This window comes from Gossypium hirsutum, chromosome D12 (assembly GCF_007990345.1).
Source record: "Gossypium hirsutum isolate 1008001.06 chromosome D12, Gossypium_hirsutum_v2.1, whole genome shotgun sequence".
Classification (NCBI taxonomy): Eukaryota; Viridiplantae; Streptophyta; class Magnoliopsida; order Malvales; family Malvaceae; genus Gossypium; species Gossypium hirsutum.
The window spans coordinates 13,052,610-13,124,698 of record NC_053448.1 but is presented as its reverse complement, the minus strand read 5'-3'; the positions used below and the strand labels follow the sequence as shown (position 1 = coordinate 13,124,698).

Below are 72,089 nucleotides of genomic sequence, written 5' to 3'. Positions count from 1 at the left end.
CAATCTCAAAGATAAAAGAAGCTCGAAAGAGCAGAATAGCCACAGAAAAGCAATGCACACAAGGCATTGGAGTAAAGCTCTCAATATATTATTTTACTCAAAAATATTGGATACAATGAAGGATTACAAATGAGGGGGAGGCTCTCTATTTACAGTTGAGCTCCCCCAAAATCTACAGTATAAATCATATTACATTCACGGATGAGATTGAAGCCTATCTATAATTAAAGGATTTACACAATTTCCAAGATTACAAAATTAAATCTTATCATATTATGAATCTTCTAAGATTAGTTTCCCTATTTATCAAGGTAGCCCTAATTTCCCATAACTGCTTTGCTAGGCCACCAAGACTTTAAGTGAGTCAAATGAGCCCCATTTAATATGTAAATCTCCATGGGACACTTTTGTTGCAATGGTCACGGGCTTTGATCCGCGACTCGTGACATTAGAATCTTGTTTAAGTTCAAGTCCCAAACATATAAAAATTATGCATGATCTAAATAGTTAAGTAATTTAGTTCATTACTTGTTTATAATACCATTAAATTTTATTAGACACTTATTTTAAGTAGAGATAATTGTACCAAATATCCCTAAACTATGATCTTTATTTTAAATTAGTCTACGAACTTCAAAATGTTCTAATTACATATCTAAATTATTGATGTTATATCAATCGGGTAATTCCACTATTAAAATCATTAATTTAACCATTAAATGACACATCAAATATTATGTAGCTAAATTGAAAATGAATAATTTTTTTTAAAAAATAAAACATTGTTGCAAAATATTTAAAATTAAAAAATTAAAATAAAGTAAAATTGAAAAAAAAAAGTGAACGGTAAAGTTTCTATAAAAACTTTGACAACCTCAAAACTAAGATTTTTAGAACATCTATTTTTACAACATTCATTTTTTTCTTAAAATTTTTATTTTAAATTATGTCACATATGATCTAATACATTATTTAATAGTTAAATTAACGATTTTAGTAGTAGAAGGACTTAATTGATATAACCTCAATAATTTAAAGAAATAATTAAAATAATTTGAAGTTTAAGTAGCAATTTAAAATAAGGATCATAGTTTGAGGATGTTTTATGCAGTTTTAACTCTTTTAGGTTCGAGTGCGCTGAAGTGCATTATTCTCTTATTTATAAGTTGAGTAGGGGCTATGGGTAGTTGTAAGTATTGTATAAAAAAATAAATATTATTAAAACCTATAATGAGATTATTAAAAATATATAGTAATATATTATAAAGGATAAAAGTAATTTAGTTTTTTATCAAATCTTTGTAATCTATTATATATAAGATTAATATCTCTATCATTCTTCCCAATAAAAATAACATGTTTGATATATAACACTAATTACATGGAAGCGGAACATGAAATTTGTGCGTTTATATTTATATTATTTCTTTTAATATTTAAAAATAAAAAATTATAAAAAAATTTATAATTTTTAAAAAATTAATTAATTGTTGACGTGGCATCTACTTGTATGCCACGTTGGCAAAGTTAACAGACGTTAATTTTTCTATCAATTTAAGGGTGATTTGACAAACAATCCAAGTTTAAAGACTAAAAAAGATGAAAAATTAAATGAATGACTAAAATGACCTTTTTGTAAAGTTAGAGAGTCAAATAAATCATTATGACTTTAAAATATTATAAATTTATAAAAAATTATCTGCAAATAATTTGTTTTATGCATATTTTAACACTATTGTAAAATTCATATAATTTTTTGTTTGGTTTTCGATTATTTATCAATTTTTTTTTGTTTTCATGTTATTTTGTTGCATACTATTTTTAATTATTCTTAGATTTAGTTCCCATTGTTACTTGGTTGAATAATGCTTTTCAATATTTTTTAAAAAAAGTGTTTTTTGAAAAGTGTGATTTAAAAATGTTGTGAGAAAGTGTGGTTTGTTAATTTAATTGTTATTCATTGCTATAAAAAATAGTGGTGAGAAGTTAAAATGACTATTTCAGACATGATGATGAAAAGTAAGTAACAGATTAATGGGATGATTTAACTTTTGGCTCTAGAACTTGACAAGTAAGTCCACATTGGCCCCTGAACCTTTTTATCCACTTTGAACCCTGAACTTGAAAATCATTATTCATTTAAGCCTACTCTGGAAATGGCAGTGAAAAAAATGGGGAATAATATAACTTTTTCCCCCTAAACTTGGCAAGTAGGTCTACATTAGCCCCTGCACTTGACAACTAGGTTCCCTTCAATATTGTACATTTTTCTGTTCACTTTGACACTTGAACTTGACAACTAAGTTCATTTTGATGCCTGAAGTTGAAAATTCTAAAAGTTTGATGATGTGGCACTCTGATTTTGAAAAATAATTTTTTTAGATAATGTGGTGGTACAATCTTAGAGTGTTATATTTAGTGGTTTAATAATTGAACTGATGGTTGAACAGGTTAGACCACTAGTTCTCGATTCAACCAGTTCGATTGGTTCAATCGGCAAACCAACAATAAGTAAATAAATAAATATTTGTAAAAAATATATAAAACCCATTTTACTTGACTTTTTAAATTTTTATGAATTTTTACATATTTATTTAATTATTGTTTGTTGGACAGTCAAACCACTCGAATCGGTCGAACAAGTTGAATCGAGAACTAGTGGTCTAACTTGTTTAACCATTGGTTTGATTATTAAAATATTGAATATGACACATTATATCACATTATCATCTTCTTCTTTTTTCAAGTGATGATGTCGTACAATCGTAGAGTACCACATCATCAAACTTTTAAATTTTTCAAGTTCAAGGATCAAAATGGACCTAATAGTTAAGTTTAAGTGCCAAAGTGAACAAAAAAAAGTACAGGTACCAAAGTGAACCTAATTGTCAAGTTTAAGGGACAATGTGGACCTACTTGCCAAGTTTAGGGGACCAAAAGTTACATTATGTTAGAACAAATGTTAGAACAAAAAATTTGATGAGGAAAATGTCGAACGGTACACAAACAACAATTCGAACAAAAAATGAAGAAATAAGACAAGGCTCCAAGGCGTGTATCAAGCCACTATCTTTAAGGTTCTATTCACCCTTACCTCTACTCAGTGTGAAAATGAGTTTCAATCAAATGAACCTCGAGAATACAATGAAGCCCGATGATTTACACTGACGAAAATAGTCCATAAACACTGAGCAATGTATAACAAGAAAATCAATTTCTATAAAGAATTTCTACAATAATTCTTTATAGAACAATCTAATAATAGAAGAAGATGGAGGGAGGATAGAAAGAACTTTTGGGAATTTTTGGTATGTTTTCCAAATGAAGTCTCACTCCTATTTCTAGGAATTTTCATGACTCTTCATAAAAACATATTTCAATAGGTATATTTTCTAAATAATCATCTACAAGAGACATAATTATTCATCTAATATATCTTAATTAAACATAACTATCCAAATAATAATATTTGAATAGTTATAATTCTTTGTCAAAAATCAAGTGATATAACACTTTACAAATAACCAAAAGATATAACTTTTGATTAATTGCATCCTTTCATTTATAGTTATTTGAACACTATAAATATTTGAAAGTGTTCCAACAATCTCCCCTTATTTTCAAAGTATTTTAGACTTTGATATTCTTGGAAATCAATTTGCATAAATGAAGGTGTCTTATGATTGAACCTTCACTTAGAGAAAACATGTTAAAATTGATCGAAATTGCATGGTAGACTAAGCTTTGAACCAACTATTCCATTTGATTAACTGAACACATCTCACACAATTATTTCAACATCGTTCAATGCATAGTATTTAGGGACACTATTATGGTCATGTGCCTGTGTCTTTTTTTCATGAGTGTTGTTAGTGCCCAGCCCTTAAGCTCCTAAAAGTTGCCACACCTCACACTCACATAGGTAGATCCCATTAAGAGTGCTCTCATAATTATAACACTCTAACATATTTATGTTATGGGTCTATTAAGAGTACATTAGTCATCCTTCCCTTATCATTATGAGTACCTAGCACTTCAATCTTAGGGTGAATTTATTTATAGTGCTAGCAGTCACATACTAATGATATACTTTCTCTCATTGAACTCAAGACTAGGCGTTATACCAAGTGTTGAGTCGAGTTTCCATCTTGGGTGACTCTAATTAATGGGCTTGATTCTCATCCCTTTTTAGGTCTTGTTGACTACATTTCTAACAAGACTTTTTGTCAAAGGATCTTTCAAATTTTCACTTGACCTCACATAATTAATAATGATCACTCTATCAGAGATTAATTGTCAGACATAGCTATATCTTAATCCAATGTGTATAGACTTTCCATTATATACTTGGCTAAATGTCTTTGTTCGAGTAGCCTCACTGTCACAACGGATAGAAATAGGTGAAATAGGTTTAGGCCATATAGGTACATCATAATGAAAATTTCTTAACCATTTTGCTTCTTTAGATGCATCGGCTATTACAATAAATCTGGCTTCCATGGTGGCATCAGTATTATATTTTTGTTTCTTGAAACCCCAAGAAATGGCTACTCCACCAAGAATGAAGGTCTATCCACTAGTCGAAACATGATCTTCTAAACTTTTAATCCAACTAGCATCGGAATACCATTCTAAAACTAAAGGATATCCATTATAGCACAAACCATATTTAATAGTTTTCTTTAAGTACCTAAGTCCTCTATTCAGAGCTTGCCAATGCAAACTACTTGGGTTACTTGTGTACCCACTCAATTTCCTAACACATATGCAATATCTGGTCATGTACAAAGTCATTATTTACATAAGAAAACCAATTAGACTTGCATATTTCAAATCAACTTTCCTACCAACATTATGTTGAAAAAAATCTCAGTTTGAAAAAGGTTTTCTCACAAGGCGAAAAATTAAAATTTTAAAAATCGACCCGGTTTGTGATATTTTTAGCAATAAACCTTATACTGAAATCTTACTTGTGTTTTCGAATAAGTAGATCCTTGATGCTTTTTATCTTTCAACCAAATTATCTTTATGTTATTCTCGTACCACGAACTACTTCGAGTGTAGCCTCGAACCAATTAAATTGAAACACGGACTATAAAAAGTTTTCTCCCTTTTTGGGGTGAAAACGAAAATTCTCCCTTCTTTAACAGAAAATGGTAGAATTGTTATTCTGAATAGATATATGGAAATAGGGAATAACTTCTCTCTATTTTTCGGAGAACAACAATCTATCAAAGTTGTGTAAATAGCTCAACTGGAACCACCTATTTATAGAAAGAGAAAGTAGAACTCTTGTTGAGTTGTAGTGGTTTATTTCAAATGGAAAAACAACTTGCCACTTAGAGTATGAGAGGGGGGACGACACACCCTAGTATTCGTACTAGGGTTACCACCCCCTTCATGTTACGTGAGGGGTTTTGGGCCTCTCTCACATCGAGTCCAATTACGAGTACTTTCTGAGTCTTTTTGCCCGAATACTTTGCAAACTGATCCAACCCAATTCAATTTTTCTATTTCCCAAAATAAACTTTAATATCTATATATAAAATAATTTTCTCATCCTTATTTTACCCCTAGCAAAATTTTGACGATTTTACCCTTAGTAAAATTTTGACGATTTTGCCCCTGGTACAATTTCAAGAAAATAAGTTCAATATTTCACAACTCAACATGTTTAATATGACCGAATGATTTATTTTCATATTGGGGCTTCAAAATATTCCAAAAACATAAACTCATTCTTCCGTTATTTTTTAAGTAATCCATATAGGATTGCAAATTTCCATTTTCATTTTTATTTTCATTTCTATTTTTTCAAACCTACATTCATTTCCAAATGATTTCATTTCTCCATTTCGAAAAAAACCATAATCATTCATATATTTTCTCATTTCTCTTTTTCTATTTGTTTTGTTCATTTCATTCAAACACGCAATTCATTTATGGTTTCAACAAGCTAGCAGAGGGACTGATTGGACATAAGTAGTTGAGGCTCAAATGATTTATAATTAAGTTCTAGCTTTTCACCTATTAATTATAAACTCATTTATTTACGAATCTATTCCACTATAGTATCGTGGCTGAACTCTCTTCAATGACATACCATTACGAAAGAAACTATTCAGTGCTCGTCCAATGACCTTGTCATAAGTCTGTTACCCTCATAGGATATCCTTGACCTCTATAGGATAATATTCGTTCTCCTAATATGATCTAACTTTATCTCATGGTAACCATTACATCTTCCTTTATGAAAAGTTAATCACTATCAAATAGTGATCTAGTCACCCATCATAAAGACAGACGAACAGTGACCACATTTACTTTTCATCAACCATGTAAGGCTAATGAGAGGATATCATTTACCCATGTTTTGGGCTATGAATTCCACTATTGTAAATGACGCTACATACTACAAAAGTTGTACACCCAACGCACTAGCTTTCGGTTTCTTATCTATTTGAACTCAAGCATTTACTTATATTAAAGTGTACGAGTCACATATACATAGTCTACCATCCACTTAGGATTTAGGTATGCAAAACTATGAACGTCACAAGTGAATAAATCCATAAACCGATTTAGGATCTATTCTGCTTGGGTTTTGTTTGATGTACTATAAGTCCAGTTAGTCACATCTATGTCTTTATCTTTTGGGAGTCATCTACTCTGATGCCCAAGACAAGACATCTCCCCAATTTGACTTGATAGATGACATATTAGTCTTTCGATTGATTTTCTCATTTCAGATTAGACTAAGGACATGTTTAGGTTTGTCTACTAATACAAGTTATCTTTCCGTACTACTATTCAACCACGTAATACCGCTTAGTATTAGTTAAATCTTTAGAAAACAAATGAGTAACATTTGCTTCCATTTTTCTTTGCGTGCAAAAATCATATAAAGACAATTATACAAAGTACATTAATGTAATCAATGAATTTTTTTATTAACCAATCTATTCGAAAAAATTACAAGTGTATATTGACAAAAATATTACACTTAGGGCACCAGATCCAACACATTAGATACTAATTTTATTTGAAGGTCCATAGGTGTTGATGCTAGTATAGAATTGAAAACATCAAAATTTTTAAGCATCTTTTCAATATAATGTGATTGTGATAAAGTTATAGTGCTTTCCTCTCGAGTTATTTTAATCCCAAGGATAACATTTGCTACACTCGTATCCTTCATAGTAAAGTTGTTTGATAAGAATTTCTCTGTGTTTTCTATTTGTTCCAAATATGACCATGCCATCGACATATAAGCAAACTATGACACCTTTTCTATTTTCAATTCTACATATGCACTTATTGAATTCAATTATTTTATTGTCATTAGCTAGAACAACATTGTCAAAATTTTGGTGTCTTTGCTCTGGTGCTTGTTTAAGCCCATATAGAGATTTAACAAGCTTACATACCTTATGCTCCTATCCTGGAACAACAAATCCTTCTGGTTGTTCCATCTACACTTCTTCTTCCAATTCACCATTTAAACATGTAGTTTTAACATCTATTTGGTGAACAACCAAATTATACATTAAGGTGGGTGATATTTCTTGCTACTAGAACATAAGTATCAAAGTAATCAACACCTTGTTTTTGTGCAAAACCTTTGGCTACCAACCTTGCTTTAAATTTATCAATGGTTTCAACGATCTTCATTTTCTATTTGAAGATCCATTTACAACTTATTGGTTTGGAACCCGGTGGAAGATTAACTAAGATCCAAGTTTGATTTCTCATTATTGAATCCATCGTATCATTTATTGTTTCTTTCCAAAAAGTAGAGTCTTGAGATTTCATTGTCTCTTCAAATGTAATAGGATCAGATTCTATATTATAACAATAAGGTATATTATTGTCTATACTTTCACATTTACCTTCTACAAGGAAAATAATGAAATCTAGTCCAAAATCTTTGACCTTTTTAATATTTTTACTTCTTCTTAATTCTTAACAAGATTCATCATTATTATCAACTAGTTCCAATAAAATATCAATCTCATCTAAAGAATGAATTATTTGTTGTGACTATAATTGTCTTGAAATAGAATTAAATCTCTTTTCATCAAAAATAACATATCTTGATTCAATAACAATATTAATTGAAATTGGATTATTTCATTCAATTACCATGAACCTATATGCCTTACTATTATGTGCATATTCTATAAATATGCATTCAAATCCTTTTTCACCTAAATTTTTACATTTATGTGTTGAAACTTTGACAATAGCTCTACAGCTCCAAACCTTCAAACAATTAAGGTTTGGTTTCTTTTTCTTCCATTGTTCATATGGGGTTATTTTAGTTTCCTTATTAGAAACTCTATTTAATATGTGATAAGTTGTTAGAATAGCTTCTCCCCAAAAACCTTATCCAAGACCTGAATATGATAACATTAAATTTACCAATTTAGTCCAGACTTTATTTTTCCTTTCAGTTACACCATTTTTTGTGGTGTGTAAGGGACTAAAACTTGATGGATAATTCAAGCAGATTCAAAATAATTTGGATTATAGTATTCTCCACCTTTATTCAATCTTAAGCACTTGATAAATTATTCACACTAAAGTTTAACTTCAGATTTATAAACTTTAAATTTATGAAACGCTTCATTTTTTAATGCAATAAATATACATAGCAATATTTAGAACAATCATTAACAAAAGTAACAAAATATTTCTTTCCACCTAATGTAGGAGTATTATGCATGTCACATAAATCACTACATATCAAATCAAGCATTTATGTTTTCCTTTTAACCTTAGGGAAGTCAACATATATGTATTTCATTTTTCAATATTATTATTAAAAACAAGAATTAAATCTAACTTATGCATGTCATTCAGTTTTCTCTATTTCAAATGACCTAATTTATAATGCCATAAACAAGAAGATTCAACCATATAAGCGAAAAAAATATTTTTATTCTTATTAATAATATTGAGTTTGAAAATATCATCATACATATACCATTTCCCTACAAAAATTCCTCCCTTAGACAAAATAAACTTTATTTGCCTCAAAAACTTGAAACCAAACTTATTCAACAAAATTTCAGACACTAAATTCTTCTTAACTTCTGGTACATAATATACATCATTCAGGATTAAAACCTTCCAAGAAGTGAATTGTAGTTCAACAGACCATTTGCCTTTGATTGCCGAGGTGGAAGAATTTTCCATGTACAATTCATTGTCAGATTCACATTGTGTGAACTTTGTGCACATGTTTCTATCTTTGCACACATGTTTGATTGCTCCAGTATCAATCCACCATTCATTATCATCTTGTACCATATTAATTTTAGAAATTGGGGTAATGAACTTTTCGTTATTATCAACCTTAAAAGAAGATTTCTTTTTTAAGAATCAACATTCATTCTTTAAATGTCTCGGCTTGCCACAATGCTAACATGAGCCCTTTTGTTTCTTTTTGAACTTAGGTGTTCTAGCAGTCTGTATGAACTTTCTTTTGGATGGTTTAGTAGTATGTACTTCCTCCATAACATGCACTTTGGAATTTTCAGAATCTAGGTTCTGATCTTACTTTTGTTATTATTCTTCAATACGAAGATGATTTGCCAAAGCCTCAAGAGATATTTGCTCTTTCTTATATTTTAGACTTATTTTAAAGTCTTTCCATGATGGAGGAAGTTTTTCTATTATGGAGGATACAACAATCATTTCATCCATTTTCATATCATATTACTTAAATTGATTCAACATTTTTTCAATATCATGAAATTGTTTCATAACAGAACAAACATCAATCATTTGATAATTATTGAAATGACAAACAAGAAATTTTTTACTTGTAGCATCTTCGGTAATGTATCTTGTCTCCAATTTGTCTCATAGTTCCTTAGTAGTGACCTCATTTTTGTAGGTGTCGAACAAACCATCGGATAAACCATTCAATATGTGGCCTATGCACATGTAATCAATATTGTCCCATTTTTGCCTTTCTCGGGTTACAACAACAAATTCGTTCTTATTCTCTTTCGGTCTTAGAGTATCCAAAACATAGGCAATCTTCAAAGTTGATAATAAGAAGTGCATCTTTTTCTGCCATTGTCAGAAATTGCCACTACCAAACCGATTAAGCTTGACAAATTTGGAAGCCAACTCCCTTAGTGTTCCACTTTTATGCGTTGTAGTATTCATCATGAAAATATAGAACCTTAAATTTGTTAGAACAAAAACTTAGGTGAGGAAAATCTCGAACACACAAGCGAAACACGAACAACAACTTGAGTAGAAAATGAAGAAATAGGACAAGGCTCCAAGACGTGTATTAAGCCACTATCTTTAAGGTTCTATTTGCCCCCATCTATACTCAGTGCGCAAATGAGTTTCAAGCAAATGAACCTTGAAGATACAATGAAGCTCAATGACTATTTGTATTCTGCACTGACAAAAATAGTCCCCTAAACACTGAGCAATGTATAACAAGAAAATTAATTTCTATAAAGAATTTCTACAATAATTCTTTATAGAACAATTTAATAATAGAATAAGATTTTTTGTATGTTTTCTAAATGAAATCTCACTCCTATTTATAGGAATTTTCATTCTCTTTATAAAGGCATCCTTCAATAAGTGTCTTTTCTGAATAATCACATATCTAAAAGAGACATAATTATTCATCTAATATCTCTTGATTAAACATAAATATTCAAATAATATTGTTTGAATTATAATTTTTTGTCAAAAATCAAGTGATATAACTCTTTACTAATAACCAAAAGATATAATTTTTGATTAATTGCACCATTTCATTTATAGTTATTGGAATATTATAAATATTTGAAAATGTTCCAACACATTATCCCTATATTTTTCACGGAAATTATCATAATGGTCTTAAATGAATAAATATTTTCAAGTTCATTGGTCAATGTAGGTCAAAAAAAGTTCAGGGGCCAATGTGGACCTACTTGCCAAGTTCATGGCCCAAAAGTTACATTATCCTTATATTAATTTAAATTAAATTTAAAAAATAATATAGTGATACATAACATAAAAAATAAATACTATTTAAATAATTAATATAAATTACATTTTAAATTTGAAATAAATATAAAAACCATATTTTGCTAAAGTGATGATTAATTTAAATGATATTTTTTAAAAATTAATATATTGACACATAAGAAAAAAAATTAAATACTTTTTAATGATTAATACAAATTATTTTTAAAATTTTAAATAAATATAAAAAAACATGTTTCACTGAAGTGTTAATTTTTAAATTACTCTCCTGCCAATTGTTAAAATTTTAATATTAAACATTCGAAATAAAATTTTAAAAAAAATAGTTCCATTAAATATAAATATTACAACCATATATATATATTTCATGTTTTTAATTAAAGTGAACTCATTAAACTACAAGCTATGACATACCTTATTGCTTCAATTTTTAATCACATGAACTAATTAATTCACCACCACCACTATCATCATCGTTGTCATCATCATCGTCATTTTCTTCATCATGCACATATTCCTGATCAATAATATTATCATCTGCCCTATCAATATTTTCATATTCAATAAAACCAGCATCAACTAGTTCTGCATGTTTTTTAATAAAGTTGTGTATCACCATTGCAACAACAACAAAATCATTCTTTGCTTTTCAAAACTATATATTGACATATCCCTCAAAATGGTCCATTTTTTTATGCACATCAAAAATCTGTTCAATCATACTACGTAATGACTAATGTAAATGATTAAATACTTCTTCATTACCAAATATAGGCCTTCCTCTACGAAAGTCAGATAAATAATATCGTTCTCCTCAATATAGTCTAAGAAAACTTCTCATTTGAGGATATCTAGAACAAAAAAAGATAATATCTTCCTATAAATTGTAAGAAAAATAAATTCCCCATTAAAGAACAGAAAAATAAATTCTCCATTAAAGAGCTTATATTTTATTCAAATAAATAATTTAAATCAAATTAATGAATGAATAAATTATTATTTGGCAAGTGTGGGAATTTTAATTTTTGATATCTAATTGCATCAAGAAATATACTAGTGTTATGCACCAAACCTTCCTATCTAACTACTACAAATGTGAAACACATAATAAAATCGCATACCACCATAACATTTTGTGTTGGGACTGTTAAGGCAGTAAAAACAAGATCTAATATAAACTTAAAATTGTAAACCACGATCTGTCATGTCAAATCATCAAGAATAAAAAAAAGAACAAAACTAGATACAAAAGTATACCTGAATTCATTGATTTCTTGAAATCTACGGATCTTGGGGTTTTGATCTTCCAAATTAGCAAGCAAGAAATTCAGAGAATGTTTGATCAGTCTTTCCCCAAGGATGGGATATTAGAAAAGTTATCTTGTGTGTAATTTGGGGACCATAACCCTAATATATATCTTTTGCACATTAACCCTAATTTCTAATCAGTCTATCATTAATTAGAAATTAGTTACTAGAGTATTTACAAATTTTTGGCCCATACTTTATTTGATAACTAGAGCACAATAAATCTTAACCAAATTAGATCACTTTTAATTTGGGCTAACATTTTATGATAGTAAATAATAACATGTAATTACCCTTATTAAATATGTAATGTCCATATTTTCTAACAATCTACCACATGAACTACATATATTAATTACTCTATAATTATATGTCATTATATAACCTTATGAGCTCAAAACTATACTATCATATTCAAAAAGGCATTCCAAACAATCTCGTGCGTTAATTATGTTAACATTGAACCAAGGCGACTTTCGTTACATATATCGTAACTAAATCCATCCCTGATCACGTATATTAAAACAACCAAATGACATAGATCAAGTATAGATGTGTAGCATGGAAATTACATGCAATATGATCTAAACATGTCTATTTCCAACTGATCCTCTTTAAACTCTAGTCAGATCAAACCTTACCAAAATTAGAGTGTGAATAAACCAAATAAACTTTATTTCTGCAGAAAATAAACTTAATATTCGTAAACTAAAATAACTGAAAATGTGTCTATAACATAAAAGTATTTATAAGTACAAACTCCCACTAAAACCAAATATCCTTAAATGACATTACACCCATATGAACAGTGTGCTCATGAAAAACCATGGGTGGTAGTCCCTTAGTAAGCGGATTTGAAATTATGAAGTTTGTCCCAATATGCTTTATAGACACCTAACCACTTTGAATTTTTACTTTAACAACTAGGAACTTAAAGTCTATGTGCTTTAACTTTGATATGCTCATGTTGTTATTGGAATAAAGGACTACAAATTATAGTCACAATATGCACCCTAATGACAAAATTTTGCGTCAATATTCCATCAAAATTGGAGTCTATATACTTGAGGATCTCTAACTTATCAGACCTCTGATATGTGAGCATGTAATCTTTTGTTCTTTGAAGATACCTCATAACCATATTGGCTACTATCCAATGGTCCATACCAGGGTTGCTTAAATATTTGCCTAAAATCCCAACAATGTATGCAATGTCTAAACTCGTACATACTTGAGTACACATTAGAATCCCCACTCTTGAGACGTAGGGAATCTTATGCATTTCCTTAATCTTAAATTCATTTATGGGGTATTGGTTGGGACATAACTTATTATTGACAAATAGTATGTCATTAACATATAAAATTATCGACCAAATTCGTCTCTAAATCGAATGAGATAAGTATTTGTTAAAATTTGTAATACTATTGACAAGAAATCTGCTTAAACTCATAGATGGAGTTTTTTAATTTGCAAATCACTAACTTTGCATCATCAGAAACAAAGTTTTCTACTTGCACCATATAAATGTATGATCAATGTTACCATTGAGAAACCATTAACTTAATATTCATCTGATGCAGCTTAAGGTCAAAATATTCCACTAAAGCCCTTATAATACTTTCTCTCGTGGACCCTTTTAATGATATTCGTTCTTGAGATTGCTGAGTTTGTTTTTCTAGAACAATTACCACATCTTGGATAGGGAGTTGTTCAAAATTATTTTGTTGAGGTTCTGGATCCACTTCTTGATATATGATAGGTATGAGAACCGGAATATTGTCAAAAGTGATAGGAGGAACTGAGTTAGAATCCAATTACTCCTCAAAAGTAATGTCTATAACCTTATTTCTCCCTCCAAACTTAACATACTCAAAAATGTTGTAGCTCTCATATCAAAAATATTCCTAATTGTGGGATCAAAAAACTCATAGCCCCTAGATTGCTTAGAATAACCAATAAAGTAGCTGCACACTATTTTGGAGTCTAATTTCTTTTCATGTGGTCGTTAAGGCCTTGCCTTAATTGGACATCCCCAAATGTGAATTTCACATCCTGAAAACCTGGTTGGAAAAATTGGGTTAGTGAAATAGGGGTCACATTGTGATTTTAAGTTAATATTCTGAAATTATGCTAAGTAATTTGTTCTGGTTATGTGGTTAAGGGTTGTGCTTGTGTGAGGAAGGTTATGGGTCCGAATGCTTGTATTTCTTCCCATTTTGTCTAAATCCCTAGTTTTTGGTATTTGGTTTAAGAAATATTTGAGTGCATCTGTTGACAAGAATGAGCCTATTAGTTCAGTGGTAAGGTGATTGTTAGCTTACCTTTTGGTCCTGTGTTTAAGTCCTTATGTGGGCAAGTGGAAATTAATTTTTTAAACTATGAAGGAATCTGGTGATTGGTTATTTGTGGGACTTAGTGGGATGTGGGTGGTTCATTATGGGACTTAGTGGAACGTATGTGGTTAAGAAATTATCCCAAATTTTCTCTTCCACTCTAACGTTCTTTTCTTCCCCTTTTCTTTATTTTCTTCTTTCTATTATTTTCTTTTCTTTTCTCTATTTCCGTTGGTTTTGCTTGCTGCCTTTTAAATTTTCTTCTATGTACGTGTGTTAGATTCGCTCTTCGATTGTAGTTCAAAGCGTGGTGTAAGTTTTTCAAGCTATTTTTCTGTTATTTTAGCTTTAATTTGTTCTTGAATCAGCTTTGAGGTGTTGGTGTTTAGTTTCATTCCACATTGTGTTAAGTGTGTTCATGATTTTGATTAGGCGAAAGTACGAAAACAAGAACCCTCTAGTGGAGTAGATACAATTTTGACTTTTTTCAAAGAAGTAAGTGTTTGAATTTCGTATTAGGGGCAAAACGTTACATTTATGGACTTTATTTTTGGATGAGTTTCGAGGATTAATTAGTGAGGTTTGATTAATGATTGTAGGATTTGGAGTGCGATATTTGCATGGTTTATCAAAATTATCTTCAAGTGTCTGATTCTAACCCGATATGTCATTTAAAACTTGAAAAACTCAGGAAAATTAAGGTTCTTTCGAGATTGTTGTTCGTCACACGGCCGTGTGGTTGGGCATGTGTCAAAGCCGTGTGTAGCACAAGGGCGTATGGTCGACCATCTTCCAGGCCATGTGGAGAGCACAGGCGTGTGCGATTACACAGGCAACTTGGGTAGGCCATGTGGGGCACACGGGAGTTTGCGATCATATAGGCTGGCCATTTAGGCCTTGTGGGCCTATTTTTTTGGAAAAAAATTCACTTAGGCCCATTTGACTTAGAAATACGTAATTAAATTTTTCATGGGGTCCATTTAGCTTAAATAAGACCCAAAATGTAACAATTGTCAATATGTGTTAGTACGTGATGTGGTTAAGGTACGTGAAAAATGTAAGTACAATCTATGTTTTAGTAACTCTGAAAACATAATTATGTGTTTTATTACGCATGATATCTTTATATGGAATAACTATTAATAAAAGAACTAAGATATGATATGATATGTATAAGTTATGCGTTGTGTTGTGCTTTGTAAAATATGTGTTTTGGCATGCATGGCATACCACCTATGTGTTATGTACATAAGTTTATATGAATTTGCATTTTCATTTGGGTGGGTTTTGATATGATGGAGGAAGTGTTTTTTGGTAGTATTACTGCAATTTTGGTGGTTAAATAGCAATATCTGTCTGGCAGCTCAACTACATCATTATGAATGGCATACCACCACGACCCAGTGTGATTGGATGGATGGAACCTTGTAGTCCTATTTTGTGTGATTGGTTGGACGGATTTGATGTGTAGGGGATGGGGTGAGATTTGTTCTGTTTTGACATGACATTATGATCCGATATATATATAAATTTCTGAAAATTATGACTGTCTGAAACGATATATGCTTATGGATATGTTATGACATTTTGATATATTATTTGTATATGTGTACGTTATGAGTAAGAATCGGTTTTGATACTGGTGTTTGCACTTGTATATGATTATAAATATATATATGATTTTGTATGTGAGAATATGTCAAATCTGTAACTGATAATGTGTCCGATATTTTGGTACATTTGTATGTGGGTCGAGTCACACACTAGGCTTCTAGCTCACTCGTTTTTTTAAATCGTTTCAGGTGTACTTCAGGCTTAGGACTTGGCGGCAACTTTGGAGCTCAATTCACACAATTTGGTATAAGATGATTTGGGTTTTTTTTAATTTCAGACTTTACGATCTTTCATATTTTAATTTGTTTTGGAACGTTAAATTCTTGGTTTTGGTTTTTTTTCAAGGACATTTTATTTAAAACTCGTAAACACACCCAAGATGACATAACTAATGGATCTTATGATTTTAAGAGATAATAATTTTAAAAGTATTTTTCTGCTGCAAGGTCTTGAAATTAATTACGACTTTTTACAATTCAATTGGTTAAACTTTCGGGATTTTTTTATAAAATTAATAAAACAAGATTTTCATCTAGGTGCTTACACGCATTCTTCTGAAAAATTTTGTTTTCGACAAATTAAATAACTTTATTACTCTCGAATTAAAACTAAGTTGTTTACGTAAGTTAATCGACAATATTTTTACGAGCGCTGTAACCGCCATAATCCGACCTTAACATCTATGCCAGGTTTGGGATGTTACAGTGAAAGTGTTTTAGACTAGACTTTGAACCTGTTCAAAGCTCAAAAGGTGTTTTTGCAGGTGCTTTAGTGGGTACTCTATTGAAAATGTAAGCTGTTGTATTTAGAGGCACTAACTTATTGCTCACATAAAGTACCTTACAATTGTCACACATTTGTCACCACAGATATTGAAATTCTGTCAAATGTTAAATTACATTTGAGTCAATTTATAAACGCATGAATCACAAAAATATAAAATCATCTTGATATTTCAAATAAACTAATCTACACAAAATAGGTCACTTTGGCGGCATTTTGTTTCAACTAATCTATTTAAAATATTAAACATCCTTAATTAAACCCAAAAGCCAAAATTTGAATTGATTTGTTTCAAAATATTTCAAATTTAAACCAAAATAATTTGAATAAAGGTAAACCCCATCTCAAGATATCGGACACTCCATTAATATTTCATTTTTGGACAAAATATTAACTTGTAAATAATATCTTGGTGTAGTAATCAAACACTAACAATAAGAACATGTTGAATAATAAATCTTCCTTTAGGCCGATTTATTACTCACATATAAAACCAAAAAACCGTCAAATGTTTATTATCACAGTTGTACATGTAATTTTATTAAATATTAACCTTCTTTTGGACCGATTAATATTAACATGGCTTAATTTACATGCACACAACATTTTATATTTTAAAATAAAATATTTTTTTACAACATAGGTCACTTTGGTAAATTATTATTTCAATTAAGTTATTTTAAAATATATATAACCATACCAAGATCCAAATTTAATATTGTTCATAACAATAACCCAAATACAGTTGTCTCATTGTTGAATGAGAAACTGAATACCTTAATCTTTGATGGATTACAAGCAGCCATTAAATTAAACCAAACTTAAAACCAAATTCATATATCATGATTAATATGAGTTTGCATAAAAAAAATCTAAAAACTGAATAAATATTCATAGCATGAAATTAACAATTTCAATGAATATCCATTAAATTAATTTGGTAAAAAATCATAATTTAACTAAATATTTCAAACCATAATATGCCAAAATCAAATACTCAAAAAAAAAAACACGAATTTATCCTAAAAAATACTTATAGAAAATTACAGGAAAATATGTGTCTTTGAAACTCAAGCAGCGACTGATTGAACCCAAGTATATGGTAACGACTAAAAGGAAATCTCAACCAAATTGGTGCAACACTTAATACATGCTTTCAATTACCTAAGGCATTTCATGCTTTTAATTCCTCTGCTCAGTAAGAAACCAAACGAAATAATTATCCTTTAATATATATTAAATATTTCAATCAAATATAACAATCCACCGAAACTCATATAATAACATTATAGTTGTAATTATGGGACACATTCATGATATATGGAATTCAATCGTGAATATAATTGAAGCATATATATTATATATTATATATTATATATTATCGTAAGTTTTGCAAACATAAGATCAAATTTGATATTCAAATTCACACATGTCTGATATATGAAATACAAAACCAAATCAAAATCTAGCAAGATTTGGAAGAAGGACAAAATCAAATTTCAAAGTAGAAATCACATAAGTTGGCGCACCGTACAAAGGAAATAAAAATATATAAATCCTCAAACCCTAAAATCTTTAATATTTTCTAAAGGAATAACCTCAAACTCTTAAACTTGAAAAAATTCAACCACCCATTCATAATAATTTTAAAGTAATTCAAACTTAAAAAATATTATGTTGGCTCAATCCAAATTGGCCTACGGCTATAGAAGTATACTAAACTGGATAACGAATATAAAAAAATATAAATATATACACGAAAAATCGATTTTGAAAATAAATCCTTGAATATTTGAATAGTGATTATAAGAGAACCATCCGAAAACATAATGATGCATTCGATCTGAATCATAAAAGCCAAAGATTTTATTATGAACATATATAAATTCAAATACTAAATCATAACATAATACCCATAAAACCTAAAAACGATTTATTCTAAAAAATAATAAAGAACCTTAATCAATTCCCAATTATTCAACATGACGAGGCTCTAATATCACTTGTTAAGGCTGTAAAAACAAGATCTAATATAAACTTAAAATTGAAACCAGGATCTGTCATGTCAGATCATCAAGAATAAAACAAAAACAAAACTAGATACGAAAGCCTACCTGAATTCATATATTTCTTGAAATCTATGGATCTTAGAGTTTTGATCTTCGAAATTAGCACACAAGAAATTTAGAGAATATTTGCTCTCTCTTTCCTAACGATGAGATATTAGAAAAGTTATCTTATGTGTAATTTGGGGACCATAACCCTAATATATATCTTTTGCACATTAACCCTAATTTCTAATCAGTCCATCATTAATTAGAAATTAGTTACTAGAGTATCTACACATATTTGGCCCACACTTTATTTAATAACTAAAGCCCAATAAATCTTAACCAAATTAGATCACTTTTAATTTGGGCTAACATTTTATGATAGTAAATAATAACATGTAATTACCCTTAGTAAATATATGATGTCCATATTTTCCAATAGGGACACATTTTCCTCCTATGTAAGGAATCTGTTCATTTGATGGACCAATAGCCAGATATGTATACCATCCATGACACTAATGCAATTCTAAAAAATAATAATATTAGTACGAATGCGTATTTAAATATAAAAAATTGTTGTTAAATATAATATTTTACTTCTAAAATTTTACCTTAAAATTTGACTTATATCTAGAATCATTGCATATTTGTTCAAGAATTGACCTAAAAGTATAATCATCTAATGGAATTATATCAATAGCCAACTTTGAAACTTTCTCAAGCATAATTCTAATGCATCGATGTCGATTCAAACCTTTGAAATCTTTGTCGGCATTGAGAATTTTTTTGCACCAATGTTCATGTATGAAAAAAATAATATCGTATGCAAAAAAAAATGCCAACATTTCATGAGAAGAAATGGTTCTTCAACTTTTAAAATTGCATCATGTTTCTAGCACTCCCAACAAACTTTTGAATATAGTTGTTGACATTCTGAAACTATCCTACAACACAATTCATGACTTTCAAAGACCTCTTAAACCCATGCGTCACTTGATTGTTTCGATTTCATGCATGGTTGTCGCAATAAGTATTTTTCATAATATAACTGCACAGCTAAAGTTGTAGCACTAAATAACCTATTAAAACTTTCCACACGTCATAGCATCTCATTACATTTCCTTTCATAACCATTGGAATTGCCATCTCTATTATCATACTCATGACCTATGAAAAAAATTTAAAACAACATTTAACTAATTGTATAATATAATATAATAATTTAGAACAATATTTGGTGTTGTGACACCCTCGACAGTGGCCTTGGTTCCTTCACTTCAACCATCAACAGTGGAGTTGCGACCTCAGGCTTGGTGTCATGACACAGCACACCTAGTGTCACGACATCCTCAACAGATTGCTCTAGGTTGGTTTCTTGTAGAAGTTTTGCTCCCCTGTGGTGATAAAGGCTCAGTGTCGCGACATCTTGGCATTAGTGTCGTGACACCTACATTAGATGCAGTTTTCCTCAATGTTTGACTGTTGTTATCTCCCTACACAAACTCAGACACACCATTAGACTCCCAATGCCACCATTTTATCAATTTGGGTCCCAAAAGATTAAAACAAAAGAAAACAATTATTAGTATTAGAAACTAAAAATCAACAAAAAACAAAGAAAAGACTCGTAAATTGCTTGAGAATGGACTCATCAAATGTTTAAGAGAGCCTAATTTGGCGTATGATATTACGAAAAATCACCTTGCATATAGTTGGGAGGAAGACAATAAATGGGCTCTTTTGGTAATTAGACAGCTACTTTTCTCCAAACACAATGTGTTCTTCGTTGCTTATGTAAAGTGTTTTGCTTAATGAATATTATTTGTTGCTTCATTCATTCAAAAATTTAATCTTTATAATTGGTTATAATTTCCCAAAGCATAGTTCTAGTTTAGATTAAACCAATCCCACTTTATTGAAAAAATTAACCAAAAAAATTCCTTTTAATTTTAAATATTTATTGTAATTAAAATATTTTCATTTTATATGATTTTATAAAATATATTTATTTAATATTGTAAAAGAGTTTTGTAACACAATCATCTCTCTTTATAATAACCTTTCATTATTATTGTAGAATTTATGTTTTATTATTACCTTAATAACAACTTTTCATCTATAAGCACGCTCTTTGCTAAATTAATTCCCTACAACATTATTTTATCTCAAATTTTAACAAAATTTGTTTTGTTCCTAAGTTAAATAATAATAATAATAATTTTTAATCAATATATTATTTCAATAAATCACTTAAATGTTATATAAAAATATATCAATCATATTTTATTAAATAAAATAATATTCAATAGATATAATTATATTGGCAAAATAAGGCCTTTAGGCTAAATTTTTTTTTAAATTAGGTTTTTGGGCCAATTTTAATTTTAATTAGGGATATAGCTCGTTTTTGCTGGAAAGCGAGTCTAATTGGACGAGCTTTCTAGCTAACGGTCAAATCCCAATGAATTTTTAAACGTTTTCACCAACGGTAAAAAATTTAAAACCTAACAGTAACTATTTATTTTACCCTATAAATACCCCTCAAATTTCATTCTTTTTTTTTCATTCACATCTTTCTCTCAACTCTCTCAATTCTCTTAAATTCTCTCAAACCCTCTCAAGTCTCTAAACTTTCTCGTTTTCAATCATTTTTTATATTTTTATTTAAAAATATTATTCTTTTTAATTATCTCATTTTTATTCTTTTAAACCAATTTCTCACGAATGGCAGCCTCCCTAATCCGCTTTGACGATAAGCATATTTTTGCCGCCCAATTAGTAATGGTAAGACCAAAATTTAAATTTCGTTAATTTTAATAACATTAAATTTAATTTTTTTATTATAATTATAATTTTTTTGTATGTGTAAATAGGTGGATAATCGTGTTCTGAACGGCTTCATCCATAATATGGGAAAGCATACAATTCTAGATATTCGTGGCCACTTGCAAGCGGTTGGATTCTTACATGTGTCTAGCATGTCCGGGGGTTGCAAACCCGATTTGCAACTAATCAGTGCATTGGTGGAAAGACGGAGGCCCGAAACACACACTTTCCACATTCCATGCGGCGAGTGTACAATCACACTGGAAGACACAACGCTACAACTCGGTCTCTCAGTGGATGGGACAATCATCACGAGATTCAGGATCGTTCTGGACAAAGTGACCCTCTACCGATCACTATTGGGGAAGGTACCAAGCAAGTTCGAAGGTGATCAGATATCGATGAATTGGTTCAAAGCTAATTTCGACGAGCTCCTTGAAGATCGAACAGAGGAGGTGATACAACAATACGATCGAGCATACATCATGAGGTTAATCGGGGGCATTCTAATGCTTGAAAAATCTCAAAATTTGATGCACGTAAGGTGGCTACGACATGTAGTGGACTTCAATGATCGCGGGAAACTAAGTTGGGGATTTTTCGTATTGTCCACGTTATACCGAGAGATGTGTCAGGCCACGAACCTGAGGTCAACGTCGATCGATGGTTCTCGACTCTTGTAACACCCCTAACTCATATCTATCATTGGAATAGGGTTACAAACCATTACCGTAAAAACGTAACTTTAAAACATATATTTCAAACCTCAACATAAACATATCACAAACCATTCATGTACATGCATAACGTCCCTTAATCGAGCCCTCGAGGCCGTAAAATCACTTTAGAAATTATTCGATACTAAATTGAAATCAATCAGAAAGCTAATGAAAAAGTTAGAAATTTTAAACTGCAGAGGTCACACGGCCGTGTGGCCAAGCCGTGTGACTCACACAGCTGAGACACACGCCTATGTCTCAATCTGTGTAACAATCGAAATAAGGACACACGGCCGTGTCCCAACCCGTGTCTGTGCCCGTGTAACTTTCGAAGTTGGGTTACACGGCCAAGCCACATGCCCGTGTGCCAGGCTATGTAACTTTCGAAATGGCCTCACACGCCCGTGTGTCAGGCCGTCTGTTAGGCCATGTAACTGCCTGACTTGTATGCCTTAAAACCTACAGGGACACACGGTTGTTTTGCATGGTCGTGTGTCACACACGGTCGAGACACACGCCCATGTCTGAGGCCGTATAGACATGAAATTGGCCAAAATCAAGTATTTCCATCACCAACACAAATGATTACCTACAAGCATTTTATGCACAACTTCAAAGCACTAAAACATGCATGAAACAACCAATTCCAATGACCAAATCCAGTCAACCAATATGCCATATAAGGCACCTCCAAAGCAACAATACAAATTCACTTAAACATGTATAATTACCACATCTTCATTATACTCATATAATTCAATACTGCTTCTTGAACTTCCACACAAACATACTATTTGGTCACTCAAACATACACCGTAACTTAGCCATATTCACACACATCAACAAGGCACCAAAAGTACCAAGGTTACATCAACCAAAATGACATATACATGCCAAACTCATCAACTACTATTCAACTAAACATCAAACATAATTCCACCTATACATGCCATTATAACCTTGGCCAAAACACCAAAAACTACCGATATAATCACTGGACAGTATGATAGATCTCCGATGAGCTTCCAAATCGACCGAGCTTTTGATTATCTAAACATAGGAAAGAAAACTACATAAGCATATAATGCTTAGTAAGTTCATAAAACATGAACATAACTTACCATTTCAATGCATCACCTTAAAATTAAACATGATACAATCCAACCATAAGCTTAGCACAAGCCTAAGCATCATCAACAACACATGTTAGTGCATCAACTCATAATTCACTTGAATTAACATAAGGTAAGTCATTATACATGAACAACATCATTTGAAATCATCAATTTCATGAACATAAGTATAATTTCATTAAACATTTCCTTTTCAATCCTTTTTATAAATTCATGACATAAGTCATTTGATCACTTACCGTTCCTTTCCTTTTCATGCCCATTGAACCATTTAGAATAACATCGGATGCATGAGAAAGCTCACATAAAGTGTGTTAAACATATAATTGTAACCTTTCCTTTTCCTTTACATCGTTGCTCACTCGAGCTGTGAAATGGGTCTGCTCACACAAGCTAACGGTCGGAATGTAAGCTATGCGATGTTGCTCACACAAGCTGTTAAGTATCCACAACAAGTGCAGGACCTCAGCCATCAGTAAGACATTCAAGACTAACACCCAAAACATGGTAATCCTAATGACATGTCATTTGTATCCTACGTATTCCTAAGGTTCAAACGGGGCTCGATAATCATTCTAACATCATTGGCCTTCCATTATTTAATTACATGAAAAAAAACACATGAATATATAGATCAATATAACATTAAAACATCATTTAATCATACAAACTTACCTCAATGACAAAGACGTTAAAACAAGATTAACTAATCCGAGGCTTTAGATTTTCCTCGATCTAGATCCGTATAAGGTTTATCTTGATCTAAATAAGCAAATTCAATCCATTTAATACTTGTACTATTCAATTCATTCCAAAATTCATACTTTTGAAAAACTACAATTTTGCCCCTAATATTTTAACTTCTTTACAATTTAGTCCTTAAGCTCGTAAATTGAAATTTAAGAAATTTCATCCACATTTCATGCTAACCGAAATCACTAAGATCTATATCAACACATATAAATAAGAATTTCACAATTTTACTATGGAATTTTACTACTTTTATAAATAAGTCCCTAAATGCAATTTTCATAAAAATATCTCTTTACAAAACTATTTTATTCAATAAAAAGAATTCAATTTCTTCCATTAAACTTAAAAAATCAAGCAAGCACATTCATTGTGAAACCCTAACTGTTAGTATTTTTGCAAATTAGTCCCTAGGCTAGTTAGATTTGTAACAACCCGATTTTCAGTAGTGTCGGAAACAATGGTTCAAGGCCACCAAATCCGACGAGTAAGCTCGTAAATTTTATTACTTAATATTTATGACTCAAATATGGTTTAAAAAAATTTTAATTAGTAATTTATGTCTTATAATGAATTATTGGGTTCGAGTGATAAAACCCTAGTTCAAGTGGTTTTAAAAAATCAGATATCGGAACCTCATTTCTATAAACCGAGTCATAATTATTTTTATGAATATTTATAAAGTGTCATTAAGGTAGTATTAAAGTTTCATTGAAAAATTTTAACGTTTCGATAGTTAATTAATTAAAAAGAACTAAATTGAAAAATGTGCAAAACTTGCTAATTATAATAATAAAGTGACTAAATGGCTTGATTAATAAATAAGGAGGGACTTAAGTAATAAATATGCTTAAATTAATGGATGAGGCAGCATATAAATAAAATAATAATAAAATAAAAAGAAAAAATGGCAAAATTGTAATTATATTGAAATTAAATAAGACAAATTGAAATTTAAAAGCATTGTAGGCTTTTCTTCTCCCATTTTCGATTTAAAACAGACAAGGGAGAGAGCTCAAGCTGGGTTTTAAAATTTTTTCCTCATGTGAGTTCAATTCTTACCCGTTTCTTGTAATTTTTGTGTTTTTGAGATTGTTGCAATTAGGTCCAACTAAATCTTACTTTAGTTTTTTTATTTTGTTGAAGGTTTTGGATGTTTCCATTGATGAATCTATATGATTTTTTATGCTAAATGATGAATTTGAGATATTATTTGTTATTTAAGAGTATTTTGTTAAGTGATTTTGATGAATTTTTTTATTAATGATTAATTTGTTAAATTAGTAAAAAAAATATAAGGATTTTTTGTGAAATTATTACAAAAATGGGCTGTATCAAATGCCATGAATATTCTTCTAGATTGGATTTGTATTAAAAATGGTTAATTTGCATGTTTTGGGTTCAAGGACTAAATTGAATAAAAGTTAAACTTTAGGGGTAACTTTGTAAAAATGTCAAAAATGAACAAATTGCATGAAATTAAATTTTTTTATAGTATAAATTAATAAATTGAATGAAATTATTAATTTAGATCAAGATCGAGTGGAAATTTGAAAAAATGGAAAATTACCAAAATACCCCTAAACTTTAATATTTCTACAATTTAGCTAGGTAAGTTCGTGTAACTAATTTGTATATTAAAGTACTAAGTATTGATCACATATCCGACAAGTACTAAGTCCCGTTAGAACCTTGGAAATTCGATGGATACAAATGACATGTCATTAAGGGTTCCCGAATTGGTTGTGATTCTGCATGTGTTGCGGACACACCACAACTTGTAACAGCGTCCCGTTGTTTAGCTCTTATGAGCATCATGTTATTTGACTCTCATGAGCTTCCCGATTAATGGCTCTATTGAGCTTTCTGTTTATAGCTCGTTGAGCTTCCCAATATTTGGCTCGTAAGAGCTTCCCGTTATATGGCTCACATGAGCTTCCCATTATATGGCTCGGAAAAGCTTCCTGTTTACATGCTTATATAAGTATGCATGTACATGAATTGACGAATTATAGTTTTGTACACTTTGTGTGTACTACCCGTGTATCCAACAATAATCTAAATGGTTTAACAGGAAATGTTCTGTTAAGTGATGATATGAGATTGATACGAACTAATACAGTTATACATATATATGAAATTCATGAAAAATGATGGTACATGATATATTGATATAATGAATAGGATGATATATGTATATAAAGAAGCGGTAAGAGAATAATATGCATCATGACATGTACATATATGAATAACTTTGATATGTTGATACAAGGAAATTATGTAAGTTGAGATGAGTAATAAAATTAAGTGTGACATGTTGAGAAAATAAGTTTATCAATGTTGAATTTTTATGAAATATGTATAAGTACGCTAACAAGTGTTGTTGTTTGATGCTTAGGCAAGTGCCAAGCTATTGGTTGAATGGTAATATGTTTATTTATATGATGCATTGAAATGGTAAGTACTCAAATGAAAATATGCTAGTGCTCATGAAAGAGTGGTAAGGTTTAAATTATGAAATTTCTTATGAAATGACTTATCATGTGATTAATTCAAAAAATGCTATGTTTAAATACACTAGCTTATGGCTATGGTTAAATGATATGCTTATGACTTGTGTGTTATACTTATGGAATGAGTGTGGAAAATAAATAAATGAAAATAAAGAAATTTAGAAGAGTTTAAAGTTGTTTAAAATCCTACTATGCTAGGGATAATATGTATAAGTGATGCTGTGGATTTATTCACATTGTGAATTGATGAATATAGCTTCATGAGTATTGCGGTATCGATATTCAATTATTCTTGATATGTATAAATTTTCTATTGAAATAAAATAATATGATTAAAGTTTACACGAGCTTACTAAGAATTTATTGCTTACGTAATTGTTTTCTTTTACCTTTCAGATTATCGAAAGCTCGATCGGGATGGAAACTTGTCGGAGCTATATCACACTATCCATCGGTTCTATCAATACTTTTGAATGTTTTGATTTTGGTTATAATGGCATGTATAGGTTATTTTGGCTAAATTTTGGTCTATATGTGTTGTTGAGATTAGTCATATATTTGGCTTGTGTTTTGGTATTTTGGTATGTGCATAATTTGCCTTATAATGTTGATGTATGGATTGATGAAAGATAAAATAGTAGTTGAAAATGCATATGAGGTATGTTTTATAACTTGGTGTGATTTGGTATTATGTTATTGTAAGTGTATATGTATTTTATGCTATTGAATAAGTGGTACAACTGGTACCAAATAGTAAGATTTAATAAATGATTTACATGTTGTGTATTAATGCGATTAAACATAAAAGTTAGTTGATTACTTGGTTATATGGATTATATGGTTAAACATAATTGTATTGGTCATTTAAGGTGCCTAAGGGCATATTGATTTTATGTGAATAAACTACATTTTTATGGATTGATTTTAGATGCTATAATATGACTTGTTTATATACACAATGTTGATTGTAGGTTGACACCAAATTGGGTGAGAAATATGGTTTGTAAAATGGCCTATTTTCATCGATACGGGCAGAGACGCGAGCGTGTGTTTCAGCCGTGTGTGACACACGACCAGGTGACACGACCGTGTGTCCCCTGTATCTTTTAATTGTGCAAGTCAGTATGCTCACACGGCCTAGCACACGAGCGTGTGGCTTGGCCGTGTGACCCAAGTCAGAGAGCTCCCAAGTCTGGACACGGGCTAGGACACGGCCTTGTGCCATTCTTTCAAATACCCACACGACCTGAGACACGAGTGTGTCTCTTGACCGTGTGAGCCACATGGCCTAACCACACGGGGGTGTGTCCCCTGCATCAATGAAAAATTTGAATATTTTTTGAAAAATTTTTTGAGTACCTGATTTTGTCCCGACTTATTTTTAACTTGTATTTTGGGCCTCGATGGCTCACATAAGGGAGAATATGATGGATTTGGATTAGTTTCTGATATGAGTGCTAGATGACAAGAAATTTCTATTATTTGATCTATAAATTTTGGTAATGCTCCATGCCCTGTTCCAGCGACGGATTCGGGTTAGGGGTGTTACAAGATTAAGCTACAACGACTTCAAAAACATAAAAATCATTAAAAACGGGATAAATTTCACTTATATACAAGCTAGCAAAGTGATCGGAGCTTCAAACCCTATCTATGGAATTTTCCTTCATCAATTTTTAATGGAAGAAACCAATTAAGAAGATGATACCTTTTTTTACATATTTTACTTTATTTATTAAATTACTTTATTAACCTTTAACTTAAACTAATTAAAACATCTTCATGCCCATCTTTTTCCACTAATAATAATAATGGTTTAATTACCATATAAATCCCTTTACTTTAAAATTTCATAGTTAATTGATACCTTTAACTTATAGAACTCTACTTTTGCACCTTTTACGAATTAGTCCTTTTCAAATAATTAAGCATGCAAACGTCAAAATTTCTTAACAAAATTTTTATATGACCCTACTAACATACCTTAGACATTAAAATAATAATAAAATAATAATTTACTCATCGGATTTGTGGTCCCAAAACCACTATTCCGATTTCACTAAAAATGAGCTATTACAACTCCTGCTGCAGACGTGGAACTGGTGGTGACTACAGTTTCCATGTCCCAAGGTGACCGACCCATATATGTTCCCATTGGTGATCAGGTAAACATCATTTATTAACAAATACGTAGTTTGTACAATAATTTTTATTATTATACATTTCGAATAACATATCGCCTATACAGGTGGGACCATGGGATAAGCTATGTCAAACTTCCTAAGGTTCTAGAAGATACTAGGTTGTTGTTAGATCAATAGTCAGAAGCTGAGGTTAGTTACCTATCTTTCGAACCTATATTAATAACGTAATTATTCGTAAAAAATAAATTCATAAATAACAATATATTAAATTTTGCTTATCAGTTTGAATGTGTAACACCTCTAACCCATATCCATCGCCAGAATAGAGTTATAGAGCATTACCAGAGTTTACAAATTAATTTACAGACGTTTCATTTCATCAAGCATTCAAATTTATAACCAATCAAAATCAAAACATTAATGAGCTAACGTTGGCCAATTTAACTTATACGTGCCATTATTACCAGAATCAAATCATCCAAAATTACCGATAGAATTAATGGATACTGTGATATATCTCCAACAAGCCCTCAACCCAATCGAGCTTTCGATAATCATTTCAATGCATCTACTAATTATACATATTACCAATAATAATTCAATTCTAATAATAAAACACATATTTATATAATATTCATCACCAAATAATATTCACTTTAATTAAAATTATACAGACTATAGTTCATACGAACTTACCAGGCTAAATTGTAGAAATACCAAAATTTAGGGACATTTTGGTAATTTTCTATTTTCCTTAAAATTTTACCCAATCTTGATCTAAATTAATATTTCATTCAATTTATTAATTTAAATAATAAAAAATCATTTCATGCAATTTGGTCGTTTTTTGACTTTTTTACAAATTTACCCTTAAAGTTTCACATTTGTTCAATTTAGTCCCTAAACTTAAAACATGTAAATTAGTTATTTTTAAAATAATCTCATGTTATCTAAATATTCACATATATTTTTCCTCCTCCTCCTCTCCATTCCACATCCTTGGTATATACATAATACCACTATTTACTTGTTTACTCATAACAAGCTGTTCACTTGAGTCATGGTCACTAAATTAATTATATATTAAGATACAGAACTCCGAATTGAGATCCAATAATTTTATATGAAACTAGACTCACATATATTCTTACCATAAAATTTTCATAATTTTTGGTTTAGCCAATAAATTAAGTTTATTCTTTAAAGTCATCCATGTTCTGCTGTCTTACAGTTTCGAACCTTCTTCACTAAAAATTAATTATCTCCTCCTACGGGATTCGGATGATGTTACCGTTTATTTATATTGAAAAAAATACTCATTAAGGATTTAAAAATAAAAATTTAAGCCCCTAATTATTTTTCTCCAATTTTTTATGATTTTCCAAAGTCAGAACAGGGGAACCCGAAATCATTCTGACCTTGTCTCACAAAATTTATTATATATCATGATTTACAATTCCATTACTTACACCGTTTCTTCTATGAGAAACTACACTCAATAATATTTAATTCCATATTTTTTTCATTTTCTAATTCGATTTCCACAATTTATGGTGATTTTTCAAAGTTAACCTACTGCTGCTGTCCAAAACTGTTTTAGTGCTAGATGTTGATTACTAAGTTTATAACTCCCTTATTCCCTTTCTCTATAATATTTCTCATCACTTTCACTCACTTTCCTTCACTAATATATCAAGAACATAAGACCTTATATAAGAAAACTCTACTATAACATCATTTCCATGCTTTTTCAATAATATCAAACTTAAAAATGTATTGAAATCTTGATGTTCTTACCTTGTTCTATTAGTTTCAAAATTTAACTTGATTTTCTCTCTCCTCCAGCTTCTATTTCTTGAATCTAACTTGATATTTTAGCTCCCCATAGTCTCCTTGTTATCTTTCTCTCTTGATGGATATGGAAATACTTTTGATTTCTAAGTGAAAATGGTGAGTATTTGGACCACCGCACCACCTCACTACGGACCACCATCGCACATGGTCGATTCTTCTATTCCTGCAAGTACATATTTTGCTTATCGACGTCCTTCACATACTACACCCCTACACAGATGTCGTTGTCGAATCCCATGTCGGGGCAGTCACCAACGTGCCCACTGACACCAATGCAAGCGCCCATGCATCAATCAATGGTGATGTCGATGCCTGGTACCTTTTTACCTTACTCGAAATTTGGAGCACCTTATGGCTTCACGCCTATAGTAACCCAAATATCGAGCGCATCACTATTTTCACGGGGGTGGCTCTTTGCCACAACCAATGGACAAGAGAGTAATGGATACACGATGGTAAGCGAGGACAACGCAACAATCGACCACAGAGGAAGATGACGACGACGAAAAAGAGGCCTATAGGTCAGCACCTCTGGATACACCTTCACATGCACCTCTGGTGGTACGGCCAATTGTGGCACACATTCTCCCCAATGACACCATTGATTGTATTTTTTATTTTAATTTTGTTAATGTAAATATAGACATGTCACAAATAAAAAAAATCGAGGTTATTCATTCAAACAAACCACTTTTCATTATTACTATCTATGTTTCATCGATAAATAACAAATGTCAAATTTTGTTATCGACATATTGTTTTGAATATGAAATTTTTTAGATTTACCTTGTTATCGACAACTAAATAAACTGTATGTCCTTAAAACTAATTTCAATACGAAACATCATCTTTTATAGTTATATTGAAATTTGGTTGAATGCAATGCTATCGACGCTGAGGCCCCAACGTTTCTATGTATAGAGAATAAGTAGGCTTCATATGTCCTGGGTTTCAACAATACCCACATATTTTTGTTGATTATGCCTCTCTCGAGTATCCATATTATTCCTTATCCAGGTGGAATTTGGACGACTTTTCGGGACACGACGCAGGTCATTGTTTAGCACCAGCTCAAACGGTGCGTTGGCCACATACTCTCATCTGGGATGAATGGGAGTTTAGGACTCCACACACTTCGAATGCATTGTAGTCGGTAGACGTCGTTGATATAAGGCGCGTACTCAATTCGTATGTTCCCACATGCGGCAATTGTATGTGCGCATAGCAACTAAAGTGCTTGGAAGCTCTTACAATCGCAGGTCCCTTCCATTAGGTTCATACGATACGATGCACCTAACATTTCCTTGTCGGGCCTAACATGCTCGATGACTCAAAAATTGAGGTTTTGACGTAAGTGGCACACTACATACATCATGTTCACTCTCACGGTACTTCACCGAATCTATTTTATTAAACCATCACAAAATATACCGCCGCCCGCTATTTGTCCAGCATACGTTGACTTACTCTTAGGAAATAAAATGGCTAGTCGAAAGTATGTCTCTTTCACAACCAATGTTACCAGCAAATAACGGGTCCCTTTCACTACCGAATTGATGCACTCCGCCAAGTTTGGCGTCATGTGCCCATATCGTAAACCCCCATCATATGATTGCATCCACTATTTGAACGATATATTCGAAACATAGGTCGCATCGTACACGTTAATGATGCTCAAGTTGTTCAAGTTTTAATGGAAAACATGTTGGACGAGCTCATAACCTGTCAATAAATAGGTATCGGTTAGTGCAATGATATAACCCCGTAATTGAAAATTCGATTTGTAGTGAATACAAAGTTGGAACTACAAACCCATATCGATGACTAGATCTCACTCAATCGCCGAGGGATATTTTTTGTAGTAGTTGGATCCCACATGTCGAATGCAATACCGATAATGAGTGTGATCCTAAAGGGATCCGTGACAATCAATCACTAAGACTATTCTAATTCCCCTGTCCAATATGACACATATGTCCAGTTGTAGGCAAACGAGGCGGCGTAACCGGCTTAGGAAGAAATCCCAGTCATTTGTTGTTTCTCCGAGATTTATTACGAACGCTATGGGCAAAATCTTTCGATTACCATCCTAAGTAATGGCAAGAAACAGACACTGATAATACCTTCCATACAGCCAGGTTCCATCAATTTAGACCATAGGCTTACAGTGCTGAAATGCCTCTCTATATTGCTTATAGGTCTAAATTGGAATACTCTTTTCCTAGGGACCATCTGATTATCGGAATACACTGGGCGTGTTTCGAGATCGATTACGGAACCCGGTACGTACCGATCTAATACTTGACACCATTTCCACAGATAGTTATACAAACCCTCCCAACCGTGATGCAACTTCTCCATAGCCTTCTGTTTTGCAACCAATACTTTATAATACGTTAGAGTGTACTGGTACTGGCTACGTATGTTTCCAATCAGCACAGGTATTTCAACCCAAGGACTTGTCTTCACTATTGATAAAACAATGTCAGCAATTATGTTCGAGTTTAGCCTCGAATGGTCCTGACTTGCACCCATCGCAACACACGTATCGAGATTGGTATACTTCTTTATCGTCCATATCCTGGATTTCTTTTGATACAACACCATGATTTTCTACTTACACCTCTAGTCCTTCGTTGCGCACTTTCCTTTAAATTTCTCTGAATGGGACTTCGTAACATAGTAGTTCACGACGCTCTTGATGTTGTACCATTTCAATAAAGCAACAAAAGCATCTTTGTTGGGGTATTCCATTCCAACTTCCAAAACTCGTATATCATGAACTGTGCTTGCATAACCAGATATTCTGTGCGAAAGTCGAGAAAACTCTAAACCATTCCTGGTCGATAGGTCGATGTTCGTCATGTGGGGTGGAGGTTCATACACCCTAAATCTTGGATTTGAGTCTGGAGCATTATTCGATGCTTCATCGTCAGACTCGTAAGGTTTCAGCTCTATTTAAATCGGATTTGATTCGAAAATAGTGCCAATTTTGAACTATCCGGACCGTACTGCCTGCTAGCTTAGGTTCTGACTCTTCCCACTCATTTGCGTTTACAACCTCTTCTTTCTCACCTGTATCTCCTTCCTCCTCTGCGCCTTCGTTGTCACCTTCGAGCACGATGTTAGACGTAACCTCGTCAGCTCCCATCGAAAGGAGTAGGTCATCGATTCTCTTATAACCTATATGCCCGCCAAAATAATATCAAGTTGATGATCGGTGTACGTCGATGATCCCTGGTATAACTACTTCTGGCTCATAACATCGACCCAGCGCCGAAGTTAAAATCGAATGCATTAATTGAATGTCCAGCCCGAGTGTCAACATTTGTGTTATACTGATACACTAACTAGTACTGACCCCAAAAGTTTAGATTAATGCCAGAAACCAATGAGTGTCTACCCATGGTTGTTTCGGGAACATCATAATAGTCACTTTGAAAGAGGCCAGAAAACCCACCGTACAACTATATAGTAAGAATTTTTACTTGATCTTCGGTACCAGTATTCGTCGCGGCGGAGGTCGAAGATGAGCCAGATCCAACAGCTTCGGCGATCTCAACATATAACTCAATAACATCATTTCTGGTTGAGATGTGCGATAATATGATCGTCTCGAGATGCGTCTCACTGATCACATCGAATATCTCATACTTATAGAGGTCAACAAATGTAAGAAATCTATAATGCAACCTTGTAATTCTTCCCCGGCTCGATCCCCCGACTTTCCTCTTAGTTCTGGTCCATAGCTCACGCATTTGAATGGTATTATTGAACGCTAATTCTACAGACTTCGCTTCTACAAACACCACCCAGAACTCTGTATTACAGATTTGACCGTCATAGTATATAACGAATTTCACTCATCGACTTATTTCAATATCAATCACAGTTTGGATGAATAAACGCAAAAAATAAGTAGAGAGTTGTTTGATATTAACTTGATGTGTGTAAATGTTATGAAAATTACGTTATTTTTATAAGAGAATTATGTAGGGAGAAAGAGAATACATGCTATGAATTATTTTTACGAATGCACACATTCGTTGCATACTGTATGGTGCAAATAATTTTCATCATGCATTCAGAATTCATATAATTTTATCTAGATTTTGCGGGCAAAATAATGTGCACAACAATCATACCAAAAGGTACTTTCAGTTGGGGAACAGCAAAAAGCGTGGCCAGCTAGGTGCGTTTTCTTGCCATATCGGTAAGAAAGCCCCCTAGCTGGGCGAGCTTCCTCTAATGAATTTACTGTTACCCAAGCTAAAAAGCTTGACACTTTGAATATTCCGGATGATTTAAACATTTCAACATGTTTAGAATATGTTCCACTGTATTTTTAAAGGTTTTCTTTTACAAATAGACCCTTCCATGTTCCTATAAATTGGCTCTCACATACCAAGTTTCATCATCCCTCACTCATATAATTTCTCTCCAATCCTTTCTATTTTTCCACTATAAACCATTTCCCAAGTTTAAAAATTCCAGTCATGAAGGATATTTCGTTTACGTTCAAGGTATTTTTGAGTCGTCGGTGATGTGATATTGCTCCAAGCCACACACATATCATACCTCATACTGAGATGGGATCAATTCATCCGAAACCTACCATAGGGAAGTTGGTTATGGGGTGATTTTGCTTTTTACGCTCAAGGGTGGAAGTCAACGTAGAGGTCTCAATCGACAACCGTTATGCAGTAATAGACGGGGTATAACAGAGGAGCTAGTTGACGGTTGTTAAGCGGCCACCAACTCAATCTTTTCAAAATACCTGAAAATGATGCCTTATAAATACCATACATAAGTTTGAGGTTATCTTCATATAGAAAAACTCTAGGGCTTCTAGCTATAATCGGTGTAATTTTTTCTCCATTTCCCAGCAACTGGTACTTTTAACCTTCATCCTTGTTTGAAGGCTAGCAACGTTGTCGAAGCAAGAGAAATTCTTAAGCGGGGAGCGACTGTTACGGTGCAATAAAGGTGATGCTCCTTTCGGAGCGATGACGGTTGTCGTTATTACACAACCCATTAATAACTACAACCGCTGTCGTGCCGACTCAAGTTCGACCTCTACTGTTCGAAACATCCGCTCTCCTTCTGAGAGACCTCTTATGTCCACCTCGGTGTCGGCCTTCAAACAAGAATGAAAGGTTAAAGATATCGGCTACTTGGAACTAGAGAAAAAAATTATGTTGATTACACCAGAAGGCCCCAGAGTTTTTCCGTATGATTATGGCCTCAATCTTACGTATAGTATATATAGAGCATTGTTTACGGGTATCGAAAAAGCTTGAACTCCTGGCTGCGTAACGATCATCACCTTGCCTCCCAGTTATACTCGAACCCGTAACCGCATCACGACCGTTTACTGAGACCTTTACGTTGACTTCGACCCCTGGTTGTATCAAACATTATTACCCTGAAACCGAATTTTCGCACGATAGGTTTCTAAAGTCATTGTCCTATCCCGCCATGACATACGAAATTTATGTGTGCTGAGGCGCATTATCACATCCCCGACCCCTCAAAACTATCTAAGAATTTTCGTCGAAAACCCTGAATGCTTTGAAAATACCCTAAACCCTAAACAAAAATCCTAAAAAAAACCCAAACCTTAGAAGAGAGAACAAGAAAGCTCGTCCAGTTGGACGCACTTTCTAGCAAAAAATACCTATATCTCTAATTAAATTAAAACTGGCCCAAAACCCTAATTAAAAAAAGGCCTATAGGCCTTATTTTGCCAATTATATTTGTAAATTTATTAAAGATGCAATCTAAATATCACTTATTAATATATTAATATTCTTTTTTAAAATTTTAAAACTTTAAATACAACTCAAATATGATATGAATCTCAAATGTTGTTATAGGTGTATAACAACCACCTACCCATTTTTCTATAACATTCAAAGTGTTAACTAGAAAATTGCATATATAATATTTTGAGGTGGACTGAGTTGGAACAAAGGATGCTAGAATTTAAAATATGGCTTCCTTTGGATAGACGATGTGTTTGCTTCCACTAAGGTTAAAAACAGCGGTGGTGGTGAGATTAATTACTGTAGCGATAAGATTGAATACTAAACAGTGGTGAGTGTGTGGATTTAAACGCAATAATAGAGGTGAGGTGAGAATAGAAAATGATTATTAAGGAAATAGAAAATTACTTTATTTTTATGAAATTATTAAATAAATGTGAATTTGTAATTTTATTTAATAAAAAATTAACATGTGTCATAATATTTTTTATAAATATTTTTAATTAATTGTTTTATAATAATTTAAAAATTACTAAAATAAAAAAGATATTAAATAAATATATTGATTTATTTAAAATAAAAATCATCTAAATTATTTTAAAATATTAAATGAAAACTAATAAGTAATAAATAAAACTATAATCATTAAAAATAAAATAAAGGGAGACAAAATTGGAAATAAACTCCAGTGGATTTCTTCAGCAGATCTTTCTTGCCACTGAAAGATTTTGATCCCACTGATGATTGGAGTAGTGTATCCAAACAGAGGCTGTGATGCGTCCATTACAATCACACCTCACCGGAGGCTATGGAGCTCCAAGACATGTAAGTATGAGCCATCGTTATTTATAACTTAATTCATCTATTTCAATTGAGATTGGCATCGGAACGTGACATGTTAGTATAGAGTGTAGACCTCTAAATTCACGCCGACGGATGGAGCTTTTAAGTTCGGAATATTATATTTAATAGGAGTAAAGCGTATTGTGGGTGCATATACCAAAAGGGAAAAAATCTGCAATTTTGGGGGGTTGCATTTACAACATTAGATCTAGCTTCTGCACTGAATTGAATTTAACCACCATAAATTAATTTCTTGCAGCTCTGTCCAAATGTTTGTCTACTTCTATAATGAATTCGACCCTTTTTTTTCTTTTTATAATGAATTTTGGGGTCTTGCAGGTTTTTGAGAACGAAAAACAGCTCCAACTTTTTAACTACAAAGAATACCATAGAGCTTGCTTTCTATATTTCTGTCAAATGCAGCTTCTGGAAATGTTACCCTATTTCTGAAATTTCAGTTTGGTAAAAAAGAAGATTGGTTTTCCATGAAAAGCCCATAGCTTTGGCATCACAACACACTGACAGTGATTAATATGGTTGAAAGACCCTAATCTTAAGCTGAAGCTAAATATTTGGTTTGTTGAAATAAAATCAAGTGCAATAGAGAAGTGGAAGTAAATTGCAATTTGCTTTAGTTGTTTCTAAGTTCAAGACCAGTTCTGCAAATCTTCTATCTGCCTCACAAATTCTTAAAACTTCAGCATGGGGATGTCTCCTTGTAAAATAACTTCTTCTAAGGCACGTTACTGAGTGGATAAGGTTTAACTGGCATCCCTTTTTTTGGTTAAACAAAAATAAGTGAAAATATATTAGTCATCATCTTAAACAACAGTGCTATCTAATATTTGAGCAAACTAAAAGGTGGGGCATATCAATACCAACAACTACGCACTCATCATTTTGATTTCAGCCATGTCTCTACACAGATAGAAATGGTAGACTAAACAAACCAAATCACATGGCATTGAGTCATCAAAAAGAAGAAGAATATATCATAGTCCTATTTCTACTCTACTTTGATATTGCTAATAATTTACTCTCAGCACTCATTAATTCACCTTGTGCTAGGAAAAAGAAAAAGAAAAAGGGACATGAAAAAGACGAGGAACCGAAAACAGAAGATTCACTTGAACCCATTTCCTGGGGTTGAAATAGCAAGTTCAGGCCAAGAAAAGCAATCCCCACCATCAACAAACCCAGTTTCTCCACCTTCAAACTGCCATGGGTTCCCCATTCCCGTAGCAGCAGCAGCACCACCACCATTGGCACCAACAACGGCTGCTCCATCTCCCATTCCTGAAAAGGCCCAGATTCCTCTCCCAAGCCCGAACCCAACATCCTCAAGTGCTGGAGTAATACCGAGCCCAAACCCACCAAGAGCCAGAAAACCAGGCCCTTGTGTATTCAACAAGGAGGTAAAACTTCCACATATGTTTCCATTACCACCCCCGTTGCCTTTCGACTCTCCACCAATACCAAAACTTCCTTGGTTGGCCGAGATTGGCAACAAAACCGGGGTGGCAGGTAATGGGAAGTTATTATGAGTAGTGGCGGTGGCATGGGTGTTGGTGCGAGAACGCTTAGCGTTTTTCTTGGTGCCACCGCCAACAGGGATGTCCCTGAGGGTACCACCATGAGTCCAGTAACGACGACAGGACTTGCAGAAATGACGAGGCTGAGAAAAATTATAGTTGTTATAGTAGCAGAACTTAGTATTAGTGGAGTCACAACGTGGACAAGGTAGCTGCTCTTGTTCTGGTGGTGGGGCTCCCGGGTTTAGGACCTTGCATAAACGCCTGCTTTGATCTCCCGATTCTGATGGCATTTTCAGACCAAAACAAAAGTGGCTTCAACTATAGTAGTATGCACCTTGTTTTAAGACTTTGCTGCTTATGTTGCTCGGCTTATATGGAGCGAAGGGACAGAGAAGGGGTGGATTTTATGGGGGGAGAGGGAGAAAAGAGAATCTGGTGGACAGTGAAAACAAGTTCTGAAGGTTATATGAGACATGGAGAGAGAAGAAAGCAGGCTTTTACAGTGTTCTGTTAGGCACGACAGATGGATCAGTCGGCTTGACAGTGGGGGGTCTGATTAGAGTCGGCTCTATCAACTAGGAATACGGCTTTGTGGTGTTTAACTGCACTGATTTAAGTTGCTGTGTTTCCTTTTTGGATTTTTCTTAGCTATTTTGGCGTTTGTAAACCGATAATCATCGGATGGATAAGCAGTCAAATAAAGGGGGTCCCATTTGGTCTTGTATTTTGGTTTGTGTAATGATGTCGCACTTGTGGATGATGACAATTTAGTAGTTCTTCTAAGTATACCCATTACAGTCCGCAAAAACTACGACATTAATGATGGTGGTATTTTAAAGTAAATATTGAAGAAGTGTGAAACAGGGGCCTGGAATGTGGATGGTACAAAACATAGGGTTCTACTAAAATTCTAGGCAACAACAAATTTCTCCCCTATGTTAGAAAAATATTCAAGCTTTGAGGGACATTCCAGCAGAGATGAAAACTGCAGCTCAGAACTTTATCAATATTCAACAATGTCTGCTTAAGGGTGTGCATATAAAATAGGGTTTATGTATTCCTCCTCTTCACCTTAGATTCCATTTTCGATACAAAATCTAATTAGAAGGAAGAGAAGAGATTACACCGCGCTTCAATATTGGTTTTTGCTTCCAACTTTCATCCCTAGTTATAGAGAGATTATTTTATACATCCTTCCTACCATATTATTCATGGCTATTTTTTAAAATTTTAAAATTTTAAAATTTTTTTATATCATTGATATATAATTTTGATTTTTTTATTTTGAACCTTGAACTCTGAATCTTAAACTTCGAATCCAAAATTTTAAATACTAAATCTCGAACCCGAACCCAAAACTCAAAACTCAAAACTCATTTAAGATTTGGGATTTAAGATTCAATGTTTTGAGTTTGAGGTTTGAGTTCGGAGTTCAGGGTTCGAGGTTCGGAGTTCAGGGTTTAGGGTAAATTTTTTTATCAAAATTATATATTAATGACATGAAAACAATTTACTAAGATATCATTAAACAATTAAAAAGAGACCATAAATGATAAGAAGGAAATGGTTGATAAATTAATTTCTCTTAACTTTTAGGTAACACCTAATGCTTATTTGTAATATCTAAATTTAGGTAACACATTTTTAGTAATTGAAAATTATTGTCGAAGGACTACTCTAATGATTGATAAAGTATATAATTTTTAATCTATTTATTATATTTTCCCTTAAATTATATTATTTAAGTTATTAATTATATTGTTTATATTTATATTTTATTCATTGTAATTTGGGTGAATAATGGAAAAAAATATAATAGTATTTTCAATTAAATAAAACAGAATTCTGATGAATTTTCGCACCAAACTTTTAAGTTAGTTTTGAATACCTTCTTACGTTTTTTTGGGATTGAGTCATTAAACAATTTCGATCTTTCAATTTCTTTCAAATTTGTAAATTATGAATCTAAAATAAAATTTTATAGCTCAAGTTATAATTAAAATATAGAAACAACGTTATGTTGAAAATAAAAATCCACAAAAACTTAGCAAAAGATAAAATAAATTTTAAATTTTTTTTTCAATTATTGATTTAAATCAATAATATCTAAACAATATCATTAAAAGGGTAAACTTAAAAAGCATAATTTAAAAAATATATAAGAAATTACATTTATGAAGAATCCAGAATGTGAGTTTTTAGGTAGCTAAGGGAAAATTATTATTTTGTGATAAAAATAGCTCCCTATTCCAAATTAAACTTGTGGTGTCGCCATCATCCTAAAGAGAAGCAAGGCAAAGATGGTAAAAAATTTAGGAAGTAAAAAAGAAAAAGAGTAAAGGAGAGATGGTGCAGCGTGATTGAGAGGGATTGATGTGTGGGGACAGTAGAAGAAGGGAAGAGAGAATAAAGAGTGGGGGGCAGCGTGGGGAGCAATTATTGGGTCTCCCCTCTGATTTGGGAAGCGTCATGTCCGCATCAGATTCCTCCTCCGTACCGCATTTATCGGCCTCACCTTCATCTCTTCCTCCCTCTACCACCAGGCACCAATCAACGGCTCCCATTTGGAGCTATAATTTTATACCCGATGTTTTTGAAGAGAAAAAGTGAAAACAAGCTTTTTTCATTCACTAATTAGATAGTTAAACGTTAATGTTTTTATTATTAAGTAGTTTGATTTTTTTATTTATATTCGTATCTTTTATTTTATATTATTTTAAACTTTTAATATTTTTAATTAATATTTTTAACCTATTAGCTCATCTGTTATGATTTCATCTTTTAATCTCAAGTTTGATTCTTTTTATAAGTGTTTTAATATGTATTTTTTATTTCAAGTTTTTTTAATTAATGTTTATAATTAATAAATATATTATTTTTAAGTTTTTTATTTTTAATTAATAACTCTTTTATTTATAAAATTAAATAATAAATATATAATTATTTATTAAAAATATCAACTAATTCTTTAGATATATATAATATTTATTTTCTTCACCTATGTTATGGGTATGGTGATTTCTAATATTATAAAATCAAGTAATTATTTTAAATGTCATTGTTTTTTCATCTACGAGTATGATATTCAAATATTTTTATATGTGAAATATTTTAAAAAATTATTTTAAATATACATGCAAAAATATATAACATGTCAATTAACTACACTCATGATAGAGGTGCTCATGGGCCGGGCCAGGTTTGGGCTGGGCCCATAAAAAATTTTGGCCCGGGTCCTAGGCCCGGCCCGAAATATGGGCATGAAATTTTGCCCAGGCCCGGCCCGGGAAAAAAATCATAAGCCCGGACCTGGCCCGGCCCATTTTTTTAATAAATAAGAAAAATTTATTTTAAAAATTAAAAAAAGTATTTTAAAAATATTTTAAAAATATTTTAAAATTAAAAAATTAAAAAAAAAAGTATTTTAAAAATATTTTAAAATTAAAAACATTTAAAAAATAAATATATTTATTATATCGGGCCGAGCCGGGCCCAGGCCAAAAAAGTGGTGCCCGAGGCCTGGCCCGTTTTCTAAACGGGCCTCGTTTTTTTGTCCAAGCCCATACTTCGAGCCTATATTTTTACCCAAACCCTCCCATATTTCGGGCAGGCCGTCGGGCCAGCCGGGCCGCCCGGCCCATGAGCACCTCTAACTCATGATAGAGATTGGAAAATAAATATTACACATATAAAAATTATATGTACCAAAAATAATTATATTTGCAATAATTATTTGATTTTATAAATAAAATAGTTATTAATTAAAAATAAAAAACTTGAAAATTTTTTTTATCAATTATAAATAGTAATTAAAAATTAAAAAAAAAACTTGAAACAACATGAAATAAAAATATATATTAAATTGTTTATAAGAGAATTCAAACTTGGGACTCAAGGATGAAATCACAATTATCTAACCATCTAACCAAAAGAACTAATGTATTAAAAATATTAATTAAAAATAAAAATAAAAGCTTAAAACAACATGAAATAAAAATTACAACTGTAAGTAGGACAAGAATCAAACTCAGGACTCAAAGATAAAAGTATTAATATTCAATCATCTTACTAATAAAACTAAATTATTAATTTTTAGTGAAATTATAAGGACGTGTTTTCACTCACTTTCTCTCCAAAAAATTTTAATTTTAATTATATTTCTTTAATTCTATGCATTAAATGATGATACATTGTCAAAAAATTTTAATTAAATTTACTTTACTTCATTTGATGTGGCTTTTTCTTAAGGTCGCTTCGTATAGTTAATTAATAATGCACATAATTATACACTATCAATGCCTTTAAAGGTTATGAGTCAAGTCGGGTTAAGAATCTATTTAAAAAAAAAGTTCAAAATACAAGATTGATTCCTCTAAAAATTGATATTAATGTTTAAAAATAATAATTATATAAAACATATCCAAAAATCCTTTAAGTCTGCTAATTAGCACGCTCTCTCTTGCCACATTGATACGTTCTTTTGTCTTATGTCTGATTTCTTCTTGTTTCTCTCGATGATCTTACTGATTTTGTGATTACGCTACTGCTTTCTTGAGTGGGACCATCATGGAAGACGATCTAGCAAACATTCGCCTCTCAAATGATGAGGAAGAAAATGCCTTTCATAAAGATGCACAGATAATTGATCGAGATTTGCAATTCTCTTTGGTTGGTACTTGCCTCACTGATAGTGTAGCCCATTTTTCGTCATTACGTAACACGCTGGTGGATCTATGGCACCCCATTGGTGGTATCTGCATAACAGACTTAGGTGAGAAATGTTACATGTTTAAATTTTTTCATGTCGTTGACATGAACAGGGTGTTGGAGTGACTACCATGGTTCTTTAATAACCATCTCTTACTTTTGCACAAGTTGGATAAAAATGAAGACCCTCCTACTGTTTCTCTACATTCTGCGATTTTTTGGATCCAAGTCCACGACTTGCCACCAGGCCTTATGTCAAAAAATATGGCGAGACATTTTGGTGACTTTCTAGGGGATTTCATGGAGTATGATATGCGACTTCCATCATTGGGCATATCTCAATACATGAAAATAGAAGTTAGATTGGATGTTCGAGTGGCTCTAAATCGAAGGAAGAAGGTTCAAGTAGGGGACTAGTCCTATTACGCCCGATTCCAATATGAGAAACTTCGACTTTTTTGTTTTATCTGTAGGAAGCTGGGCCACGGAGAGAGTTTCTGTCCGATACGAACGAGGGTGGATCCATCAAAAATTGTCTTTGGCTGGGATGTTTCCTTGCGTATAGCAGCGAAAAGGGGACCGAAGAGAGTAAGCCGATGGCTACGCCAATCAGATGGAATGGAAATTGGGGGAATGAATGAGGAAAGTGATTCAATTCAACATGACTTTGGGAATCGAATCCCTAGTATGGGGGTTCAAAACAATTAGAGAAATAAAGGCATTGATGACCAAATTGTTGCTAATCTTAATAGAGGTGCTCACACAACATATGGGCATGATGGTAATTCCTTAACACCTCATGAATCCATGGTTTGTGATCTATTAGGAGAAGGGAGCTCAATCCACCACAATGAAGGGAAAAAGTGCCAAATGGTCATTCGAGTTGCAGATATACCCGACAGTGATGATGTTTTATCAGCTGACTCTGTAGGGTAGAGTAGTCAGGTATTATGAATACCTTAAGCTGGAATGTTCGTGGGCTGGGGAACCCACGGACTGTTAATTGGCTCAAAAATAAACTGAGAGTTGTTCGTCCCCAAATTTCATTTCTTATGGAAACAAAATTCAATGTTCGAAGGATGGAGAATATTCAAAGATATTGTGGCTATAGCCATAGGATCGATATAGGAGCAAACGAGTCTAAAAGGGAGTTGTTTTTAGGATGAAAAACAAATATGAAGGTAACCTTGCATAGCTTTTCTAATCACCATGTAGATGTTGAGGTGTACAAAGAAGGTAGTGATATTAAATGGCACCTAACGGGTTTTTATGGTCATCCTGAGGGGCGACATCGGCTATTCTCTTAGAATTTACTTCAAAGACTGGGTACTGATCAATCTCTCCCATGGTTGGTGGTAGGGGATTTTAACAAAATTACCTACTCCTTTGAAAAATCATGTTGACGTGTTCGAGGGGATAGACAGATGCAAGACTTTCATTCTGCACTTCTAGATTGTGACCTTCATGATTTGGGTTACAATGGGAGATGGTACACATGGGAACAATAAAAATTTGAGGCTAAAAATATTAGGGAACGTCTTGATCGAGCAATTGTGAATTTTGGTTGGAGAAATCTTTTTTCAAATTTCGCAGTTAATCACCTTTCACACTCAATATCCAATCATTGTCTGCTTTATGTAAAATTCGTGGGTTCAAAATTTGGTAATAAAAGAAAGGGCCAAAGAAGATTTAAGTTTGACGCCGGTTGGTGCTTGGACGGGGACTGTGAAAATGTGGTCAAAGAATTTTAAGATTTGAATGCCGACCAAGTTCCTATCAAATTAAACAAGTTGGGTTGCCAACTCATGGGATGGAGTTCCCAACTAAGGATTAACCGAAAGGCCAAGAAAAAAGAGTGAAAGACAGATTAGATTTGCTAGTTTCGGAAGAACCCAAGGATGACACTTTTCTTGAGCTGACAGACATCCGTTTACAATTAAATTTGGAGGCAGATAAAGAAGAAAGGTATTGGAAACAACGTGCGCGTATCAATTGGTTGAAGTACAGGGACCGTAATACAAAGTTCTTCTATAGTTTTGCTACGGCAAGAAGGAAATTTAATCTCAGTAAAGGCTTAATGAATGATAATGGTGAATAGGTTGAGGACGAGAAAGGTATTGAGGCGACTATTTCTGGATATTTCAAGAACATTTTTATTACTTTGGAGGAGAACAATTCGGATGTAATATTTGAGAATGTTAGGATGGGTATCACGAATGACATGAACGAAAAGTTATTACAGGTATTTACTACGGAAGAAATATGGGTGGCAGTGAAAGATATGGTGCCTTTAAAAGCTTCTGGCCTTGATGGTTTCCCGACGCTTTTCTATCAACGCTATTGGAGCATTGTGGGTTCTGAGGTTTCCTCATTTTGTCTAAGCATTATTCGTGGAGACATTGTTGTGGAGGAGATCAACTGCACGCTTATCGTCTTGATTCCCAAGGTTAGTAACCCGAAAGACATTATTCAATTTAGACCTATTAGTCTATACAATGTGTTGTTCAAAATAATTGCCAAGTTTATAGTGAATAGAATGAGCGGGTTACTAAATGTATGCATAAATGAGGCATAATGAGCTTTTATTCTGAATAGATTAATTTTTTATAACACTTTGATTGCCTATGAGATTTTACATTCCTTGAAGTCAAAGCGATGGGGTGCAAAAGGTAACTTTGCTCTCAAATTAGACATGAGCAAAGCTTACAATAGAGTGGAGTGAGTGTAATAGCTCGTTTTTGGGTCAAATCAGAACAATATTTTCGGGACCACAAATCCGAAGTTAAAATATTAATTTTATTATTATATTAAAGTTTACAGCATGATAGAATTATTAGGTGAAAGCTTCATAAAGAAATTTTACTATTTGAGTGCTTAATTCGGTAAAGAGGACTAAATCGCGTAAAGCGTAAAAGTTGAATTTTAATAGCTAAAGGTATTAAATAGCTATAGGGTTTTAAATTGGAAGTCCTTATATGGTAATTAGCCCATTAGAGTTGATAGTTGATTTTAATGGCTTAGCATTTGTGTAATTTTTAAAGTTTATAAAGGTTAATTATGTAATTAGGTAATTAAAGTTAATAATAAATAAACCACATTAAACACCATTTTGTATCATCTTTCTTCAACCGAATTTCACAAAGAAGAAAGCCTTTTTTGTGCTTAACTTTCGACAATCTTATATCCTTCAATTTGGTATGTATTTTTAATCTATTTTTAATTATTTTTATGTTTTTGTGATCGTTGCAACTAGTACTAGCTAGCCCATGTCTTCAATTTCAAAATTGTAAAAGATTTTGATAGTTGCCATTGATGAGCTTATGTGTTTTTTGATGTTTAATGATGAAATATAAATATTAAATGTTAGATTTTCATATTTTATAAAGTAATTTTTGATGAAAATGCAAATTAAGGAATAAATTGTGAAAAGATGAAAATGTAAGTTTAAAATGTGAATAAATGTGAAATATAGGCTATTAAGGGCACTATGGTAATTCGGCCAAGCATGGGTCTTGCTGAATTTTATGAATTTTGTGTATTTCTGAAATAGAAACTAAATTGTAAGAAATGTGAAAGTTTAAGGCAAAAGTGCAAATTGACTTAAATGTGTTTTTAGACTGAACTGAATGATTATATGATTAAATGAGTTAATTTTGAATATATATAAATCAAGAAAAGAGGAATTCGAATTAGATCGGGGGAAAGGCAAAATTATCGAGTAACCGATCCGATTCGTCAATTCTGAGTACAAGGTAAGTTCATAAGTAAATAAATGTTTTTTTTAATTTAAATGTATATGTTTTATACATTGCCCAATTTGATTTGTATATAGATATATATTGCCGAATTTGATTTGTATATGGATATTCATTGTCGAATTTGATTTGTATAAAGATATACATTGTCGAATTTGATTCGTATATGGATATATATTGTCGAATTGATTTGAGCATTGCATGACTAGTTTCGTGCATGAATTGATTGAATTACGAAGTTGAAAACTCCGAACGAACCTTAATAAATGTATTGAATATTAATGTCATTATATTTGGACTTTCGAGGTGTAATTTCGTGTAAGACCATGTATGGGACATTGGCATCGAAATGAGAAAAAGTGTAAAACCATGTCTGGGACATTGACATAATATATGATTTGTATAAGACTGTTTGGGACAGTGTCATTGATATGCGTTAACATGTAAAATCATATTCGGAATATGACAATATACGAGTTTTATATGATTTCCGTATGATCTTAACAATTCTGAATGTGAATTTGAGTTGAATGGTTCAGGTATGTGTGAAGTTATATTCATGCAATCTTAAGGTAAGTTTAGTACTTAATGTGATAATATGCAATTATATGAATTAGTTAAATGTTTATGTGTTTGAGATTTATTTGAATTCAACTTAGTTGAATTGAATTATAAATATCATTGAGATAATTGAGAAAGAGGTTAGTACGAAACGATACAGGTACATACAGAACCTATTCGAGTATTTAATAGAGAAAGATAATGAAATGGTATTTGATCATGTTTTAAGACATGAGAAAGGTTTGTTGTAATTGTATATATGGTGATGTTATGTACAATTAGTTAAATTGTATGTATTTGATGTATTGAATTATTCACTTACGAGCTTACTAAGCTATGAAGCTTACTTCGTGTTATTTTCTTATGTTTTATGGAGAATCAAGGCTAGCTCGGATCCAAAAGTCGTTAAGAACATCATCGCGCTATAGGACATCTAAGTTGGTACTTTTGAATTGTATGTTTATGGTATAAGGCATGTATAGGCTAATGTCATATTGGTATGTTTTGAGTTATGATATTAACCATGAGATTTGGCTTTTAAATGCTAATGTGTATTTAGCCATATGAATTGGCTATTTAAGTGTTGAGAAAATGCATGTTTGAACTTAAGATGAATTGATGGTCATAGTAAGTTAAATTGATATACTTTTGAGTTAGTTTGGTACTAAAATTGAAATGAAATGAACGAAGTTTATTAGTTAACATTTATATAGTATTATGAATGTTGTTGATCAATTTGATAAGTAAATGTTTTATGCATGATTTATATGTGATTGAATTGTATATTTATGATAAATGGCATGTATAGGCTAGTGTCATCTTAGCATATTTTGAATTATAATATTAGCCATGAGATTTAGCTTTTAAAGGTTGGTATGTATTTGGCCGTATGAATTAGTTGTTTAAGTGTAGAGAAAATGCATGTTTGAACTTAAGATGAATTGATGGTTATAGTAAGTTAAATTAATATACTTTTGGGTTAATTTGGTACTAAAATTGAAATGAAATGAACGAAGTTTATTAGTTAACCTTTATATAGTATTATAAATGTTTTTGATCAATTTGATAAGTAAATGTTTTAGGCATGATTTATATATATTTGAATGTGAAAATATGTTGGTTTCCATATTGATTGTAAATTGGGTGCAGTTAAAATTGCAGAGAAAGTTAGATATTTATAAAAGGGTTATATTGAATTCACACAAAAATAAATAAATAAATATTTCAGAGTTTCCGAATTAGTCCCAAATCACTCCTAACTCATATTATAGACCTCAAGGGTTTATTTAAGGGACATTAAGATTATTTTATATTATATTTGATAATTATTTGTATATTAATTTTAAATTGTCCGATAGGTCAAAGTAATAATCCATAACCCTATTCCGGTGACAAACACAAGTTAAGGGTGTTAAAGTGGGACTTCCTAACCGATGTTTAAATTAGGTTTCCATATAAACTAGGTCACTTTTAATAATGAGATGCATGGCTTCATTTAGCTATACTGTGGGTATCAATGAGAATCTAAGCGACAAAATTATGCCTTCTAAGGGTCTTAGGCAAAAGATCATCTTAGCCTATACCTATTTAGTGTTTGTTCCGAAGGCTTTTCGGTGCTACTTGAGAAAGCTAAAGAGGAAAAGGTAGTGAATAATGTTAAAATCAGGAAAAGCTCTTTGTCCATTAACCATTTATTTTTTGCGAACGATAACTTATGTCTGGGGATGCTTCGAAAGAGGGGCATAAAACATCCAACATATTCTTTCAACATATGAAAAGGCTTAGAGTCAGGAGGTAAACTATGACAAGTCTTTAATTTTCTTTGGTTCAAATCTGAAGGAAGATGATAGAAATGTTGTCTCAAATGCTTTGGGAGTTTGTGTATCTTCCAATCCAAAGAAGTACCTTCGGTTACCAATGATGGTAGGGCGTAGCTAGATTAAGGAATTCCCTTACTATGTTGATAGATTTAAAAGTAGAATGGAAAGCTGGAATTTCAGATATCTATCTATGAACGGAAGGGAGACTTTAATAAAGTCAATTTTGCAAGCTCTACCAGTCTATGCAATGCAATGTTTTCTCTTCCCTAAATCGTTATGTGCAAAGCTAAAAAACGTACTTAATACATTTTGGTGGAGAAACGCAAAAACGGCGAAGCAGATTCATTGGAGCTCATGAAAGGAATTATGTGCATCGAAGTCAAAAGGTGGATTAGGATTTCGCGATTTTGTAAGCTTTAACTTGTCTTTATTAGCAAAACAATGCTGGCGAATTTAGACCCAGCCTGATTGTTTGTTAGCAAAAGTATTAAAGGCACGATATCCACCAACACTCAAATTTTATTTTAGCTAGGTTAGGTTCTTACCCATACCTTACCTAACGAAGTATTATGGCTGCGCGCGAATTACTGGAAACGGGTAATGGCTGGTGAATTGGGGACGGGGCGAGTGTGAATCTCTGGAATGCTCAGTGGATCCCTGGTTCAAAAAACGGAAGATTAAAATGCCAGAACATCACCACAAAGTATACATTGGTTGCGGATTTAATTAATCATCAAAAGGGTACCTGGTGTAAAGATGCAGTCCGAGAAATTGCTGATGCCACTCAGGTCGACGCAATTCTGTCCACCCTTCTATCTCGCTTGCAGATTCCAGATATTCGAATTTGGAGTGTGGATGGCTCGGTAGTATATACAGTAAAGAGTGGGTACAGACTCTTGACTTAATCAAAATTGCCCAAACAAAATACTCCGAATGACTCTACAGGCATAACAGCTACAACATTTTTCACCAAACTGCGGTCTCTACAATTACCACAGAAAGTCAAAATACATCTGTGGAAAACGTACAGAAACTTTCTTCCTACTTTTACAAATCTGGAAAAGCATCATCTTTCTACTTCTAGTGCATGTCTAATGTGTTCAGATGAGTGGAATTCTGTAAATCACATACTCCGTTTCTGCCTATTGACGATTCAAGTTATGGATGCTCCACACATAACCCGTTCAACTGTCCCTACAAGGATGGAACACAGAAAATGGTTAATCGATTCTTTTATGATGGGTGATGATCTGATCAGAAAAATCTTAACAGTGACAAATGGGCGCTTTGGTTTAACAGAAATCGATTACTACACGAGGGTATTCGACAATCAGTTCAAGAGATTTCGTGCTTTATTACTGGCTATCTGAATGAATGAAATTCACTATCCTATGAAAATACCCATCTGAGTGCTCAAAAAAAGGGTAGCTGGAAACCTCAAAACCAGGATTTTCTAAAAATTAATTTCGATTCCTCATTTATTGTCGAAAATAAAAAAAATCCTTTTCAGGAATTATTATAAGAAATGAGGAAGGACTCATACTAGGGGCATGTAATTACCCTCATCTACATGTTGCAGATGCGTTTGTGGCAGAAGCTTTGGCATGCGAGAGGGCGCTCTGGTTTGCTGGTGAACTGGGTTTCTAATATATTGAGGTTGAAGGAGATTCTCTTGCACTAATCAAAAAACTCAGATCGTCGGAACAAGATAGATCGATCCTAAGCCCAATCATCCTGGAAATCAAGAACATGGTTATTAGTTTTGAATCGGTTACCTTTTCTCATGTATGGAGAGAACAAAACGAGGCTGCACACTCCAAGGCCATGGAAGGCCGTCGTCTTGCTGTAGATAGCTACTGGATCGAAGAGGCACCTGAGATGGTTGAGAAAGTGGTTGAGAAGGACATGGTATAATTTAACCATTGCTAATTTGCTGGCTTTTGGCTGCGGTTTTCTCGGAATCTCCTTAGCTTTCACTCCGATTGCAATCCGAAGCTGTCACTCTCCATGGTTGGTTTTCTGGAGAGTCTGTTGGGTTTCCTGTGGGTGGTTTCTAGGAGGTTTTTCTTTATGTTTTTTCGGGTTTCATTTATTGTTCATTTATGTGGTTTTACTTTTTTAGATATTTGGGCTAGTACTTTTATGATCCCCAATGCATAACTTTATGTTTTATTTATCCTCCTTTTTTAATGAAAACCAGCTTTATTCCTCCAAAAAAATAAAATATATTTTTATATTTTTAATAATTAGATTTAAATAAAAATATTTTTAAATAATTTTATTTACACCAAAAATTTTATGACACGTGTATTCGTGTGAAAACCATATATTTAGAATATAAGTGGGTGTTTAAAAATAAAATAAATAAACAATGAAATGTAAAGTTTGAAACTAATAATAATAACAATACATGTGCAATATGTACAAAATTAAAATAAAAATAGTTTAATTTGTGAGTAAAAGAAAATTGAAATAGGTAAATACATCATACTAAAAATATTAAATGCACTTCAATTGTTCACAATGGTACTGACATTTTTCTATAGCACGTTAAAATGTTATCAAGTTAGTGAAAAGAAAATTCGATATTAAAATTATATTTTTTAACAACTAAATATCAAATTGACTTTTGATACCAATATAATCAATGACATTATCTATAAACGCAATCAATGACATTATTAATATACAAAAAATTCGTGAGAGAAAATATTTTATGTTAAAAGTTAATTATTTTAAGTTCACTCAAGAATTATTGTTGGTGTAGTAGTAAAGAATTTGTTTATAAATCTACTAAATACAAGTTCAATATCTGAATATGTTAATTTTAATTCTTTTATTTTAAAACTATATAAAAGTATAAAAAGACAAAAAATTAAAATAGTAATAGTCATTTAATAAAAGGATATATTAATCATTTACTAACTAAGTTGATACTCGATTAGCTTGTGATACCAACTTTTGATAATTTTATAAATAGTATAGATTCAAGCTGAATAAACCTATAAACAAAAACCATTTATTCGAGTTTGATTCAAGTCAAGATAAGTGTACTAGATCAATAAACCACTTAACCCATGATATAAATGTATCAAATATTAACAATATTATTATAAAAATAACTTATTTTTTAGATAGCAAGTATCCACAAATGATGAATATCAAATATTAATTCTATGTAACTATATATGAATAACTTATTTTTCTAGTTTAGATTTTTATCCTTCCCTTACAAGAATAGACTTTTTTTTTAAGTAAAATATTTATCAAAAGCAACTATATATGAATATCAAACATTAGTTCTATGTAAATAAACATTAATGCTTAATGATATTAAGGGTATACGAAGATTTTGATCTTCCGAAAATGATAAATTTGCTTTTAAACTCTTTTAAAATTTTAAAAAGTATAAATTGGTATAATAGTAAACTTACACTTCAACCTAAAAAACTTATGATTCAAATCTAACTCTTTAAAATAAAATTTTAACTTCGCCATTGATGATATTAAGGGAGATTTTAGATTATTGGTAATAAATCATTTTAGTATAATTGCTTAATCTTTTATGAAGCTCAAACACTCATTCTTCAAATGATTTTTCTTTTATGAACTTCTTAATCAAAATGTAATCCAATTATTATTATATATTGACCACTGCTTCACCCTTTAAACGTAAAATACTTATCAATGCAATATAATTTGAGTATATATATAATTTATATACTTATATATTAAAGGAAGGTTAGATCTTCCACTTTATGTCATGAGTCGCGGATCAAATATAATTTATATACTTATATATTAAAGGAAGGTTAGATCTTCCACTTTATGTCATGAGTCGCGGATCAAAGCTCGTGATCATTGCGCACAGAACTTCCAATAGAGGTTAACTGATTAAATGGGCCTTATTTGACCCGCTAATATCCCGAAAATTACTACAGTAAGAAAGTAAAATAATATCCTTAATATAGTAAAATAAGGAAATAAAGTGATAAAAAGGGTAATATTGAGTTATGTCAACATTGGGAAGTATATTATAACATATTAATTCAAGAAAGATTAAATTGCAAAAGTGAGAAAAGTTTTGTTGCCCAAGAGTAAATACTCAAAATTTGAGGGGTTAAAGTGTAAATACAAAAAATTTGAAGGACCAATAGTGTAAATATGAACATTTGGAGATCTCAAATGTGTCGATATCAATGGTGACTCATTATTTCGATGAATCATTTCTTCGGACAGAAGAAAATTATGTAAACACTTACTCGAAATCTCACTTATCAGATTCCATTGTGGAAGACACAATTTTTTCTGAAGAATTCGCCATGATATATCTGATCCATGCATAATATCATGAAAAATGGATACAAATTTTTGACTGCTACTTAGTATCGGCAATAGGTCTGAAAAAGTATCTAAAAATATCAAATTTAGATATTTGTACCCTGTCGAAATTTTAAGGGTGGAATAATCTAGAAACTAAGGAAAATGGATGAATTAGGACCAAATTGAAAAGGTGAAGAATTTTGAGGGACTAAATTGTAATTTTACCAAATTAAGTGATGACTCAATGATGAAATTTCAAAAGATTATAAAGGGAAAAATGGTCAAATAGAGAGAGAGAGAGAATTCTAGAAGGTAATGATGATGTTTGTGATATTTTTAATTAATTAATTAGATAAATTTTATTTAATTAATATTTTATTAAGATTTTTAGTATTATTATATTATTAAATGATTAATATAAAAGGGAGGAAAGATGATGAAAACAATTATGATCTTTCCATGCAACCAACGTTAGAAGAGAAGAGAATAAAGAAAGTTTTGCTTTCTTTACAATTTGGTCCTTTTACCAAAAATTTACTATTTTCATCTAGAAATTAAAAGAATTTCTATAGCTTCCAAGAGAGAAAAATAATAAGGAGACAATGGGGAGCTAGAATGTCAAGTTAGATTCAAGAAATCGAAGCTAGAGAAGAGAGAAAATCAAGTTAAAGATTGAAATCAATAGCACAAGGTAAGAACATCAAGATTTCAATATATTTTTAAGTTTGTTATTGTTGAAAAAAAGCATGGAAATGATGTTATAGTAGAGTTTTCTTAAATAAAGTCTTATGTTCTTTATATATTAGTGAAGGGAAATAAGTTAAAATGATGGGAAATATTATAGAGAAAAGGAATTAGGGAGTTATAAACTTAGTAATCAACATCTTGCACTAAAACAATTTTGGACAGCAATAGTAGGTTAACTTTGAAAAATCACCAAAAATTGAATAAAAATAATTATGAGTTATAATTTATATTATTAGAATCTTTATTGAGTCTATTTTCAAACGAAACAAGCAAAAATATCATCTGAATTCTGTACAATGAGATAATTAATTTTTAGTGAAAAGGGGTCAGAACTGTCAAACAGTGAAAGAGTGGAAACTTTAAAGAATAAACTGTACTTATTAGCTAAACCAAAAATTCTGAAAATCTTATGGTAAGAAGATATGTGAGTCTAGTTTCATAGGAATTTAGCGGATCTTAATTTGGAGTTCCGTATCTCAAGATATAAATAATTTAGTGACTATGACTCAAGTGGACATCTTTGAATTAATATATAAATAAATAGTGGAATTATAGATAATGTTACATATAAGCATATTATACATTAAGGATGTGGAATGGAGAGGAGGAGGTGGAAAATAAATGATTATTCAACTAGCATGAGTTCTCATTAAAAATGACCAATTTGCATGTTTTAGGTTCAAGGACTAAATTGAATAAAAGTAATATTTTAAGGGTAAATTGGTAAAAATGTCAAAAAGTGACCAAATTGCATGAAATGAATTGTTTTATTATTTAAATTAATAAATTGAATGAAATATTAATTTATATCAAGATTGTGTGGAAATTCGAGGAAAATAGAAATTACCAAAATGTCCCTGAATTTTGGTATTTCTGCAATTTAGCCTGGTAAGTTCGTGTAACTTGAATTATATTCATAGATGATTGAAATATATATATTGGATTGAGAAATTGATTTGAATTGTGAACATGAGAAATTGTAAATTGAATGAAATGGAAATGAAGCTTTGAATTACATGAGTAAATATCGGGTCTCGTAAGCCCTATTTGTTATGAATATAATATTTCGAGGATATGTTGTAAAGAATTATAAAAGCACGTTAATAATTTAAAATTTTTAATTTGGATGAAATTTTGTAACTCGGTTTAATACGTATGCAAATGTATGTCTTCTAGTAATGCCTCGTACCCTATTCCGGCGTCAAATACGGGTAGGGGGTGTTACAATGTGACATCGCCTGATTCGGTCATAACGTTTAGACCGGGTTTGGGGTGTTACATTTAGTGGTATCAGAGCTATGGTTTAGTCGGCTCTCGGACTAACATAGCGTTTGTAAGTTTAGCTATACATGTCATATTATTACTCATGATAATGTAATATCTTCCGACTCCAATGAAATTGTTTTGTAAGACAGAGATGACTTCTAACCGAGTTGTTTCCAATAATTCTAAAAAAAATTATGTTGAGGTGATTGAAATGTGTTTATGATGAAACGAAATTTAGAAAAGTATGAATAGAAAATTCATGATAAGTATGTGTTAACGTATGAAGTAAGACAACCATGAGTTGAGAAATGTAGAAATGTAGAACAAAATGAAAGTTTATATGGTGATATGCTCATCCACGTTTGCTTGGCGCGCATATGATGTTATGTGCTCAACATATTTGATTAAGTAAATATGGTAAGTAAATATACACAAATAGATGGAATGTATGTTTATGTACACTTGCTTGAATAAGTGTAATCAGTATGTTTATATGATAGAATCTTATGTTTAATTGTTAAATTAGAAATAATATGATGTTTGTTTTATGTCTTTGCTATTGAACCATGAATATTATAATAGTATGAAAATTGAATTGAAAGATCAAATTGAGTAGAACACAGGAATGAGTACTTTCGTTCAGTGATATGTGAAGAATTTAGAGAAAAGACCATGGTTGGACCGTGGCAACATGTGATATGTGATTTTTGTATAAGACCATATCTGGGATATGACATCGACGTGCGATATCGTATAAGACCATGTCTGGGACATGGCATCTACATCGATATGTGAGCTAGTGTAAGACCATGTCTGAGACATGGCATTGGCATTATTGAAATTATGAGAAGTCCCATGTAAGACCATGTCTAGGATATGGCATTGACATCGAGATGAGAGGTCCCATGTAAGACCATGTTTGGGACATGACGTTGGCACCGAGATGAGAGGTCCCATGTAAGGCAATGTCTGGGACATGGCGTTGGCACCGAGATGAGAGGTCCCATGTAAGATCAAGTCTGGGACATGGCATTGGCACCGAGATGAGAGGTCCCATGTAATACCATGTCTGGGACATGGCGTTGGCACTGAGATGAGAGGTCCCATGTAAGATCATGTCTGGGACATGGCGTTGGCACCGAGATGAGAGGTCCCCCGTAAGACCATGTCTGGGACATGGCATGGGCAACGATATGAGAATTCCCATGTAAGACCATATCTGGGATATGACATTGGCAGTACAGGAAACATCCCATGTAAGACTATGTTTGGGACATAGCTTTGGCATGTTATATTCAGATAAGAGACCTGAGTATCCTTAGTATTCTAAGTAATTCAACAGGCTAGTAAAGAAATTATGTTACATGAAAGTTCAGGTAAAAGTATGATAAATAGATTCAAGTGAGTATAAAGATTAAGAATATTTTAGTTATCAGTTGAGAAAAGAATTTCAATAAGGAATGAGCAAGCTATAATCATGAGTTGTTTAAGCAAGCAAGTAAGTAAACAAGTAAGAGAGTAAATAAAGAAGAAGTTAAATTTGATGAGACAAAATATTCAGGTATGATACTTAAAAGAATGTATGTATTAATTGGAAGTTTTTTTAGTGAATGGAATAAAGTGAGGTTCGTGATAACAGAATTAGTCAGAAAAATGATAATTAAGTGGTAAAGATGTCTGTGTGTGAAGGTTACAGTCGAAATGAACATGATGATCTTTTCTGAATATTATATATATATTCTTTTATTCTCAGAGATATGTATGTGTAATTGTTCAGTTCTGATAGAGTTCTTATGTTGTGAGAATGTTAGCTAATTATAATGTTAGACGAAAGCCCTATTGGTCTGGTCGGTTTATGACCGGTTATTGTTCTGTTTTGCATGCATATTTAGAAAGTGTATTGTTTTGCTATAAGAAATATTGTGCTGATGACTAAATTGCAAAACATGTAAACGTGATATGTGAAGTACATGATATGGATTATTAGTAAATTACGGATGAATAATGAATTTTGAAATATAATACATGTATTAAAGGTAGAGAATATATAAATATATGAACTATTGATACAAGAATTAAATTGTAAAGCATGTAAAAACATTATGAGAAAAGTGTAAAAGTGATATGCATGCATGAAGTAACTTGCCCAAGTAGACGAGATTAGAACTATTAGGATATTAAGGGAGTTTAGCGTGCTCTCTGATTATTAGCACATTTATGTTCTCTGTATAATACTTTAGTGCTTTCTGTTTAATAGTGCATAATAATGCACCTCTGTATCAGTTCCGTATATCCTAAGTATTCTATTTAATCTACTGGGCCTCTGCTAAAAAAGATAAATAATTTTCGTTACAAGGTAAATATTTACCTCTGATTCATGTTTGAAATATTGAATTAAAAATAAATTGTGAAATAAAAGGATAGAGAATGAATACAAATACTAAGCTAGGTAAATATGTACAGAAGGGAACTATAGAATGATAGAGATGACTTTAAGAAAACTAAATCAAGAAAAGACTTCTGGTTATGAAGAAAGAGAGGAAATAAGAACTCGATTAAGTAAAAAGAAGAATATTATTGAAAAGGAAGTACAAAATGATATAAAAGCTAGAAATGTTAGTGATAAGAATGGATAGAAAAAGATAATTGAAAGAATATAGAAATGATGAAGTTCATGATGAAAATAAAACAAGGAAATTTCGAGGACGAAATTTATTTTAAGGGGGAGAGAAATGTAATACCCCGAAAATTACTACAGTAAGAAAGTAAGATAATATCCTTAATATAGTAAAATAAGAAAATAAAGTGATAAAAAGGGTAGTATTGAGTTATGTCAACATTGGGAAGTATATTATGACATATTAATTCAAGAAAGATTAAATTGCAATAGTGAGAAAAGTTTGTTGCCCAAGAGTAAATACTCAAAATTTGAGGGGTTAAAGTGTAAATACAAAAAATTTGAAGGACCAATAGTGTAAATATTTTAAGGGTGGAATAATCTAGAAACTAAGAAAAATGGATGAATTAGGACCAAATTGAAAATGTGAAGAATTTTGAGGGACTAAATTATAATTTTACCAAATTAAGTGATGACTCAAGGATGGAATTTCAAAATATTATAAAGGGCAAAATGGTCAAATAGAGAGAGAGAATTCTAGAAGGTAATGATGATGTTTGTGATATTTTTAATTAATTAATTAGATAAATGTTATTTAATTAATATTTTATTAGGATTTTTAGTATTATTTTATTATTAAATGATTAATATAAAAGGGAGGAAAGATGATGAAAAAATTATCATCTTTCCATGCAACCAATGTTAGAAGAGAAGAGAAGAAAGAAAATTTTGCTTTCTTTACAGGCCCGACTCGTGGAACATATGCAAAAGCCTATCTACTTGAAGTCTTGGTGGTCTAATAAAACACCAGTAAAACTAGAGTTACCACGGTAACTAATGTAAATCCTAAGGGATAAAAATGTATAGAGTCTAAGTTCCTTAGGACTCTCAATTGTAGATAGGCTCTAATCTTGATCATCGATGTAAGTCAATCTATATTGTTAGCTTTTAGGGAGCTTAACTATAGATAAAAGTCTCCCCCTTCATTTATAATCATCCCATTGATAATTAAAGAATATATTTTAGAGCATTTAATCAAACATTTGATGTGAATTCCTTTCTTGTGGCTTTTTCAATTCTCTTCTTGCTCTTTCGTTTTGAGTTCGCTTTCACTTCGTTTTGGAATTTTTAAAAGAATTCTTACTTTTCGGGAGTTAGGCTAACTTAGGCAAATTTGAAGAAAAGATATCGCCTAAGGACGTACGATTTGTGAAACTAAAGTTTTACCCCCATGACAGTTGATATCAGAGCTAAGGTTTTGAAGGTGCTGATTGAGATGTCGAAAGGAGTAGATGACCAATTTGAGTCAATAGAGACTCGTAGGAGGGGCAAGAAAGCTAGCAACTTAAGAGATATACTGTCATCTTTAGATGGCAAGGTTGTCAAACTTGAGGGTAAATTAATGCATTCACAGTAACATCAAAGATAAAAATGTACCAACAATATCATTAGGAGCGGAGGCCTCCTCACGCACACTAATCGCATAAGCTCTGGTAGGAGCTCGAGCTTCAGATCGAACTGTTGTGTCTTTGGTCCCAGTTCTACTGACTCTTACGGTACTGCTATTCCTTGGTCGTCTCTCTCTAGTAGAAGTAACAACAAGTTTTGCATTTTGGTCTCTATTTAACTCATTTTGATTCAAGCAATCTTTCTTGAAATGATCGAGAGATCCATAATTAAAGTAGGATCCATCTTTCAATCTACACGCTCCAAAGTGATTTTGACCACAAAGGTTGCATTCAGGTTTACTTATATTTTGGACGCTACTCGCGCTAGCTACTAAAGGCGTTGGTGATCTCATATTGTTCTGTTTCGATCGATCTCTACCCAAAAACTCTAATGGCGCTGAAAAATGGCTACTTGATTATTTCATCTTCTTCAGCGGAGGAACAAAAATTTTTTTGGTTGAGTTGTGTTTATTGAAGTCACGAGCTTTCATCTCATTTTGTTTCTTATGATTGTATACCTCTTCCATTTTGTGAGCTCTATCAGACAAAACCACAAATTCTTTAATTTCCATCGTACCAACTAACAGCTTGATCTCGTCATTTAAACCATCTTCAAAATGAATACATATTTCTTCCTCAGAAGATACAATTTTCTGAGCATACTTACTTAGCTAAACAAACTCATGCTCGTATTACGCAACTAATCTATTTCATTGTTTCAATTCGAGGAATTCTTTTTTCTTCTTATCAAGATGCCTTTTGCTGACGTATCTCTTTCGAAACTCAATTTTGAACAATTCTCAGTTAACTTGTTCTTTAGGTACAACCACAATTAAAGTCGTCTACATCTTCTATAGGCTCTTGAAACTCGGGTAAGTTATGAGCAACCCTTTGATCGGTGGCCGGAATATTACTTTGTGTACAATCGATTGGAATCAGTTGACATCTTTAATCTATAAGAAAATAAGCCAAACTGATCAAGAGTTATCACAGTCATAGCTTATAAAGTGACATGTATTTCTAGACTCAATACATGCTACATTCAATCCTAGAATTAACTAAACCGTAGCTTTGATGCCACTAAATGTAACACCTTATACTTGGTCCAGTCACCGACCCGAGCTATAAGGTATTACAATTATAAAATATTAATATTTTTTACTATCCTATTGCGAATAACCAAATAATTCATTTCATAATTCAAATACAATCATTTCCATGTTAATCAATCATATTCGGGCCTAAATCGAACATACGAAGCATTTAAAACAAATCGGGAATAATTCTGGACTAAACTGAAACCTTTGCAAAAATTCAGGTAAAAAGTGAAAATAAGGGTCACACGGCCATGTCGCCAAGCCGTGTAACTCACTGTAACTATGTGGACAAACATACACCAAAAATCAAATAGGCCACATGGTCGTGTCATGCAACCTGTGGGGCACACGGCCGAGTGTGCCCATAAACACCTTTAAACACAAGCTAAATCGCATACCAATTCTTAGGTTCCAAGCCATGCATTAACCAACATTCAAACTTATTCAAAATGTGCCAAAACATACCAACTTACAGTCAACCTACGCGCGTAACTAATATGCCCTCATTGGCACCACAATTCAAACATAAACAACAACTATCCAATGTAAAACAAACTCAATATGTGAACCTTATTTAATCATCAAGTAAGTCCCAAATAACATATATCATAATCAACCATTTGTACCAAACCTTTCAATGACAATATATCCCAACCATCCATTCCATGAACACAATATCAAATTAAACACATTACACCATTGCTCATATTGCAAGCATATTACTAACCAAGGTTTACCAAGTTACCTAGACATTTATACCAAAATAACCATTCAGAATGCATTTAGCTACCAAATTAAGCATTTACCATCACACACCACAACCAACCAAAATATCAATTAGAATTACATCAATATACTTACTATATACTTCAAATGGCATAAAACATCACTAAGATACCTATTAACATAAGCATACCAACACCCTATTTACATGCCACTTATAACCGAGGAAAAACAAAAAAAATAGCTACTAAAAGAGTTGCTGGATAGTGTAATCTCCAACGATGTTCCAATTGACAACAAGAGTCCAAAAATCTACAAGGAAGAAAACCAAATAAAGTAAGCTTTCGTAAAGCCTAGTAAGTTCAAAAAGAAAAACATTACATACCTGTCAAATTTAAGTTTACAATTCATACATAACATAGAAATTACATTCATTTGCCTTGTTCCATAGTTTCTACCATGTCAAATGGTTAAGCCTAGATAAATTAAATCATCGAAACATAACATGCCAAGATTCATATATCAAATTATAATCAAAGTAACATAATTCATCATGTCATCTTGTTTCATTTCCATTTCAATAATTAACTGTTTTGCCCGGAGAATAATAGTAAATTGACTTTGAATACGCGCGGGGGGAGGGGTAATGCTCACACAAGTTGACAAATGAGACATTAACCAATACATGATACTACACACACAAGCTTCATAGAATCCACAAAACATGCAGGATCTCAAGCCATTGGTATGGTATCCACCACCGGTACATAGTACCTGATAAATATAACACCGACACAGAATGCTTGATACTGTAACAGTGGTACAAAGTACCTAATTCTGAAATCACCGAGAACTAGTGACTGATACGCCCTAATGACATGTCATTTTTATCCTAGCTATTCACTAAGTTCACATGGGTTTATCATGTTTTACCAAGATCATTCCTTGCTCAAACTTTAACTTTTAAACCATAATATTCCATTTCATTATACTCAATTGATCATAGCATCATTTAAATTCATATAACCAAACATATAATTAATTAATTAAGACATTAACAAACATAATAAATGTAATACGAACTTACCAAAATACGAGAGCTATCAACATTCGATGACGACTACTCGATAACTTTTCTTTTCCCGCGATTATGAACCGACTAATCCATTTCTTGATCTAAACATAATAATCAACCAATTAAAATACCTTAAAACACTTAAGTTCACATTTTTGACCCTTTATCAATATTTTACTATTTTACCTTAAACTTTTACCTTTTATTCAATTTAGTCCCTAAACCCAAAACTTTCAAATCTATCATAATTTAACCAAATCAAAGCTAGCCGAATCTTCTCTAGTTCCTATACAGCCCATATTCATCATTTTTATAAGAATTTCATACAACATTCCTATTTTAACAATTTAGTCCTTAAACTTTAAAATCAACCAAAACTACTTTACAAAACAGTCCTATTTAACTATCAAGCTTATAAATCTATCATCAATCTTCAAAAACATCACAATTTCATCAATGACATAACTCAAAACATTTAATAGTTTTACAATTTAGTCTATGGGTTAGCTAGATTAAGCTACAATGATCTCAAAAATATAAAAATAATTAAAAACGGATGAAAAATACATACTATGCACTTTATTTAAACCTTGGTCGAACTAAGCTTTAGCTATGGTGTTTCTTTCTTTTTAGTGTCAGTGGAAAAAGAAGAATGAATAGGAAAAAAATGTTTTTTACTTTTGTTTTATTATAACTTAACTAATATTTTAATATAAAAATAACATATAAACTATTTATTTATCTATTTACAACCGTCCACTATAGATACCAAGGTTTATTTACCATTTAAAACCATCAACTTATGTTTTTATAATCAATTAGCCATTTTTAAATTACTAGTCATTGACTTTTGTGGCTTTTACGATTTAGTCCTTATCTTTTAATTAACTATCAAATCACTAAAATTTACGGACCAAACTTCAATACGCCTATATAGGAACTCCGTAAATATTAATATTTATGGGCACGGTTTACAGAAATGAGGTCCCGATACCTCGTTTTCTAAAACCACTTGTACTTAACTATTTATTCAATTAGCAAAAATTATCAAATCAAAATTCAATATAATATTATATTTGATCCAACTCACTCGTCAGATTTGCATCCCTGAAACCACTGAAAATGGGCTGTTACACATTAAGTAGATGCTTTCATAATGATATGTCATTAGGGAGAGCTCAGTCATGATATTATAGTGGAATGACTTCGTGACTAAATGGGTTTATAATTAATAGGAAAAAAGTCATAACTTAATTATAAATCATTTGAGCCCTAATTACATATGTACAATCGGTCTCTCGTTAGCTCGTTGAAACCATAAATGAATTGCGAGTTTGAATAGAAATGAACAAAATGTGTTTAGTATGCCTCATATTGCAGTCAAACCTGAGAGATAATCTCCCAGTTAAACTCTATTTATTTGTTTCAGTCGAACTCTGGTTAGTCTAGATTATTTTATTATCATTTAACCTATGAATTTAGCCTATAAATAGTCTTTTTTACAACCTTAGAAAGTACACCCATTAAAAAAAAATTAAAACTCATACACTTTTGGAGAATTTTGTGTTTACGTTTTGAGAGTTCTTTATTTTGAGTTTCGGGGTTTAGTTTTTATCTCCATCTTTTGTACTCTTCGTTTTCTTGCCATTATAATAAAATTATCGTTTTCTTGCCATTATAATAAAATTATCTTCTCCTCTGTTTTTTTTATCCTTTTTGGATGGTTTTTTACATATTAAATTTGTGTGTTTAATTTCTCAATTTCTTTCGCTATTTTTTACTTTTCATTACTTAATCGGGTCAATCCCCAACAAGTGGTATTAGAGCTAGTTCAATTTTTCACAGACCGGCCCATTCAGAGATGACAACAACAATGTTTGACACTAAGAAGTTCGATGGTGTCACAAATTTCAATCTATGGCAAGTTCGGATGATGCCAATTCTAGTTCAGACTGGCCTAAAAAAGGTCATTACCTGGAAAAAGACCGAGAATCTAGATTAGACAGAATGGGAAGAGCTTGATGAAAAGGCCCTATCTGTAATCCAATTGTGCCTTGCGAATAGGGTATTGTAAGAAGTATTGATAGAGAAAACCTCATCCACCTTGTGGAAAAGTTTAGAAACTCTTTATGCGACTAAGTCTTTGGCTAACCGTTTAGTGTTGAAATAACATCTATTTATGTTTCACATTAACGAATGTGAGCTTCTTAGAGATCACATTAGTCAACTTATCACTCTTTTGAATGATATAAAGAATGTTAAGGTTAAAATGATGATGAATATTAGGCTATATTATTATTGTGCTCTTTACCCTCTTCATACAAGCCTTGCAAGGAGGCTCTGATTTACGGCAGAGACAAAATCTCGTTCAAAGATATGAATGGCCATTTGTTGAGTAAAGAAAAACTCGATAATGAGTTTGGTTCGAATAGCAAGGCGGATAGGCAAACTTTCGTTTTGGTAGTATAAAAAAAGCAAGACAAAATGCGTCGCTATTGTAAGAAGTTAGGTCACATCAAAGCAGATTGTTATAAACTATGAAATAAAAAGGGTTGCTGAGAGTAACGAGGAAGATGTAGCTGGTGCTAATTTGGTATACGAAAGTGGTGATGATTTCTTTTTAGTATCAACGAGTGATAGCTCCGAGTTTAAGTCCGAGTGGATCCTAGAGTCAGGACGTTCTTTTCACATATGTCTCTTGATTTATGAAATAATCTCATATCCTTAAGTATTTTAGACTCGAAAGGTTGCGGCATTAAGGTATCTCGTAGGGCTCTCGTTTTGCTAAAAGGTAAAATGATCGATAGTCTTTATATTCTAGAAGGTTCTATAGTGACCGGTGAAACCAGACGTCCCTCGTCTGTTACATAGTCGAAGTCAACTCGTTTAGAACTGAGGCAACTTGGTCATAGGAGGGAAAAATGTATGATCATTTTGTTGAAGAGATGTTATCTTTCAGATGAAAGTTTTGAAAAGTTAGAGCACTGTGTTCGTGAAAATAAAACTTCGGTTAGTTTTGATTTGGCAGTGTACAAGTTGAAGGCTAGAAGTCTTCTAGCTTCTAAGCACAGATTCGACTCAGTTAATTTTCTGCATAATTCAAGATAGGCCCATGGCAGGATATGGCAAAGATTTGTTGAGTATGCCTCATATATCAGTCAAATTTGAGAGATAATCTCTCAGTTAAACTCTGTTTATTTGTTTCAGTTGAACTTTGATTAGACTAGATTATTTTAATATTATTTGACCTACGAATTTAGCCTACAAATAGGCTCTTTTACAACCTTAAAAAATACACCCATGAAAATATTAGTACTCATAACACTTTTGGAAAATTTTGTGTTTACGTTTTGAGGGTTCTTTGTTTTTAGTTTCAGGGTTTAGTTTTTATCTTCATCTTTTATACTCTTCATTCTTTTTCCATTATAGTAAAATTGTCCTTACTCGTGGTTTTTTTATCTTTTTTTGGAGGGGTTTTCCACATTAAATTTGCGTGTTCAATTTCTCAATTTCTTCTGCTATTTTTTACTTGTTCGTTGCTTAATCGGGTCGATCCCCAACAGAATAAATAGGAAAAGATAAATGAAAAATATTCATGAATGATTATGGTTTTTTCTGAAATAGAAAAAATGGAATCATTTGGAAATGAATATAGGTTTCAAAAATTAGAGCCTAGAGAACCGTTTCACTTTCTCATAACTAATGTTGGCCCTTTCGTTACCTTTGTCAGATGGAGCGACGAAAATGTGCAAATGTACACAATCGCAACAAGTAATAAAGTGACAAGTAAATGTCGAGTTATCGTACCCACAGGGACTGTAAAAAGGAATATTTATGAAATTAATGTTAAAACACTTTTGTGATGGAAAATATTTTTGTTTAAAGATGATTAAAAATTAAGGGTTAAAAACTAAGTAAAAAATTAAAAATAAAAAGGTTCTAATGCACGATTTCAATTAAGGTTTAATCAAGATGATATAATTGTGTTGGATTAATTACATTCCTTTAACTTAGAATTATTAAACTTATGTTTATACTACTACGAACAAATTCATGGCAACTTGGTAATTTGCTAAGTACTGCTCATACATACTTATTAAATTAATCAATATCTTGAACATTTTTCAATGTCAATCCAAGCGATTAATCAATCTTCACAAGCATATAAAAGATCAAGTGAGGTAACAGAGTATTTCTACCTTGAAACAGTTTAATCATAATAATCTTGCAAGTTATGCAAGGCATATGTATCGCCAAATACAATACTAAATTAACTTCAACTACCTTAGAAGAATAAACATGCATTGATTAAGTATTGTGTTGATTAATTACAATTTCAATAAGATTTAATAATTAATCCATTAGTTATCTAACAATTAATATTGCAAGAATAACTTAGGCATGATTTTACTTAATCAAGCATCTTACCGAGGCCTATAACAGCACAAACACAATTTCAATAATTCAAGCAGGCAAAATATAATCAACCCAACGCGGATTAAATTCAAGCTAAATTGATTAAAATAACCATTTCAATAGCATAAGTATTCATAAACATATTTTTCAAAACAACAACGGAATTTAAAGAGATAGGGAACAAGAAGCAAATCCGATGTTTCTCCGTGGCTTGACTGATTGCTCCGTTCTTCGTTCTCCGTTGTCCTCGGCTATCAAGGTGGCTTATGAATACTTTAATTGTTTCTAAACAATGGCTGATTAGGACCTCTTTCCTAAGAGAAGAATTCGGCACTTGAACAAAAGGGGAAATAGGAAGGAAAAGTTGAGAGAATGAGAATGTGAGGGATGAGTTGAATGATCAGCAAGGGGTGACTTTTATAGTTGATTTTGGCTGCTAAAAATAGAAAATTCCATCAGCAAAAGAGACCCCCCTTGGCCGGCCACACACATGGCAAAGTTGAGAGATTCAACTTTGCTAAAAATAGCCTGGGGCAAATCCATAAAGCCACATTTTTTAGAGGGGTTTGAATGCAAGGTTGAAAGTTCTTCAAGGGCTTTTTTGCAAGCTTATTTAGTCAGCTAAAATTTTGATTTAGGTCAGCATATGGACGATTCTAGGCAGCCCAATTGGTGGCTTGTTCGGTTCACTAGATTCGGTTCAACCAATGCGGTTCAATTAGACCCTTTTTTTCCATAATTAATTAATAAATTTATTTAGCCCAAATTAAATTGGGAATAAATTAAAATTAATTATATTATGAATTAACACATATTTTCGGACCATCTTAGGCTGGAAATAAATTTGCCTCGATACTTCAAATTGCTTCTCGGTTTTATTCTTCAAGCATTGTTCCCCTTTGTGCAAATCTGTTGAAAATAGTCAAAATTAATCAAAATTAACTATAAAATTAATTAAAATTCATCATGTTCATATTTTTAACATAATTTAATTATTTTATAATATTTAATTATTTTATAATATTTAATTATTTTTCGACAAGAATTTAACCGAAATAGAATGATTTTAAGTTAAAAAAGGCATGTAAAAACACATAAATTTTTGTGTTTCCAGCAGACACTTAGTAACGGATACATATTTGCACTCACTCTGAAGGAAAATCTCTATTTCACGTATATCCATGTACAAGGCGCTTTTATAGATTCCTCTTGCCTTCACATCTTAGTTGGGCCTCTTATCAGCACGCTTGCCAGAGTTCCCATACGCGCCATAACCATTTTGACAGACTCTTCATCACGTGGGTCATATAGTGGTTTTCATGTATATGCCCTAATGGGCTTCCTTGTTTACTATCTTGCCAGACTTCATTTGTCCATAGAGGCGAATCTATCCTTTACTAGATTATGCCATGGCTAGATGTGAACTTTCAACTTCGAAGATTCAATAGACCATTTTCATGGTGTCACTTTGTAGAGCCAATAAATCATTTCCATTATGTCGCTCCGTAAAGCTAGTAGACCATTTATCCAACCAAACCTCATCAAATCCTTCTTATTAATTCGAACACCTAAGTGTTCGTCCGCAAGGTCGAGCCATTTCATATTTCAGTGATTCTAGTTCCCATTCAATTTTTTCATTCCTCTATTACGCCAATTTTCTTATCTTCAACTAACCTGCCAATAATTCCCTCCGTACTCCACATTTTATAAGCATACATATCATAACCAATACAACTTATTCATACCATATCATGGAGTATGCCACATTTTAATCGAGGCACAACCATACTTGTTAAACATAAACATTCTTGCAAGTCTCATACTTGCACAAACCTATGCATGCATATAGTCTCCATACAATCCCAGGCAACACTTATACACAACCATAGATTCAGGTCAAGCTCAGCACAAAATACACAAAAACATAACAACCAGCAAACACCCAAAGAGGGAGTACAGAAACTCACCTGCTATCCTTCCTCCTTACTAGCTTAGCTTTCCAAATACTAGAGTCTCCTCCATCTTGGTTAGCTAAGAATAACAACCAAATATACCAGTCAAATCGAAGGCATTCATGCTTTAAAGTCCAAAAACTAGAAACTTGCAGAAACCTTTTAAATTTTATAGAAACCCTCAACTTCTCTTTTTCTAAATCCATGAGCACAGAAAGATTAAGAAGCTTACCAGCTTACCGGATTCTCATCTATTTAGACTCAATCCTCATGTTCATCGCTCCATGAAGAACTTTCCTCAACCTTCCCTTTTTCGGAACAATTAAAGAAGATGATATAGAAGAGAAGAAAATGAAATAGAATTAAGGAAAATTCACCTGGGAATAACACATCTCAGCTATATATAACCTTCATGCATGGTCATCGAGGGCTCTACCAAAACCAGCAACCGAAAATAATTATGCTCCTCACTAAGGAACTTACCAGTTCCAACGTAACCAAACCAGATTTAGAATCCAACAAATTTCGATTCAATCGTTGCATTATTTTGATTTTACCATAGAGTCCGTCGAATGTAGAATTTCTTTCAATTAACTCTCAATTCTTCCTTAAACTCGGACCTTAATAGAAACTGGGTGTGACACTGAGCAAGGCTTACAGATTGAAATTGGAAATTTTAATGTGACATTCCTTATTTATATATGTTAATGGGTCAGATTGAGTAAGGGGTGTTACACCAAATTACACATACATAACTTTTCTGACATCCCATCTTCAGAAAATAAAGAGTCACATTCTCTAAAATACTTGTGTGTTAATTTGGAAGATCAAAACCACAAGACTTGTAGATTACAAGATATCGATGGATTCAGGTACACCATGTTTTTATTTAAAAAAAAAACAAAATTATTTTTCGAAAAAATTGGAAAAATTGGGAGTCGCCACCAATCTTTTATTAAGGTGTGATTGGGTCACCTAAAAATTACTTTAGTCTACGAATTTTAGAAACACGGGTCCGGGAGTCGGTTACATATGAGGAAGGATTAGCACCCTCATTACGCCCAAAAATTGGTACCTAGTTAATTAATTAATGTCTTAATGTCGAAAATTTGAAAAATATAATGCTTAGCAAAAACCCTTAAACGTTACACATTAAGACCCTTATCATTTTAGAGAAAGAAAATGACACACCCAATGCGTTAGGGCACGACATTCTAATTTCCTCAAAAATGAATTAGGACAGAATACTCATGTAATAAAAATTTTAAAGAAAATCCATTTATTCAAGATTTAAGAAATCGCGACCCAATACATTAGGGCACAATTCCTCCAAAATCCCAAACTCGGAATATTTCCTTTATTATTTTTTTTAAAAAAAATCTTCATTTCGAGAAATCAATGCATCACATCCAATACGTTAGGACACAACGCGTTGAATTCCCAATAATGAGTTCTTATTTTTTGATGAAAGAGAAATGCTCGATTGTTAGATTTAACGAAGAAAATCGGAACCCAATACGTTAGGGCTCAATTTCCTTGAAAATCCTAAATACGAGCATTATCTCAATTTTGAAAATTTTCTATTTTTAAATTTGAGTAAAAGATGATGTAACGTTATATTATATGTGCAAATATTGTGATAACAAATACAATAGTAATAAATACAATGATAATAATTTTAACGATGGCATAGAAATAATATGAACAAATAAATAAATGGAACTAAAAAACAATAATCCATGACATGCCAAAATACCAAATGAATAAATAAATGAATTTAAACACAATTAAATAGGAAATGAAGAAAGCGACCAAAATAAATAAAGAATAGAAGGTATATAATATACACGTTGAAATTATGAAGCTTAAAAATATACATATGATTTACATATAATATATATAATATTTATATTATCAAAATAAATAAAATATGTGTATATATATAAATATGAGAAAAATATTAGTTTGAAAAAAATATAATAATATGTACAAAAATATATATGTATATAGATTTAAAAAAAATTACATATGAAAATTGTGAAAAATATATAAAAACTATTAAAATTAATTAATCTTTAAAAAAAGACTAAATTGAACTGCAAATAAAAAAATCCGAGGAAATCCGTAAACAAATAAAGTCTGGAGGACTAAATTAAATGCACAAATTACATAGGGGGACTGGAAGGGCAATTTTCCGTTCTCCTCTAAAACGGCTCCGTTCAAAAGGGTTAAATTGAAATTTAAAATAAATTGAAGGACAAATTTAAAAAACAAAAAACCTAATTGGAAATATATTAAAAGGCGGAGGGGCCAAAAGTTCAATTTGCCCCTCCGCATGAAAAACACGCGGATCCTGGCTCTGAGTCGGGTCGACGCGCGAATCCCCCTCCTTGAAACG

General features: G+C 32.0%; 3 protein-coding genes and 1 long non-coding RNA gene across 7 annotated transcripts; 2 read left to right on the top strand and 2 right to left on the bottom strand.

Annotated features, from left to right (window-relative positions):
* The first annotated feature begins 21,826 nt into the window (after positions 1 to 21,826).
* Positions 21,827 to 22,611, top strand: LOC107941058 (protein MAIN-LIKE 1-like). Its single transcript, XM_016874574.1, has 2 exons — positions 21,827 to 21,886; positions 21,976 to 22,611. Exons 1-2 carry the CDS (start codon positions 21,827 to 21,829, stop codon positions 22,609 to 22,611), a joined length of 696 nt encoding a protein of 231 aa, XP_016730063.1.
* Positions 22,612 to 38,524: 15,913 nt separating this feature from the next.
* LOC121224689 (dof zinc finger protein DOF3.4) lies at positions 38,525 to 40,315 on the bottom strand. The gene has a single exon (XM_041108497.1). The coding sequence runs from the start codon at positions 39,472 to 39,474 to the stop codon at positions 38,773 to 38,775; it is 702 nt and encodes a 233-aa protein (XP_040964431.1). The 5' UTR covers positions 39,475 to 40,315; the 3' UTR covers positions 38,525 to 38,772.
* A 6,534-nt stretch (positions 40,316 to 46,849) lies between these two features.
* Positions 46,850 to 48,911, top strand: LOC107933016 (uncharacterized). Its single transcript, XR_001693541.2, has 2 exons — positions 46,850 to 47,086; positions 48,584 to 48,911. It is a non-coding gene; the product is annotated as an uncharacterized lncRNA (long non-coding RNA).
* A 1,513-nt stretch (positions 48,912 to 50,424) lies between these two features.
* On the bottom strand, positions 50,425 to 52,174 carry LOC107933009 (uncharacterized). Of its 4 annotated transcripts, none has more exons than XR_005922430.1 (4): positions 51,901 to 52,166; positions 51,588 to 51,761; positions 50,773 to 51,221; positions 50,425 to 50,684 (listed from the first exon to the last, which is right to left on the bottom strand). XR_005922430.1 is itself a non-coding variant. In XM_041108495.1 (3 exons), the coding sequence occupies exons 1-3, from the start codon at positions 51,948 to 51,950 to the stop codon at positions 51,181 to 51,183; spliced, it is 306 nt and encodes a 101-aa protein (XP_040964429.1). In that variant the 5' UTR covers positions 51,951 to 52,159; the 3' UTR covers positions 50,966 to 51,180. The 4 variants fall into 4 exon arrangements, 1 of the variants encoding a protein (XP_040964429.1); XR_001693540.2 differs by having other exon boundaries at positions 51,588 to 51,704; positions 51,803 to 52,158; XR_005922429.1 differs by lacking the exon at positions 51,588 to 51,761 and having other exon boundaries at positions 51,803 to 52,174.
* Between the last annotated feature and the right edge of the window lie 19,915 nt (positions 52,175 to 72,089).

Excerpts from the sequence above, each read along its gene's own strand:
- LOC107941058 (XM_016874574.1), top strand. The coding sequence starts at position 21,827 with ATGGCAGCCTCCCTAATCCGCTTTGACGATAAGCATATTTTTGCCGCC. Across the intron at positions 21,887-21,975 it reads TTGCCGCCCAATTAGTAATG|GTGGATAATCGTGTTCTGAA; the intron begins GTAAGACCAAAA and ends ATGTGTAAATAG.
- LOC121224689 (XM_041108497.1), bottom strand. The coding sequence starts at position 39,474 with ATGCCATCAGAATCGGGAGATCAAAGCAGGCGTTTATGCAAGGTCCTA.
- LOC107933009 (XM_041108495.1), bottom strand. The coding sequence starts at position 51,950 with ATGGTTAAATTATACCATGTCCTTCTCAACCACTTTCTCAACCATCTC. Across the intron at positions 51,705-51,802 it reads CTCTCCATACATGAGAAAAG|TGCAAGAGAATCTCCTTCAA; the intron begins GTAACCGATTCA and ends TTTTTTGATTAG. Across the intron at positions 51,222-51,587 it reads TCTGCAACATGTAGATGAGG|GGACAGTTGAACGGGTTATG; the intron begins GTAATTACATGC and ends CCATCCTTGTAG.